The 70,634-nt window shown below is 50.1% G+C and overlaps 1 protein-coding gene and 1 long non-coding RNA gene across 5 annotated transcripts; both read right to left on the reverse strand.

The window, feature by feature from the left end:
* Positions 1-9,844: 9,844 nt before the first annotated feature.
* On the reverse strand, positions 9,845-60,606 carry SLC25A48 (solute carrier family 25 member 48). Of its 4 annotated transcripts, XM_006166836.3 has the most exons (8): positions 60,011-60,606; positions 53,779-53,822; positions 44,499-44,570; positions 42,268-42,526; positions 24,388-24,645; positions 21,320-21,453; positions 14,797-14,926; positions 10,070-10,205 (listed from the first exon to the last, which is right to left on the reverse strand). In XM_006166836.3, exons 1-7 carry the CDS (start codon positions 60,054-60,056, stop codon positions 14,804-14,806), a joined length of 936 nt encoding a protein of 311 aa, XP_006166898.1. In that variant the 5' UTR covers positions 60,057-60,606; the 3' UTR covers positions 10,070-10,205; positions 14,797-14,803. The 4 variants fall into 4 exon arrangements, with proteins under 4 accessions (XP_006166895.1, XP_006166897.1, XP_006166899.1 ...); XM_006166833.3 differs by lacking the exon at positions 21,320-21,453 and having other exon boundaries at positions 9,845-10,205; positions 60,011-60,602; XM_006166835.3 differs by lacking the exons at positions 21,320-21,453; positions 53,779-53,822 and having other exon boundaries at positions 9,845-10,205; positions 60,011-60,601.
* On the reverse strand, positions 19,057-20,852 carry LOC114005736 (uncharacterized). The gene is made up of 3 exons (XR_003547567.1): positions 20,682-20,852; positions 20,042-20,147; positions 19,057-19,415 (listed from the first exon to the last, which is right to left on the reverse strand). It is a non-coding gene; the product is annotated as an uncharacterized LOC114005736 (long non-coding RNA).
* Positions 60,607-70,634: the final 10,028 nt, after the last annotated feature.

Raw genomic sequence — 70,634 nt, forward strand, 5'->3', positions numbered from 1 at the left:
AGTTTTAAGCCACCAGGTCCGGGACGCAAACCACGGTCAACTACGTGGGAGTCCAGTGACATAGCCATTACGCTAACTGCTGGTCCCTCTCTGGAGGGATCTTCACACTAGGTTGTCTGACTGACAGGGTATGGCTGTGGTTATCCATCTCACCTTAATGCTCAGTCTGTCCCCCACCCCGAGACCCCAATCCCAGCCTCTATCCACAGTACCTACCACCTCTAAGATGCTTCTGCATCTATTCTTCGCCGTGTTGACCACACCGTCCACCCTTCCCCGAGGGCAGAGGGCTTAGTGTGGTTCACTGTTGTACCCCAAGTGCCCGCACTGAGCTGGCATGGAGCTGCACTCTGCAGTACAGACTGAATGGATGACAGGCCTCCGAGATGCAAGAGCACAGGACACGCTGGTGACGAGATCAGCAATGTGCATGCCCGGAGAAGAGACAGGACTCAGGACCAACTACAGCTGCTCGGAAGGTGCTGTCCTTTCAAACACCTCCAGGCAGGACCCGGCTGAAGTGGACTCCACTGACCGCTCTGGAGAAGGAGACTCTCAGCAGCCACCAGCTGGCCCTTCCTGGCCCTGTGCTATGGGCAGGGTTAAGGGTCAGCATGGTTTGGGGTCAGGATGGTTTAACAACCAGAATGGCCTCTCAGCCACTGCGTAAGACTGAGAGGTTTGGGAAGAAATGAGAGGCTTTTCGTTCTTTGTTCATGACAGAGTACATGTGCACATGTGAGTGAGAGAGAATGAGATGGGAGCACCCTCCACAGGGTCTGGCCGCTCTGCAGCACCCTCTCTCATTCTCCAGCCCATGGGACTTTCGGGCACTTGCCCAGTGTGTTTCTCAGGCGGACCAGGCTGGGATCCGGAGCTGGGATCACTGTGTGATCGGCCTCTCTCGAGACATGCACTGGGGGCTGGGCGGAGGGTCATGGAGCCAGCCTAGAGACGTAAAGGATGAAGTCTCCTGCAGAGAGGAGTTTTTTAGGTACTGCCAAAATTAGACTTGCTTCCCTTTCTGGGGGTGTCTAGCCCGTATTTGGATACGTTTCATCACAATAATATAAAATGTTTAGAGCAGCAAGAGACAGAGCCCCTCAAAGGCTTGCCTCGGCTTTACTCCCTCAGTCATGTCAAGCAGTATCCAGATGTGATGGTGTGGCCAGCAGCCCTCAGCCAAAGGGGTGACTCCGATCATCTGAGTGGAGTTGTATGGTACCCTAAGCAGGGGCTGAGAAGAGTCTGTCAGTATATTCATTATTAACATCAAGCATTTACTATCTCAGCATTACTCTGTAGGTTTTAGCATACAATATCTCATTTAATCCCCCGACAACTGTAACGAATAGGTGTTATCACTACTTCTGCTTTATAGATAGAGAAGCCCAAGCTCAGGAAGGTTAGCTGACTTCCCCAAGATCCCACAGCTAGTAAAACAGAACCAGAATTCACCCCCAGCTCCCAGTGCTTACAAACCCTCTGCCTCTTCCATTCTGTTCTTTTCTTTTTTTTTTAATTTAACTTTATTTATTTGTTTATTTATTTTAATTTGACCAGAGAGGGACAAAGTAAGAGAGAGAGGAAAAGTGAGAAAGCAAGCTGCCAGGTCCAGGACTCAAACCACAGTTAGCCATGTGGGAGTCCAGTGCCCTTCACCATGCTACCTGGTGGCTCCAAACCTTTGTCTATGTCAAGTCTGTATGTTGTGTTTCCTGTGACCACAGCCTGAGGGTGGAACAGAGTCACCAGGACTCCAGTAGGTCCACGCTGTCTTATTTAGAAACCAGAATTGGCAGATTGCAGAATTCAAGCTTTTTAGCCTTTTAGAAAGTACACAGGTCAGGTGCCATATGTTACATAACACCCTTAGCAGGGCCGCAGACCTGCTATGTAACACACCAATATTCTACGGCAAAACACGCGCGCTTTCACAGGAGGTAGCCGGGCTTTGTAGCCAGATGAGTCACAACAGATCTTGAATTTTCAGAGTTGTTTGGATTTCAGAATCCTGATAAGGGATTGGGCGAATTGCATTAACAAAGTTTTTCTCTAGCTCAGGCCCACTTACCGAAGGGATGAGGGAGAGGAGCTGGGATCAGGTGTCCCCCAGAGGGACAAAGACTTCTGTAGCTCTCTGGTCTGTCAGCTACGTGCGATCCCAGGTCATGGTGGCAGGGCCTTCTCTTCCCTCCTCCATCTGGGTTTTCTGAATGACTGGTCAGCTGTGTCATGTGATGTGATGTGGTTTGCCACCTGGAGCATCTGGAGACGCCCACACGAGCAGTGTGCACCCAGAGCAGGATCACAGCGGGCACAGATGCTGGTGGCTGGTGATGGCTTCAGAACAAGCTGCCAGAGGACATGGGCAGGGAGCTGAGCCATGACTCACTGCTCCAGATCAATCAGCAGGTAGCTCGGTGCTTTCCCTCTGCGCTTCTGCAAAAGTGTGGAACCCACAGGATCCAGCTCGGCAGGCCAGCTCCTGGGAGGACCCACTGCAGTCAGGTGTGCTGTTACTCTCCTCCCTGTACCCAAAGAGCTGAGATTTACCAAGAAGTCACCTTTAAGGGCTCAGCAGAGGGCATATGGTTATGTCATTGGACTCCCACATGGCTGACCACAGTTGGAGACTTGGACCTGGTGGCTTGGAAATCACACTGGGTACATGTGCATGTGTGCCCAAAATCCTGGGAGGAGAATGGAGGGGGAGGGATCGTGGCATGGCCTCCCCTGGGGAGTGATTTCTCACTTTCCCTCTCACTGTCTCTATCTCTCTCTCTCTTTGCCCTAAGGCAAAAATCTCTCTCTCAAATATAAATAAATAAATAAATAAATAAATAATTAAAAATATCACCTTTAGTGATCTGGCACTGCGGCCTTGTGGTTAAGGGAGTCAGATCCCACATGGTTGACCATGGTTCAAATCTTGACCCTGGTGACTTGAAAAAAAAAAGATGCCCTATATCTCTACAGGATGGAGAAATGGAAGCAGAGGGACTGTGGCATGACCATACCCCACTGGGGATACTCTCTCCTTCTCTGTCTGGCAAGTGCATGTATGTGCTCTGTGAGCGAAAAAAAAGGCCACTTCAGAGGAAGGAGAGTGTACAGTGCTGGGAAGTCTGCTAAGCATGTTTTACAGAATGTCAGCTTGGATCCTCACCACGGCCCCATGAAATATTTATATAATTATTGTATATCATTACTCCCCGCCCACGGGGGGAGGAGGAAACACTTCCAATGGGGCACGGTTATGGCACGTGGCTTCTCCATTTTTCATCCCCTCGAGATTTGGAGCATGCACATGCAGACACCCAGCATTTTTTAATCCTTTTTACTTAATTGTATTTGTTATTATTATTTTAAATTTGACCAGAGACAAACAGAGAAAGAGAGACAGAGAGAGAAAGTGAGAAAGCAAGTCACCAGGTCTGGGACTCAAACTGTGGTTGGCCATGTGGGAAACCAGTGCCTTAACCACCACGCCACCTGCTGGCCCTCAGCATGTGTTTTAAACCACCAGGGACAGGATTCCAATCATGTGGTCATATGGGATTCAGCTTCCCTAACCACTAGGCTATGGGACTAACTCTATTGCTATCTAAATAATAGTAGTAATTTACTTACCCTTTTCCAATTTGTGCCTTTTATTTCATTTTCTTGCCAATGCCACGACCAGAAACTCTAGTACAATGTTGAATAGAAATAGTGAAAGTGAACATTCTCGTTTTGTTCCTGTTTTTAGTGCAAAAGTATCCAGTTTTTCACTGTGAAGTGTGAAGTCAGCTGTGAAGTTTTCATAAATGCCCTTTTTAGTTTAGGAATGTTCCCTTTCTTTAAAAAAATAATTTTATTTGTTTATTATTATTATTTAAATTTGCTATAGGGCACATGTGCTCACCAGGGGGAGAGAAAAAGCAAGCTGCCAGTTTTGGGGCTGAAACCATGGCTGGCCCTGTGGGAGTCCGCCTACTAGCCCTGGGAATGTCCCGCAGTCTGTGTGGTGTATTTATCATGGATGAGTACTGGATTTTGTCAAGTGCTTTTGCTGCATCTCTTGAGGTGGTAGTTAATTACAGAGGTTCGTTCCTGGGACTTGATTTCCCAAAGATAAAGCTCCTAGCCCTAGGGACAGGAAGCAGAGACTCGGGGCTGGGTAGCGAAGTCACTGCTAAGAGGGCTCTCTGCCTGGCTCCAGCAGAACCGCGGCCCAGCAGAGGCGGACTCTGGAGGCTGGAGGAACTAGGAGTGGAGGACCTGGGCTGCAGGCCTGAAGGCCCGGGAGAGGACAAGGTGTGGCACAGGGAGAGCCACCACAGTCCGAGGGAGGGACCTGTCCCCAACCTCCTGAGTAGTTCCAACCTAGAAGCCAAGTCAGGAATGAGCCACCACGGAGGGGAACCATGCCCCAGAGCTGGCCAGAAAGCCTTCCAGGGTAGGACAGAGCATCTGCGAGGCTCAGGAATCCCCTCCCATATCCCAAACTCCCCGAATCTAGTCACTCCCTGGAGAGGAGCGGGAAGAAACCTCAAACTGAGTATTTCTGAAATTTCTAAGTTTTGCCCTGATTTGGCAGGGGCTGGACTCAGCACAGTGAGCCAGAACTGGAAGTGTGCTAGGCGTGTACACGAGGTGCGGGAGCCCAGTCAGGGCCCAGCGGAGGCAGGCGCAGGGGTGGTTCTTGTGATCGGGCAGGGCTGGGGTAGAGCCTGAGCCCAGGGCACATGGGCCCCTTCTCTGGATGGCTTTCTGGTTCCATGATACTCCTGGTATGGACTCCTCTGCTGGACAGATGCTTCCAGAAAACCTCTTGATGTCATCCTGGCAGACGGGGCACTGGAGGCCAGCCCCCCAGGGGACTTGCATCAATGCCTGGCCAGGTTTCCTCGGCAGCACCGGCCCAGGTCAGCATCTCGTCTGCCTCGCCCCACGTACGCTCATTGGATGTCCCCTTGGAAGTCTAAGGCCTAGGAGCTCTTTAGCTCTCAGGGTTTTACGTGCAGAACAAAGCCCAGGAACTCTGTCACCACCACCCTGTGTCTGCCTCCTGAAAAAAACAGCCCCGGCTCACAGGCTGGAAGGCAGGCAGAGAGCAGAAATGGCGGTTACTCCATGCCCCCTGTCTCTTTCCGACCCCTGGGTTTGCAACTTACATTAGCAAAACTACATTGCTTTTACTGAAACCCTGGAAGGTAGGTAAGGGAGGTCAGTGTGACCATTTTACAGACGAGGAAACTGAGGCCCAGAGGGCGCAAAAGTTTACCAAGATCACACAGGTAGCCAAGGTCCAAACAGGGACCAGAACCGACAGTGACGGTCTCCCCAGTCTGAAGTTTTTATCCACCCCAGAGAAGAAGGACAGCAACCTAGGAAGTAAGTTAGACCCAGGGAGCAGGAAGAGAAGTGACCCAGGGCCCAGATGTTCTCAAGGCTGGACCAAGGCCAAGCACTACCAGGCTGAGAGCTCCAGAGGCGTTAGCTGACCTTTGCTGCCACCAAGTGGTGATTATGAAGAGTAGCAGACAAGGGAGCCATTCTCAGCCCTTGTACTAGGGTCCTGGAAGGGGGCCCCAAACCATGTTCATAGACTAAGGTATTATCTGCCCCTTTCTTTCTCATTTTCCTACAAGTGTGCAGTGGAGTTTTCCAAAGCCTACCTGGCTAGTGATATCACACAGAATGAAAGCAGAGCTGGGAATCCATCTGCCGCCTAAGCCAGAGGCTACAGAAAGCAGCAAACATGGAGGACAATGCAACTCCTCCCATCAACTGCATTTGTTTAGAATCATTATTTTTATATCTTTATGCTATTTATGTTAACACGTAACGTGTTGATTATTATACTTTAAGTAAACAAACATGTAAAAAAAATTGGTCAGTTTTAACATTAGCGAATGTAGATTGATAAGCAAGAGATTTTCTATTTATTCAGTAGTGGCTGGGAATGAAGGCGTCACTGTTGCAGAGGAATGGCTGCTGCTATTCCTCCTGCTGCACCCAGTAAGTCAAACTGGCCAGGTCAGGTCAAGTCAAAAAGCCTCCAACGCCAGGACCCAGGTACCAACACTTGTGCTTGACTTGACATTTCATTTCGTTTTCCTCTTTCTTTCTTTCTTTCTTTCTTTCTTTCTTTCTTTCTTTCTTTCTTTCTTTCTTTCTTTCTTTCTTATAATCAGTTATTTATATTTGACAGAAGGTGCATGCACTCACCAGAATGGGGGGAGGGGAAAAAGCACTCCCCACGGGCCATGGTTATGTCATAACCCCTGTTTCTCCAAATTTCCCTCCTTTGGAGGTTTTAGGCATGCACGCACAAGTGCCCAGAGTGTCTTTCAAGCAGCCAAGTCTGGGACTCAAACTGCCGGGTTAGCCATGTGGGATCCAGCTGTCTTAACCACCAGGCCACAGACTGGCCCTATTTTCAGCCTGCCTTAAAAAGAGTTCCATTTGTTTAAAGCTACTCATGATGACACAAAAGTGAATGCATGATACTAAGCTTTCTGCGGCCAGGGTCCCTGCCGCTGCCACCCAGGACTAGCACAGTCTGAAGCTAGACTCAACACGTATGCTTCTGGCTGAACGAGAGAAAGGCCATGATGGGCTGTTTCCGGAAAGCCCCTGAGCCATTGGCCCCAAATATTTCGGATGACCTTCCTCAGGAAAACCTAAAAGAAAGAGGGCTGACCCCTCCCGGATCAGCTACCATTCAACATTTGTCTGGGCTGGGCTGGAGCTTCTTCATTAGAGTTGAGCCCAAGTGCTCTTGGGAAGGGGGTATGGAAGTGTGCTGGAGGCCCTGTCCAACCAGCATGGAGGTGGGCCAGGCAGGGTGGGGCAGGGCAGGCAAAGGGCTGGTACACAGGGCCTTGCTGAGAGTGGGCAGGGAGGCAGAGTCGGCTGGGAGCCTGAGAAGAGGTGCATGGAACCCCAGCTCTCCAAAAGACATATTTTTATTTAAAAAAAAAAAAAAAACACCTGTAAAATCAATTTATATTCACAGAGAGAAATGGGAACATTCTAGCGCTGCAGAGAGAAATCAACATTGTCATCGTCACCAATTCAGCAATGGAACACCTTCCCCCAGTCCCATATCCCCGAAACAGCCACCACTGAGCTCGGTGTGTCTTCTTACAGACTCTCACCAATGCCCATGTCATCATGCATGTATTATTTAATATGTATTCTGTAAAGAAAGTGAACAACATCATGCATCTTGCTCGTCCATGTTGGTCTTACTCCATTGCTGCCATAACATTTTTCATTCTCCTTCCTGACTGCATGCTGTGCTAGAAGATGGATGCACCTCGATGTACTTACCCACCTCCTCTGTTGATGAGCATTTAGAATGTTTCCAACTTTTCATTATCACGAGCAATTCTCAGTTCACATTGCGATGCTTCCCTTTTTGCCCGTGCGTTTCTGCTTTTCTCCTAGACACTTCCACGATTGATTGCTGCCGCACTATCTGGAGTGGGGAAGACTCGGCCCTGGCTCTTAGGGGAGGCACGGGCTCGTCAGAAAGAGCAGGTACAGATACGACCAGCTCGAGGTGGACATGATGCCACCGGAGTTGTGTGTGGGAAGGGGCAGGGCGGTTGCCAAAAGAGATGGAGAAAAGGATGCCCTCATTCTAGCAGCTGAGCTGGGCCGTGGAGAACAGGAACGCTTCTGTTCCTGGAGGTGGGAATAAGGTGCCCAGGATAAGGAAGACCACTGAGGTCGGGAATCCTGCAGGGCGTGGGCAGATAGCAGCTGGCCCAGTGGGTTACTGGATCTCTCAGTCATCCCTTGAACAAATGATCGAATGCCTATTACATGCCAGGCACTGAAGGGCTGGGGGACATGGGTGGAGCACAGGGAGCCTGGAGCAGAGCAATGGGAGGTGAGTTTGGAAGGGCAGCCCTGCAGGGTTCATGGAAAGCAGAACCCCATACTCATGAGCCTCAACAACTTTCTCCCTCGTACACCACGAAGTGGTCATCACCATCGCTGCTGGGAGGTTCCCTGGGCTGAAAGGCAGGGGGCGCCGCAGCCGCAGGAAGATGAGCTGGTGGACTTGGTGGTCCAGATGCACACAGGCACCCGGGTACCCAGGTCTCCGCTTCTCATCTGGGAAGTGAGTCAGCAATGCTTACATCTTCTTGTTATCAGGATGTGCCAAGATGATCAGGGGGTCCTAGGAAGGGCTCGGACACCTGAATAAGGTTGAACCTCGGCCTCATCAAGAGCATCTCAGAGAAGACTGGGCTGGTCTTACAAACTCAGCATCCCTACCAAACTGGGCAATGGGGCCAGCACCAGGAAATAGTGTATTTGAGGCAGACTTAAGAAACACGTTCTTAGGACCAGCAGTTAGCGTAATGGCTATGTCGCTAGACTCCCACATAGTCGACCGCGGTTCAAGTCCCAGACCCGGTGGCTTAAACTCACACTGGGCGCATGTGTGTGCATGCCCAAGATCCCAAGAGGAGAATGGAGGAGAAGGGATTGTGGCATGGCCATCCCCCCTGGGAGGTGATTTCTCACTTTCTGTCTCTCTGTCTCTGTCTGTCTGGCGAGCGCACGCACCCCATAGCAAAAATACTCTCACCCCCCCCCCAAAAAAAGAAACACGTTCTTAGGTTGTTGGGAAAGTCAGGACACACTTTTGCATAGAGAAACATAGAAAATATGTCATGACCTTCCCAATGACCTACTAGGTCACATTACAGCAGAGGCTTGGGTCTACCCAGGGATGAGCTAGATGCCAGGAGCCTCTCCTCATCAGCATCCTCGGTGCTGCCCAGGCTCAGTGACGCTGGAGTGGACAGGCAGGCCTGCTTCTCCTGTCAGCAGAGCCTCTTTTATTATTAGTATTATTATTCCTTATTATTTTTATATTCAATTGAACTGCACCTGCAGAGACACCCAGGAGACCCTGCAGTACCAGCGGCTGTGAAGGAGAAACTTGGAGGATGCGAATGGAGGGCTTGATATGAGGAGGGAACGCTCTGCTACAGTTGCAGCATGTAAACCGATAGGATCCAGCGCTTGCGACGTTTTTATGCCAGAGGAATGCTTTGGTCTTAGGTCTGTTAGGTCAGGAGCTTTTCAGAGACACAATTCAAATCACTCAAAGGCAGGCTGGGGGGATGGCAGAAGCAGGGCAGTGGGGACACCAAGGAAGTCGCTCACAAGGAGAAGGAGCACGTGAGGACATCGCCCTCACTGGGGCTTAAGCCAATAGACGCCTTGAATGCCAGACCTGACTGCCTGCTGGTGGCCACCCAGGGCGCCGGGCTGAGAAGGAATTCTGAGCCACATTCAGCTCTTCGAGAGAAAGGCCTCTGCGATTGATTAGGGTGCTTGCCGTGAGAACGGAATTGGGAGCGACACCATGGACTCAGGCCACAGAAAACCAAAATAGCAGTGGCTTCCCCACATGGCTCTTAGAGGAAACAAGAATACAGAACAGTGCGGTCACACTGGAAACCAGACTGAGGGCATGGCATTTTGTTTTGTTTTGTTCCCTATGTGAAAATAAGGTCGAGAATGCCCTCCCCACCCAGGCTGAGGGCCACCATTTCTGCAGCCTGTTGCCCCGCCCACTTCTCCAGTGGGGAGCGCTCCTACAAGGCTCTCTCTCCCCATCCTCCTCCGCCACCCTCTTCAACCCACAGGCCCTCCCCTGCCGACCTTAGGCATCGGGAAGGGGTGAGCCATCCTCAGGGTCTTTCCTCACTGCATGGAGTCGGCTGTTCTCTGGGCGTCGACATCCACAGGGGCCTAAACAGAGGTGGTCCGAAGGCGGCCTGGCACTGGGCAGAGGCACCTGATACATTGTAGAAACCACCGGAAGAACTTTGCAATGCTTTTATTTGGAATGCAGAGCCAGTTCCTGCTCCTGCTCCTGGTGAGTTCCCGGTGTGTTTATAATGGTCCTGGAACGGGGTCCATTTGGCCCTGCCTGGTACCAGGGGCTAATCTTGAGCTGCAATAGGGGGCCATCCGTGTGCCAATGGCCCGTTGCTTCCTCCCAAAACAGCAGCGTGGTGGCCCGGGCAGGAGTGAGGAGCAGAGTGCTGAATTGTGGAGGAAGGGCCTGGAGGTCAGCGCAGTCCGCGGAGGCCCACCGAGTGCAGAGTCCGCTGGGACGAGGAGTCACCTTTCTCTTCAGTAAGTGCACTACCGCCGGGCTTGGAGCTGTCCTCAGCATCAGCCTGCATGGACAGAGGCCTCAGTCAGGTGACACTGGCCCTGGGGAGGAGGCAAGCTGAGAACAGCGTCTAGCCAGGTTACCCTCAGCAAGACCTGGGGGCCAGACAGCCCCATTTGTAAAGCACCGATGGGCAAAGTGTCACCATGAGCCAGGCCTGGGTTACGTGTGAGTGTTCAGACAAAATCCCACAGGGACAATGCAGCCCCTTCCCCTGAATCTGCCCTTCCCTGAACTGGAAGTGGGCAGAGGAGGTTCGGAGCGTGCATGTCCGGCCAGAGGGCAAGCCAGCGTTATTCCAGGAAAGCTCTGGGGACAAGGCCCTGGTGGGCAGAGAGGGGGGCGCAGTGGAATTCAGGAGCTTCAGACCAGCCCCAGTCACTGGAATCCCACTCCCACTGTCAAAGGACATCGTTGTCTGGTCCCGGCTTCTCCTAACCACGTAAGGAGGCACCGCCTCACGCAGCATCTACCATGTTTCAAGTTATTCCTGGTCACTGCTATGAGTAGCCCTGGAGAGAAATAATTTAGTGGGCAAATGAAAAGGAAGTGATCGTCCTCCCTCTGTGGGACTTTGGGTGGGGGGGCGGCATAGACCCTGGATCTGGTCATTGGAAGGGACCTTGAGGCTGCTTGAAGCTCCCCTGCCCCCAGCCCCTGTATCCCCTGGCACAGGTGGCAGAAATGACGAGATTGAACCACCTGTGCCCAGGGACTCTTGAGATAGTCACCTTCCCACCTCTTAGGAGCCGCAGGGCTCCCTGGGGCTCTAATAGGCATCATCTCACTCCGTCTAGGCCTAGATCCTGAGGGAGGCTTTGGTTTACAGTCGGAGTGGGTGTAACTGCTGCCTGGAGCATGACCTACCCCAACTCTCAGAGCTACCTGGTAAATAAAATTCAGATTTTGTGGGGCCAGCAGGTGGCATAGTAGTTAAGGTGCTGGACTCCCACATGGCCGACCTCAGTTCAAGTCCCTAACCTAGCAGCCTGCAACTCCCGATGGGCACGTGTGTGTGCATGTCCAGGGTCCCGAGAGGAGAATGGAGGAGAAGGGATTGTGGAGTGACCCTCCCCACCCCGGGTGTGATTTCTCACCTTCTCTCTCTCTGTCTCTCTGTGTGTCTCTGGCGAGCACATGCACCCTATAGCAAAAATTTCTCTTAAAAAAAACCAATCTAGGTTTTGTTAACATGCCTGGTGCTCTGGGTTTAGAGCAGGAAGCTGAATGCCTTGAGTAAGGCTTGTTCGAGGTGAGGCTCCAGACCAGTCACTGGAAAGCCCGCTTTTACCTGGAGGCCACCTCCTGTCCCCTGCAGCAGTGCCCTTTCCCAAGGGACAGACATCCGAGCCCCATGCTAGAGAGAGCACTTTCAGAAAGCAAGCTTCCACTTGGGTGACCAACTGCTCAGAAAAGCCAAATCAAAGACTGCCATGACTAGGCTTGCTAGAAAGTTCCTCCTTCCTCCTAAGGTAGCCAATCACCAGCAAGTCACCAGGGACAGGCAGGCAGGACTAGTATCTAGCTCCCCTGGGAACTGTGAGATCTTGTCACTGAAGTCATTTTGTAGCTGAAGGTTGTTTTTGTTTTTGTTTTTGTTTTTTTTAAATTATTTTTAGTTTAAGGTTTTGGCCACAGGGCACATGCACTCGCCAGAGAGAGACAGAGAGAAAGTGAGAAATCACCTCACAGGAAGGATGGCCACACCACAATCCTTTCTCCTCCTAAGATTTTGGGCATGTGCACACACGCACCCAGCATGAGTTTCAAGCTGCCAGGTCTGGGACTCAAACTGATCATTCATGTGGGAGTCCAATGCCTTAACTACTACACCACCTGCTGGCCCTGCAGCTGAAGACTGAATGATGTAAAAACATGGTCCTAAACTATGACATGGGAAGAGTGGGTTGTAAAACACTGTATAGAGTAGGATTCACATGAAAAACACTGGGAAGGGGAAAACCAAGGCCTTATGATTACAGATTTTTTTTTGGGGGGGGGAGGTTTTTTTGCTATAGTGTGTGCTCGCCAGAAAGTCAGAGAGAGATAGAGAGACAGAAAGCGAGAAATCACCCCCCAGAGGGGATGGCCATGCCGCACTCCCTTCTCCTCCATTCTCCTCTCGGGATCTTGGGCACGCATGCACACGCCCCCGTCATGAGTTTAAGCCACTGGGTTCAGGACTTGAACCGCGGTCGGTTACATGGGAGTTCAGCGACATAGCCATTACGCTAACTGCTGGTCCCAATTACAGATATTTTTATTTTATTCTTTATATATATATTGTCTATTAAAAAACCTACAATAAAATGCATACATCTTATTGTAATATTTTAATTTTAATTTTTTTCAATGCCAGAGAGCGAGAGAGCAGAGGGATTGTTGTACACTATAATCCCTTCTCCATTTTTCCGTCCTGTCAGGATCCGGGCATACATGCACACGAACCTGGCATGGTTCTCGAGCTGCAGGGGCGAGGAATTGAACTGTGGTCAGCCAGGTGGGATATGGTTACTTTAACTACAGGCCATGTGCTCAGCCTATTATAGGATTTATTTTTTGAGAGATATTTTTGTTATAGGGCTTGTGTGCTCACAAGAGAGACAGAAGGAGACAGAGAGACAGAAAGTGAGAAATCACCCCCTCCCCCAAGGGGGATGGCCACACTGCAATCCCTTCTCCTCCCATCACCTTTTGAGATTTTGGCAATGGCTGGTGTGAATTTTAAGCCACTGGGTCTGGGACTTGAACTGTGGTTGACAACGTGGGAGTCCAGCAACATAACCATTATGCCATCTACTAGTCCGGGAATTTTTTTTTTTTTAGAGACTTTTGTTCACGTGCCCGGTGTGAGTTTCAAGCTGCTGGGTCTGGGACTCAAACCACAGTTGGGTCACATTAGGTCACATGGGAGTCCAGTGCCTTAACCACCACGCCCCCTGCTGGCCCCACTGTTATAGGATTTTTAAAAAGTTACTCTTAGCTCCTAAAAGGGTAGAGTGGCTGATATTTGGGGATTTCTTCATGACAACTTCCCTGCCCTGCCCTGGCTGGACATCACACAAATGTTATAACTCTTCACCCAAGGTGCTCGATTATGCAAAATATGTTATACCCTTAACCTGTTATAAGAAAGGCAAAAAGTCGGGAAAGCTGTCACTGTGGGTGCCGTATTAAAAACCCGAGTGTGTTTTCATTTGAAGCCAGCATCCTGGGCTTGCTCTGGGCTCACCGCGGTCAGCCTGCCCAATCACGCTCTCTCCTCCCTCTAGGATCCGGCTCCATCTACGCCTCACAGCCAGACATAGCGGCCACTCTGCCCTAATGTTCCCTGGCCAGGCCATGAGGAGGGCAGCGATGAGGTTCTTGGACTGTCCTGACGAAGACCATCTGTCTTGGGAGACTTTGTAGCGACCAAGCCTGGAGTGGAATGGGTTGTTCCCTGACTAGAAAGTTCAGTGACTCACCCCACTGTGTCTTCTGAGCTTTGCAGGCAACCAATTTGGGACCAGAGAAGGAGAAATAGAGAAAAAACAAGAGGAGACAGCAGGTGCTGAGGGGACCAGGTATCCAGGAGACTGATCACCCACCACCTGATGGTGTCCCTGAATGGCCACCGTGTACGAGGCTCTGAGTGAGGCAGCAGCCCTGAAGAGGTGGCATAGGAGCTGCCACTCCACTGGGCCTTCCCTCTCCCTGGGGCTACAGGCATCAGCGGGCAGTTGTGGGGTGTGGGATGGGGAAGGGACTCCCCAGCAGGCACAGCGTGTCCCAGCTGAGAAGCGAGCAGGCGTCCCAGAGGAGGAGACTTCTACCCCAAGGCCCGGATGGCCAGGAGTTGGTGAAGCCAAGGACGTATGGGAAAGGAGTGAGAGGAAGGTGTCAGGTGGAGCAGATGGGGCATGGGCACAGACTCCGGGGTGACAGAGAGGACAGGGTGATCGGGATGGTGGTGAAAATCGAGGCTGGGAAGGAGGCAGTGACAAGGACAGGTTTTCTTTAGAAGGACATGGAGAGCCACAGAGGGCATATGAGCAAGGGCATTACTTGATCAGATTTCTGGGATTTTTTCCTTTTTTATTTTTTGGAAGACCCCTACCACCCCAAACCCCCACCCCGCTGGGTGCCGTAACCTTTCTGCAGTGAGAAAGCAAAGCTAAGAGGATGCAGGAGGCAGGGAATGGTGACAGAGAAATGTCCTTCCAGGCTTTGGGTAGCCATTGGCAGCTCTGAGGTCGCATAGGGAGGTGGGATGACAGTGCCAGTGGTGGGCAGGGGAGGACACTGTGGTTGGAGTCCTCGGTGTGGAGGTGGAGGCGTCGCTAACAGTGTAACTGACCACATTTCCCTGCCACAGTCAAGGCTGCCGAGTGGAAACGGGCAGGAGAACTGAATGAACATGTCAGTCCACGACCCAGCACGCTGCCAGACCCTGGCGGGCATTTCAGAACTGCTATTTGATGAGAAGGGTAGCAGCCACTGACTAGACCTGGAACCGGTGACAGAAGGACGCTACCGAAGGCCCTGACCTTTTCATGACAAACAGAAATAGTTCAGGTTTCAGGGGCGTGCCTGCTGGAAGCAAGCTCACTGACCTGGCACTCAAGGGCTCGTCACCGCCTGGTCCCCGCGGATGGCTTGCAGCGACAGCTCGTACCCCAGGAACATGGCTGCGCTCATGGGGAAGCCCCGCACCGCGTTCACTGTGATGCCTCTGAAAAACACCTGTGCACAGGAGGCTGATTATCACCAGGCACTGAGCCAGCCTTGGAGCCACCGCCGAGGGGCAGAGAAATGCCTGGCAGTGCTGCTCGCTCGGGCCCCTGTCCCCAGCCAGAGCCCACGGCCCGTGCAGACAGAGACCACTTGGACCCGTGCCAGGTCTAATGCACTTTTCTCTCTCATGCACTCAATTCCACAGGCAAACGTTTGGGCCCTGCAAACACCTACGCGCACATTCCTAACTGTCCTCTGTCCTCACGTGTGCACACCTGCACACACTCGCTCCTTGGGAATCTGAAAGCCCTAAGTGGACAGAGCACCCAGCTCTGGCCAGCCACCGTGACGATTCTTCAAGGACATCCCCAAAGAGGCAGAGTGTGGAACCCAGGTGTGTTTATGCCAGCAGACATGAAGTTCGGCTGCCCTGTTTAGTAGCTGCACTACCTGGGCGCGTGGCAAACTCTGGGGAATTCAATTTTCCCAACGGTGAAATGGGGATAATACTACCAGTGACCCAAGGCTGAGGGAACAAACCAGACTGTCTATTTAAAACACTCGCACAGTGCCTGTCGGATGGCCAGCACTTGCTAACTGACGGTTCCCGTCACGGCTACCACAGGGAAGACTGACAGACACCACCTAACAGGGAGGGAGGAGGACTCAACCTGACCATGGCCTGAGTGCTGGAGGAACTGCCTTAGGATGAGTTGCTAAGCCCAGCCCTTCCGAAACAGGACTCCTGCATTCGTCCCCAGAAAATGTCATAAGATGCTTGCCAAACACTTCGCAAGGTCTTCCTTTTCTCCCTGAATCTTCCCGTGTGGTGCTGAGTGGCCTCTGCTAAGTGTGAAGTGGTTCCAGTCTCTGAGCAGTTGATATCTGTGAGGGCAGATAAGCCCCGCTCAGGAACAATTACAACACACCCGCAAAGTGAGGGGGTGAGGGGTCGGGTGGGAGTAGCTGGCCTCTAACATTCTCTGGGAAGGCTCTCCAACCTGAAAGGAAATTCCCTCCAAGCATAAATGACCGGAGATTGTCTGGCATAAGATAGAAGTCTGACTCTCATATAGTTTACCAAGTTTAAGAAACAACTGGCCATTTTAAGACAGCAGAAACCAGCCCTTCATGTTCTCTGGTTTCCTCTCTTGCTGGGCAGTGTGGTGTCAGAATTGGTGCAGGCCAGGTGACCTTCCTGTAGGAGAGATGCCTGCCCCTGGAGGTGAAGCTGCAGCTTGGTCCAGGGCAGGAGCAGGACCCCTGGAGGTGAGCAAGTGGGGTCCTGGTAACAGTGCTCCTCTCTCATGTCTGACCTTTCTAGAATTCCACAGGCTTACCCAGAGGGACTGACTGGCAGCCTGGAACTGGGTCAGGCTCAGAGGGGAAATGCCAGGCTGAGCGCTCAGAGGCTGCCCTGTGAGCCTGGACATGGTGCTGCTCTGGTAGGTCAGCTTGGAGTGGGACCCCTTCCTGTTGCACAGTCCCAGTCCCTGCAGAATCATGGGCCGTCTCACACAGAGAGACCGACTTCTCTCCAGGACATGGCTGCTCTGCTGTGAGGCCAATGGAGGCACGTGTGGACCTGCCAGCTTTCACCCCAAGTTTACAAAACTATGGCCTCTAGACCGAGTCCTTCACCTGAAGTCTTACCTCACCACCCAGGGTCAAGTCTACACTCTTCCCTGGACTGCAAGGACCCAGGTGCTCTGGTCCTTCCGGTTCTCTGAGCTGATTGTTAGACTCTGCAGGCTCTCAGCCTGTTGTTCCTCTGAGGGACCAGCTTTCTCCCACCTTCAAGCCCTTCCTGGGCTTCTCTGCCTGAAAAGCTCCCCAGACTGGGCCTGCAGTCAAGCCGTCTTGCCTGTCCTCTGTCCACCCAGCACTCCTGATAATGGCACTTTCCGCCCTGGTTTCCAGTCACTGGTGACTTGTTGCCTCCATGTATAATCCCGGCAGGGCAGTCAGCATAGGACCGTGGAAGCCCCAGGACCTGCAGGTGTAGGCTCAGAGCCTAGAAAGTCTTCTAGAAAAGCTTATCTTATTAAGTGACTCAACGGATGGATGGATGAACGCATGGACAAATCAATTAGTGACCTCCTGGACATGAGAAAGGATCAGTTTCTGAAGTGGAAGAGATCTGGTGGTGGGCAGTCAGGGGTTCCTGATGTGGGGAGAGGGCTCCAGACCTCCAAGGGGCAGAAGCGCAGGGCGTCAGACCCTGGGGTTGCAAGAACTGCGTTCCTTCATTTCCTCCAGCCTCCCTGCACTGTCACAGACCCTCCACAACGGCCACTCTGTGCAGCTGGAGGACACGGGGTATTTCTCCAGCCTCCTGGTTTTAGGCTATTTCACTAGCAGGAGCCAGAGAACGGACCCGAATTACCAGCCTTTCTCCTGTTTATCGTCAGGGATGTCCCACGAGTCCATGGACTTTTGATTTCTCCCACCACAGAGGCTTCTCTACTTAGAATTCTTTTTTTTTTTTAAGAGAGATTTTTTTCTATAGAGTGCATGTGCTTGCCAGAGGGACAGAAAGCAAGAAATCACCCCCCAGGGGGGATGGCCACACCACAGTCTTTTCTCCTCCACTTTCCTTTTGGGATTTTGGACACACGCACTCACACACCCAGCATGAGCTTCAAGTCGCCGGGTGTGAGAATTGAACCACAGTCAGCCATGTGGGATCCAACGACATAACCATTACACCATGTCCTGATCCCTCTATTGGCAATTCTTAAGTGAGTTAAGAATGACTTCTTTGGGGGACCAGCAGATGACGTAATGGTTACGTCGCTGGACTCTCCTACTCCTTTTTAAGTTCTTCCATGTGAAAACGAGATCAGATGGGCTGGTTATGCACTCAGGGCTTTATGCTTTGCCTCACTGAGCCTCAGGAAAAAACATTTGGGCGGAAACAGCAGATGGTGTAATGGTTACATTGCTGGACTCCCACCTGGCCGACTATAATTCAAGTCCTAGGTTTGGTGGCTTGAAACTCAACACTAGGCGTCTCTCTCTCTCTCTCTCTCTCTCTGTGTGTGTGTGTGTGTGTGTGAGCCCAAAATCCTGAGAGAATGGAAGAGAAGGGATTGAGCTGTGGCCATCCCCCCAGGGGATGATTCCTCACTTTTTGTCTCTGTCTCTCTCTCTTTCTCTGGTAAGCATACATGCCCTATAGCAAAAACCAGTCTAAAAAACATTGCTTGGGAAGACATACTCTGTGGAGCCAGAGTGTAAGACAGCGGGGCACTGGGTCCTGGAACTATTCCTCAGGCTTCTACCTCCTGCTGCTCCTAGGAATCTGCCTTGGTGATAGCCTGATTTGCCAGGATTACGAGGTTGATTTTCATGCACTTTATGCTTAGATACAAATACTTACATCTGCAAACATAAAGGAAGGGGCCTGTACAAAATTTCACAAAAAATGTATATAATAAAAGAAAACTATGCAAGGATTTCAAATTTTTTTTTGCACCAAAATAAATTCATACTTTAATTCCACTTTCCCCCAAACTTTTTGAAGTCCCTCACATACACACATACAATGTACGCTTGTAACATGTGAGTATTTTTGGAAGATATCATAAGAAACTCATCATCGAGACCAGCAGATGACATTATGGTTATGTTGCTGGACTCCCATGTAGTTGACCATGGTTCGAATACTGGACCTGGAGATAAAACAAACAAACAAACAAACAAAACAACTCATGCTGTATTGCTGGATGTGTGTGCGTGCCCCAGATCCTGAGAGGAGAATGGAGTACAAGGGACTATGGCATGGCCATTCCCTCTCAGGGAATGATTTCTCATTTTCTGTCTCTCTCTGTCTTTGAAGAGTGCACGTGCCCTAGCAAAAAAAAATCTCTCTCTCTAAAAAAAAAAAAAAAAAAAAAAGAAACTCATAATGGTAATTGTCTTTGAGAGAGGTCTGGGGGCTCTGGGGGTTACAGGAGGGACATGGAAACAGTAAAGCCTCTTCTACCTTTGGAAGCATCCAATGTTCACATATTATTTATTTTTAACTAATTAATTTGGAGAAAGCTAATCTTGGAACATCTGTCTAATGAGGTGGTTGGTCAAGCTGAGTATTGCTATCGCTACTTAAAACCTATCTCCAAATAAGTACTATGGACCAAATGCCAGTGAGATGAAGAAACTAACCATCTGTCCTCAGCTGCCATCTAGAATTGCATTTTTTTTTTTTAGACAGAGAACAGTAGTTTTTGGATGAAATATGCAATATATTTTGCCTCTATAAATTTTTTACAATTGTGACCCATTAATATTTGGGGGGAAAGACAAAAAAAATCTCAAATAGAAACAGAGCATCCCATTTGAATCTCTTCTTGGGTCTTTTTTGGACTAGTTGATTGAATCAAACTGAGCTTCTGTTTAAAAAAAAGAAAAAACAAACACAAAAGACAACTGAGGCTGTACTTGGGTGTCATCCTTCTGATGGAACAGCTCTTTTTTTAAAAAGAACAAAAATGACCTAAAAATAATGAGAACAGAAAAGCTCTGAGTTTATCCAGCCTTAACACATAAACGTAGAAATGAAGTCCTGTTCTGTCGTATCTTCTTACACTAAGCACAGGCCCAGTGTCCAGGCTTTGGGCACATGCTTTGGCATTGACGCCCAGTCTTCTGTCTAGGCTGTCTAGACTGAAGGTCCAGCTTGGAGTGGGACCCCCTCCTGTCTCACAGTCCCGGCCAGAATCATGGGCCATCTCACACAGAGAGATAGTCCTCCCTCTAGGATATGGCTGCCCTGTTGAGGCCCACGGGGGCACGTGTAGCCAGCTTTCACCCCCAAGCTTGCAGAGCTACAGTTTCCAGACTGAGTCCCTGCCCCTGAAGTCTCACCTCACCACCCAGGGCCAAGTCCACACTCTTCCCTGGCCTGCGAGGACCCACACGCTCTGGCCCTTCAGGTTCTCTGGGCTGCTGCTTACACTTGCCAGGCACTCAGCTTGTTGTTTCTCTAGGGGACCAGCTTTCTCCCACCTTTGAGCTTCTCCTGGCCCCTTCTGCCTGAAATGCTCCCCGGACCGGGACTGCAGTCAAGCTGTCTAGCCTGTCCACTGTGCACCCAACACTCCCCATAATGGCACTTCTCACCCTGGTTTCCAGTCGTCCATGATTTGTCCCAGTGCCCAGAGGCAGGCGCAACATTCCAACTTCTTTCTCTTTTTTTTGGAGGGGTTTTTGCTATAGGGCTCATGCACTCGCCAGAAAGAGAGAGACAGAGACAGAAAGCAAAAAATCACCCCCCCGCCCAGGGGGAATAGCCACACTGCAATCCCTTCTCCTCCATTCTCCTCCTGGGATCTTGGGCACGCACACACATGCGCCCAGCGTGAGTTTAAGCCACTGGGTCTGGGACTCGAACCATAGTGGGCTACATGGGAGTCCAGCGACATAGCCATTACGATAACTGCTGGTCCCACAACATTTCAACTTCTGTCTGATCAGGCCAGAGGCTTCCACCTCTTGTGCCCTACTCACTGCACTTCTACTAGGGTAGCCTTGAGACCCCGTCCCACTCTTGGCTCACTAGTATCTGGCTTTATCAGAGCGGGCCTTGTCTCTTCAGGGGCAAGGGCCGGATAAGACAACCTGGGGGTGGGGTGGGGCACGGGTGCAGCACCTACTCACTCTGTAGCCAGAGCCTCAGTCTCCCGACTCCCACCCCCTCCCAAAGGTCTGAACCACCTTCCAGGGACCACCACTGACCCCGCATGACTGCTGTGGGGCTTACTTTCAGACCTTCCTTCTGGTAACTCTGGGAGATACAGTCTAGGACACCTTTGTATTTGTTTAAATACACGCCGTCAGCTTGGAGTCGACTTTTCACGACATCCATAGGAGTCGCTGTCCCCCAAGAAATTGCTCCTGCAAAGAAAGAGAGACCACTGGGCGTCAGGGGCTGGTTGCTTGGGACCTAGAGAGGCCCAACTCCCTGCGGATTTCTGCACACACACCCATGCGCCGAGCGTGAGTTTAAGCCACTGGGTCTGGGACTCGAACCATAGTGGGCTACATGGGAGTCCAGCGACATAGCCATTACGATAACTGCTGGTCCCACAACATTTCAACTTCTGTCTGATCAGGCCAGAGGCTTCCACCTCTTGTGCCCTACTCACTGCACTTCTACTAGGGTAGCCTTGAGACCCCGTCCCACTCTTGGCTCACTAGTATCTGGCTTTATCAGAGCGGGCCTTGTCTCTTCAGGGGCAAGGGCCGGATAAGACAACCTGGGGGTGGGGTGGGGCACGGGTGCAGCACCTACTCACTCTGTAGCCAGAGCCTCAGTCTCCCGACTCCCACCCCCTCCCAAAGGTCTGAACCACCTTCCAGGGACCACCACTGACCCCGCATGACTGCTGTGGGGCTTACTTTCAGACCTTCCTTCTGGTAACTCTGGGAGATACAGTCTAGGACACCTTTGTATTTGTTTAAATACACGCCGTCAGCTTGGAGTCGACTTTTCACGACATCCATAGGAGTCGCTGTCCCCCAAGAAATTGCTCCTGCAAAGAAAGAGAGACCACTGGGCGTCAGGGGCTGGTTGCTTGGGACCTAGAGAGGCCCAACTCCCTGCGGATTTCTGCCATTCACAAAATCAAGAGGCTGCTGAGGCAGGTGGAGGAAGTGCAGGGTTAGAACCTGCCATGTCTGGTTGTGATCCTCCCTTGCCACTCTGTGGGGACTCAAAAGAAGTCTCTACTGCCTATAGGCCTTGGGCTCCTTGTCTGGAAAATGGGGCTGCATAACCTATTTTCATGGGGTTGCTGTGCAGGGTTGAGTCCACAGCCAGGACTCAGTACACGGCGACCTTATTCCAACTTTGACCGGAGAAGCAGTACCAGGTCCCGCCAGGCTTTGCAGCATGGGTGAGGCCTGAGGCCTGAGGCCTTTGCAGCTCCCTAGAGGCAGGATTTCCTCTGAACACGGAGAAGCTAAACAAACAGACAGGCTGCTCCCCCAGGAAGGGCCAGCCGAGGGACTGCCAATAAAGAGTGGGGATGGGTTTGTTTACAAATCTCTTTTCTTTCCCAAAAATGTGAAATGGAAGCCTTGGGACCACATGCCACTGGGTCATCCTCACCAGATAAACTCAAGTGCCCTAGTTTGAGCATTTTTGTGATTTTAAAGGACTCTACGAAGACAATGCCAGGTTATTGTATAAACACAGGAATTGGCACGTTCTTGGGTGGGGAGGGAAAAACACATGGATGTCAAAGTCCAGGGCAGCTGGTGTGCAAGGTTTTGTAGCTGCTGTCCAGCGGCTCTTCAGAGACCTTAGCCTGCCCTGGCCTTCTGCCCATCCCAGCTGCCATGCCCTCAGCCTCCTGCCTGTGGCCCTCTGCGAGCCCCCCACCCCCGCCCCGTGGATTGCAACTCCCTCCTACCTTCTGCCAGGAGAACGGGCTGCTCCCCCGGGTGCTGCGCTGGTGCACTTCCTTGGCACTCAGCGTGCGGGTGAGGGCATCACAGAGTGAAGGTTTCCCTGCCAGGTCATTCACACCTGGTCTCAACAGAAGTGAGAGCAGATGGGGCCCTGCCGTCCTTTTGGCCAGGCGGGACTTGCTGAGCTCTTTGCAGGGGGCAGGCATGGGCGAGGCCCAGATATATGGGGGTGGAGAGAGAATGTGTTGCCTGATGGCCGAGACATGCTATGGGGGGAGGTAGTGATTTTCTGCTCTCTGTCAGATCTTGCCATTGGCATCTAACATGTCACACCAGCCTTGTGGAGAAGCACTCCTCTGTTTACTTCCGTAAGCCCCTCTGGTGCTAGCTCCAGTTGTCCGTTCTCCATCACAGCCCAGCAAAATCCCTCAGAGGAGCTGTGTGTACCTGGGCCCTCTGATTTCTTTGATATCATTTTCTCTTGATCTGCTTTGATCAGATTTTTAATTTTTTCAGAGATTATTGCTATAGGGCATGTGTACTCATCGGATAGACAGACAGAGAGACAGAAAGTGAGAAATCACCCACCTGGCAGATGGCTATACTGCAGTCCCTTTTCTTCCATTTTCCTCTTGGGACTTGGGGCATGCCTGGCATGAGTTTTAAACTGCTGGGTCTGGGACTCGAACCATGGTTGACCATGTGGGAGTACAGCTGCTGTCTGCTGGTCCCTTTGATCAGGTTTTTATGTACTTCTCTCCACCAAATGACTCGTGTTGAAGTGCCCAGTGGCCCCCACACTACTAAATCCAAGCAGCGTGAATGGCAAATACAGGGCCACACGGTGGGGGAAGCTGAGCATGGCCAAGTCCCCTGGAAGAGACCAGTGCGGCTGGAGCAGCGTGAACATAGGAAGAAGAGTGGAGCATGAGGCCCAACGCTGGACAGCCAGATCACAGAGGGCCTGTTTACACTAAATAAAATGGACTTGTGGTGTAAGTTTGGTGCAGAAAGGCTAAGAAATCAGTCCAGGAACCAGCAGATGGTGTAATGATTACGTTACTGGACTCCCGCATGGCTGACCACAGTTCGAGTCCTGGACCCAGCAGATTGAAACTCATGTTTGGCATGTGTGCGTGGGTGCCCAAAATCCTGAGAAGAGAATGGAGGAGAAGAGACTGCAATGTGGTAATTGCAATGTGGTGATTTCTCACTTCCCGTCTCTCTATCTCTGTCTGTCTCTCCAGCAAGCACATGCATCCTGTAGCAAAAAAAAAAAGTCTCTAAAAGAAGAAAGAAAGAAGAAAGAAGAAAGAAAGAAGGAAAGAAAGAAAGGAAGAAAGAAAGAGAAAGAGAGGAAGGAAGGAAGAATGGAAGAAAAAGAAAAGAAGGAAGGAAGGAAGGAAGGAAGGAAGGAAGGAAGGAAGGAAGGAAGAAAGGAAGGAAGGAAGGAGCCAGTCCATGATCACAAAATGGATAAGCATGGATTTGAACTTCAACTGGATCTTTCTGACTGCAGAGTTACTGCTACTGTGCCTGCACTAGCTGTATGACCTTGGGAGGATTACTTAACCTCTTTGAGCCTGAGTTTCCTCATCTGTAAAATGGGGAGATTGAGTCCTTCCTTACAGATCAAGGAAGAACTAATAAAATCCTCACATCAGAAAGGTTTGCAGTGTGCTAATATTCTATAAAGACTAACTATGCTAACGACCTTCCTTTCCAAAGCTCAGTAATACCTGATGCAAAGTGCCCTTTGGGCTGAAAGTTAAACGAATCCCCACAGGGACTGCCATTCCCGCAGCTCCACAGGGAAGGGGGTGAGGGAATGAGGGGTCATTCCCCGTTCCAAGCCCTTGCCTTGCTCAGCTAGACCTGGCACAGAGTAAACATTTAACCAAGGATTATTGGCTGAGTGGCCCCTGAGTCATGTCCTCCTGGGGCTGAGTGGCCCCTGAGTCCTGTCCTCCTGGGGCTGAGAAGGGCGTGACAGTCTCTCCAGCTTTTCCACTGCAGTGGCTGGCCAAGAGGTGGCATTCAGGTTCTGCTCTTACCTGCCATGCCGCCCGCCAGCCACACGGCGCAGGGGCTGGGTGCTGTGCAGGCCTCAGGCGTAATCCACTCACTCAGAAATATGTAGGGTATAAAGTAGAGGCAATAGCCAGGGACGTCCCTCAGCAGCATGGCACTGGCCCCGCGGTAGAGCCCCGCCAGGCCCTCATTCTTCACGATGGTTGCAATGCAGTGCACGGGTCCCTGGTATGCTGGCTGCTCCCCAAGAGCAGTCACCCTGGGCTTCAAACCGAGGTTGGCTGCAAAGACAGGGGGAGAAGATGATGAGTGCCCTAGGAGGAACAAGACTGGCCATTCCCTGGCACTGGCACCTGCCCAGCCCACTGACAGTCCCTGCTTCTGTGGCCCATTGGTTTTTTATCAAACCTTCTCACTTTCTTGGCAGCTCCCAGGATTTGGGAGTCCCAGCAAGGAACCCCTGCCAATATGCACAGCCAGACTGGGGGCAAGCCCAGCCAGGTGATAGAGCACCCGCTGCTGTAAGGTACCCAGCATAACTCTGTTTGTCTAAGCAGACATGACTGCAGAATGCCTAGGATCAATTACGTTAGGGTACACTAAGCCCTTTCTTGAAGTAGAGGTTGGAAACAATCAAACATGCTGTGTGTGCATACATACCTATGCACAGTGTGCCCCAAAAGTATTGAGGTTTAGAGGCAACATTTACAAACATTTTGACTTAGGCAGGTCAGCATCTTCAGCCTGTTTCCTTTTCTTTAAAGGAGGGACCGGCTGTCATGAGTGGAGTAAGGTAGCAAACAGCTCAGCACAGGGACTGGAACAGCACAGAGGCTCAATCAGTTATCAGTGGATCCTGATTGCTGAGACTGAGGCAGTGGCATGAATTAGATGCAGGACCTCCAGATGTCAGGGCTGGGAGTATTCTCACTGACTTCCTCCAGCCTGATCTACTTCTGTAGGGCAGCACCAGGCCCTTAGGCCCTCCAAGTCCAGGGGCCCAGGGCTGCTATCTCCTTGTCTGACCTTGGAGAGTCTATGTCCAAAGGTCCTGGGTTGTTTTTATCTGTGGCTTCTTCTAGGGGTTCATGTAGCCAGCAGACCGTCTCCTTCTGCCACCTGCCACCCTATCGCTCTCTGACGCTCGTGTTGCCTCTGCACCCTTCATCACCACTCTGACTCAGAGCCAGAGAGACCTCCCAGTCTCAGCACGGATAAAGTGGACAAGCGGACTTTTGTTCTCAACCTGCCCTTCTCGAAAAACTAATGTGGGGAACCCAACTAGTGTAGCAGTTAAGATGCTGGACTCCCACATTGCCGACTGCGGTTTGAGTCCTGGACCTGGTGTCTTGCTTTCTTGCTTTCTCTCTCTCTCTCTGTCTGTCTCTCTCTGGTGAGCAGACATGCCCTATAGAAAAATTTTTTTAAAAAAAGGATAATAAATAAATAAAATTAAATATATGCATATATTATATTTAATTATATATACATAATTTATAAATATATATTAGTTTTATTTATCAAGGACTACTGTGACCCGATCAAGGAAGAAGCAGATGAAGTTTGTCTGTGGCCACAAAAGCCTATTTTGCTACCCGAGCTTAATTCCCTGCACGCGATGTCCCAGTTTGGTTTGACAGATGCTGGCAAACAGTAGATCAGATTCAATATGCAGTTGAACTTCCAGGACCCCAAACAGTCCCACTGTTGTGAGGTAAAAGGTTAGGATCCGGCATTCAGCTTTGCGACACCCAGTCCAAACTGGATTGGGGGTAAAGGGCAACCTGAGCTTCAGCTCATCCCAGAAGTAGGTGAGGTTGGGGGAGGTCTCTCTGCTTGAGAAATGTGCTGGAGCCAACTCCTGCCATGTTTCCATGCGCATGTGGGGAAAGGAGGAAATCCCTAACCCCGCTGTAGGGAGGAGGCTGAGCCCCACTCCCTGCTTCTTGAGCAAATCCGGTAGGAGGTAAACATGGTGATCGCCACTTTTGGGGGTTCAGAGCCCTTCTAAGTTTAGCGCAAGACCAGATGCTGTGACCTTTGAAAACCAAGAAGAGGTCACTAGACTAACCTCTTCTTCTTCCAAGAAGATGATAATGCCTGGGTCGTCACCTGATACTTTACTATTAGATAGAATTGATGTCATTGTCGCAGCATATATCAGCTTTGCCTGGGTCTCTTTCATCTCTAGGTAACAACGACCTGACTCAGGAGTCAAGGTTTCCATCAATCAACTTTGGGTATGATGTGCAGGAGTTACTAATTGAAAGAAAGTGACTCGGTGACTGTCTGCCCGTTTGGAGGGTGGGTATTGGAAAAATGCTTGCCAAAACTCCAACTTGCCTTGTCAACAAAATCGTATGCTTTTTTCATTTTCTCTTCAGGGTAAGCAATAAGGAAATTCTCTTGCATTCTCCCATGTTTGTAACATAAGCAATCTAGCTTTTATTGCATGAGAATTGCCCTTTTATGACTATTAAAGCAATATAATTGTCATGGTGACTACTAGCACCAGGATGCTGACATAAATCTGAACGAATGCGTTTACACTATGCAGTACAACGAACTTCTTCCAGGTCCCTCCTCCCCAGTGTTTTTTCTAAACGTCTGGAAATAATTCCAAATTTTTAAAAAGCATGAAAAGCAAAATAGTGTAAAGAAAGTCCATATATGACCTTGACCTGAATTCACTTTTGAACTTCATTTGGTTACTGTTCGTGCATTCTCTCTGCCTCCTCTCTCCTCTCTTCTCACTTAATTACGTGGATACGATTTGGCTGAATAGATATCATTGGCCCAGGGTCCATCCTACCTGGGCTTTCTTCATCCCCAGGTAATAGTGACCTGACCCACAAGTCAAGGTTTTCCTGACTCAGCTCTGGCCCTGATGTGGCTGTCAGAAGTTACTGATTGAAGAACAGTGTCCTGATAAAAGCCTCCTTGCGTGGAAGTGCAGATGTTGGAAAAACACCTGTCAAACTTTGAACTGGCTTTGCCAACAGGACCTAAACAAGAACCAAACCTGGCCTTTTTCTCTTTTTCACCCAAGGCAAGCAATAAGGAAATTCTTTCATGTACACTATTTTTTCCACACATACGTACATATGTCATTTTATTTCCTGAACTATTTCAGGGCAAGTTACACGCATTCAGCTCTTTACCCCTAAAGTCTTTGTCATGTAATTCCTAAGAGTAGGGATCTTGTCTGACATCACTATAGGAGCGTTATCAGCTTAATACACTCATTGGCGATACTTTAATCTACTCTCTATAATCAAATTGTCATTCGATCTCAGGATGTCTTTTACGAAGTTTTCCTCCTTCAGTACAGGATCCACTCTAATCTGGAACGTTTCCATAGCCTTTCTTTGTTTTCTATGACACTGACATTTACTGTGAGTACAGTGCCCACTTCTTGCTAATGGCGTGTTCCTCTTCCAGGTTTGTCTGACATTTCCTTGTTATTACAGTGAGGAGAGGCATTCTTCGCTGGACCTCCTCCCCATTCTTAAGTCTTATCTTTCGTCTCCATGAAGACCATTCACTCTCGAAAAAACCCTAGTCATCTTCTCTGGCCTCATATACTTGTTTTTATTAGTTTATTTTTTTAATTGAGATATAATTTACATTCAATAAATACAGTAAATGTACAGCTTATAAGTGCAGAGTGCTGAGTTTTGACAGCCTATGTAACAACACCCTGTTGAGAAAATGGCTTCCTATCCTTGAACCCGACTGTTTTGGTTACAGTCTACTCAGGAAGACTCAGCTCATTCCATGACCCACCTATACATTCCTGACTTTCGAGGCAGAAGGAGTCTGAGGTACCCACTAAGTGTCATTCATTGAGAAGCCATCTTTCTTTGGAGCCGGGGTTGTGGATCCATCTGCATGGATAGCTCATATTGAAACCACAAAGCAAGGTGCCATAAAATGTAGTCATCATAATTCTAGTTCCAAAAAAGGTCAAGATAAAATGCATTGTAATCCCATTGGTTAGGCCCAAAGTCACAAAAACTTAAAGTGATAATGAAGATTTACATTAATACATATTTGTCATGGCCAGAGGGCACATGTGCTCTCCAGAAAGAGACAAAAAGTCAGAGAGGGAGAAGGAGAAAGCACCCCCCTAAGCCCTCCACCAAATGAGGCATGGTCATGCCACAATCCCTTCTCCTCCATTTCTTCATCCTGTTAGGATTTGGGGCACACAAGCATACAAGCACACATGCTTAGCATGTTTATCAAGACTCTGGGCTGAGAGTCTAACCACAGTAGGCCATATGGGATCTGGCTTCCTTCACCACTAGGCTATGGGACTGGCTCTCTCATGTTTATTTTTAATTCAATGGCAATAGTAGGAGTAGTGGAAAACTAAGACCATCTGAAGACGCTACTGCTGATGAATGAACAATAGAGCTTTCTTCCAGGAAATTCGCACTAGGTACCTATGGGGTTCCAGATGATTCAAGGTTGGCCCAGGAAGGTGTGGCAGGAAGCCTTGGCAGCTAGCTTCAGGAAAGTGCTGAATTAGAGCTTGGTACCTTTAGCAGTGGGCTAGTCTTAGTCTGTGAAAAACAAACCTTGGGGGACCAGCAGCTGGTATAATGGCTGTGTCGCCGGACACCCACGTAGTTGACAGCAGTTCGAATCCTGGACCCGTGGCTTAAACTCATGCCGGGCGTGTGTGCGTGCGTACCCAAGATCCCAAGAGGAGAATGGAGGAGAAAGGATTGTGGCATGGCCATCCCCCCTGGGGGAGGGGGTGATTTCTCGCTTTCTGTATCTCTGTCTCTCTCTGTCTTTCTGGTGAGCGCATGCACCCTATAGCAAAAACTGTTGCAAAAAGGCAAAAATCAAACAACAACAACAAAAAAACCTTGGTGACTCTTAGAATCTGATTTGGGAAGTTATTGGAAATATGCACAACCAAAAATCTGTGGACTTGCCTATCATTTTTCCAAGAAACCCAAGCAAGAATGAGAGATGCTAGACCATCTTCAGCTCACATTGAAACATTGACTTCCAACTGAAGTTCCTGGACCTTCAGGATTTGGTCTCAGGGATGCACGTGTATGTGTGTGAAAGGACTGACATAAGGAATATTTTCTTGTAAAGTGAAATGCATTTAATGTCTCTAACGAGCTTTTTAAATTCTGAAATGAAGATGAAGACATAAATCTAATTTTTATAATCTCATATGATGGGTGCTTTGGCATAGAGATTGTTTTCAACTGCCCTCTCAAAATCAAGAGTGTGATTTCACTGTGCCAGGTGTGTGCTGTGCTGGGAGATTTGTCCACTCCTCAACTCTTGTTGAAATTTGGTCCACATCATTAGTGTTGAGAGGTGGGGCCTTAGAGAGGTGAATGGATCATGAGGGTCTCAACCCCATGAGAGGATTAAGGCCATTTTCACAGAAGTGGATTAGTTATTGTAGGAGTAGGTTATTTACTAAAGGGAGCCTGATTCTCTGTTTCATGCATTCATCCTTGCTGTGATGGGATGACGCTCTTTAAGTTGTAGCCTCTCCATCTTGGACTTCCTAGCCTCCAGAATCGTGAGCTAAACAAACCTCTCTTTATAAATGACCCAGTCTGGGGTATTTAGTTATACCAACAGAAATGTGACTAAGACAGTATGAATCTTATCCTTCAAAAGGCTCAGGATGTGAGTTAGCTGGCAGCATGGTAACGAAGTGGCTGAATCCCACATGGCTGGCTGTGTAGCTCAAATCAGACCCAGTGGCTTGAAAAATGTATCACGCATGTGTATGTGTGTGCTCAAAAACCCAAAATGAGAAATATAGAAGGGATTGCATGACCTTCCCTCGGGGGGGGGTGCTATCTTGCTTTTCTTTTCTCTCTTCACCCAGCAAGTGCAAAAAACCCCACATTAAACACAAACAAAATACTAAGGAGGCCCACATGTTCCAAATTCAGTTAGAGCCAACCTGAGTCCCCCATACCAGGATGTTCAGGATGTTCCTAGTTAATAAAATTCGCCCTACCATGCCATTAACCTTGGAGTGGGGAAGAGCCTACACAACTGTAAAAGGGATCCTTCTTCCAGCCCTGCCTTGCCCAGCACAGGTCCTGCCACTGCTCCTTGGGCTTCATGCCATAGCTGTTTGGCCCTATTGCTGTCTGTGAAGTGCCAGTGCCTGGCTTGGTGGCCTCCAGCATGGGCCAGAAAGTCCTTTTGAAAACTAATACCTCACAGATACCCATGTAGCCATCTCTTGGTAGAGCTCTCTCCTCAGAAGGGCTGAACTGGCCTAGAGACAGGCTGTATTGCTCTATTTTCAGAACCCAGGGGCCCTGAGCATGGGATGCTTCTGTGCCTCCCTCAGATACAAAGAAGTTTCATTTCTTTCCCTCTGTCAGTCAATGCTCTTCAATTTGGGGTCATGACCTTGGAAACTGGAAAGCTAGCTGGAACACAATGGCTGGTCATTGATTCACTGAGGTAGAGAGGGCCTGGCCCTCAGGAACACAAAGACTTGGCCACTCTCTGGAAGGGAACATGCCACTGGCTTTCTCCCCTGGGAGCACATGTCAGAGTGAGGATAGGGAACACAACATCACTTCTCAAGAGGGCATTTCTGACTGAAAATCCTCCAAACATCAGCCACCCATTTATCCAGAAACGAGGCCCTGCTGGTCATCAGCCAGGAATGCACAGGTTTAACAACTGATTTCAAGGGACCCAAGAACCTATAAGCATTTTGGAACCACAGAATTCCTAACCTATCTCTCATACCCAGGCATGTCCATTTGTCCTCGTACGTGCAGGTGCTAGCATGGGCAACACGAAAAAATTTTACTTAACTATGTTAGCAATCCATAGGAGCTTTTTGACATATTCATTTTCTTTTTAGAAAAATAATTTATTTATTTAAACTTATTTATTATTATTTAAATTTGCTATGCACATGCACACACCAGAAAGAGGAGAGAGAGAGTAAGAAAGCAAGCCACCAGTTTTGGTACTCAAACTGTGGTTGGCCACGTGGGAGTATAGTACCTTAACCACCACGCCCACTGCCAGCTCCAGTTTCTTAATCCACAGACACTTAAAATACAGCTGCTGTTTGCTGTTCTATGTATTGGATCACACCTTTTTTTTTTTTTTTTTTTTTGGAGAGGTTTTTGCTATAGGGCGCATGTGCTCGCCAGAAAAACAGAAAGTGAGAAATCACACCCCACAGGGGATGGCCACACCGCAATCTCTTCTCCTCCATTCTCCTCTTGGGATCTTGGGCATGCACACACACATGCGTGTCATGAGTTTAAGCCACCAGGTCCGGGACTCTAACCGCTGTCAATTATATGGGAGTCCAGTGACAAAGCCATTACACTAACTGTTGGTCCCTGGATCACATCTTATATATTAGAAAGTTTTTTTTAGAAGGAAGTTAGGAGGGGCCAATAGGTGGCATGGTAGTTGGAGTGCTGGATTACCACGTGGTTGACTGCAGTTCAAGTCCTGGACCTGCTGCTTGAGGTTCATACCAAGTGTTTGTGTGTGTGAGCCCAAAATCCCAGGAGAAGCAGGGAGGAGAGGAAACTGTGGCATGATCATCCCCCCTGGGGGGGTGATTTCTCACTTTCTCTCTCACTTTCTCTCCATGTCTCTCTCCGGTGAGCACATGTACCCTGGCAAAAACCTGAAGAACAAAAGAGGAGAGAAGTTAGGAGCCCCCAGCCTATGCTGAGACTGTGCCGCTGACGTAGTGTGTTCTCATTGCTGCTGTTTTCTGTGCGTGCTGTTTTGCTCCTGCTGAGGTAGTGATTTCCTGGCAACAGGCATCACATATGGTGGCCTGTTCTTGACCCGTGCCTCAGCATTCATTCACTGAATGAATGAACACGGAACAGCTAATCTGGGCAGGCCACCACACTGAGGCCTCCCAAAGGGCCACATGAGTCATCAAAGGTTGGCTGAACCTGTCTGATTTGGGGGCCAGGCAGTTTAGATACCAGAAGAAACTCGGAAGTCATGTTTCCACCTACTCCCCGGGCCTAAGATGCTAAAAGATCCAATCACATGGATGCACGTCCTTCAGTGGGCAAACTGGGAATATGTTCCTTGTTTGGGCTAGAGCAGAATGGCGGGATCTTCAGATCACTTCCCCAGGACATCGCCATCTGGGAAGGTCTTACCTCCCATTTCTTTTTCTTTTTCTTTTCTTTTCTTTTTTTTTTAAAGAGGTATTTGCTTTAGGGTGCACGTGCTTGCCAGAGAGAGAGAGAGATCAAGAAGGAAAGTGAGAAATTGCCATCCAAGGGGTTGGCCATGCTATAATCCCTTCTCCTCCACTGTCCTCCTGGGATCCTGGGTATGCACGCACACACGCCAGGCCTGAGTTTCAAGCCACCAGGTCCAGAACTCGAACCACTCAGTCATGTGGGAGTCCAGCAATGTAACCACTACGCCATGTGCCTCTGATTTCTGCAGAGCCCAGCAGTTTGATCATGACCTGAAGGGTCCATGACAGGAAGATGCTTTTGTTGATAGGTTGAAGCAGCCCAGGATTTTCAGTCCTGCTCAGCTGCTATTGAAGGTGCAACTCCATGCAAGAGACTCAACCTCAACGGGCTTCAGTTTCCTCACCATCTCGGAAACTGTTGAGACTAACTGGCCTGTCCACTTCATTTGGCATCTGTGAACATTAAAAGAGAATGTTGGCAATGTACTTGCCTAAAATGCGTGCTGTGCAAATGTACTTTACTCAAGGCAAATAGTTATCATTCCTATTTTTATTACCCTGTCCTGATAAGACCCTAGATTCTGGAAGTGCCAACCTGCCAACCTCAGGCAGCTGTGGCCTATAGCCAAGCCTACCCTAGGGGATCACTGATGCCCACTCAGGGCCAAGAATGACCAATTCTGGTGTCAAGTCCAGAAATCAGGCCTTGCTCTGGTCAATTTGTTTAAAAACAAGCAAGGTGTCCCCAATGCACATAACTGACACAATGGCGTGTTTATACTGCATGTACCTTCTTTAATCTTTGGTAGCCAGGTGGGACCACCCTTTGCAAAGGACTCAGTCCAAATGACCAGAAGTCAAGGGCTCTTTTGACAGATATAGCCATATGCTGGGTCTATCTGCAAATGTCCTCCCTCTACTTCTGGGCTGCCATTACTCCAGCCCCCACCTCCTATTAGCAGTCCACAGTCTCCTTGAGAAGAAGGCCCAGGTTGTACCATCCTGAGTTGTTCCTGGGTTTTTGTGTCCCTTGTCATGCTCTAAGGGTTCCTGCCTTTCCACATAGGCTTCCTTCTTTGGGAGTTAAATGGAGCAATGTGTGTACCTCAGGGATTTCCTGCTCTATAGTGGAAAAGTTTTGAGAAACCTGCTGCTCCTCCTCAAGGCCAACCTGCCTGGAGAAGAGTGTTTTTCTTGGCAGTCACTTATCTTTATGTTAGCAATTAAACTGTGTTGCCAAGGAGACCAACTGATGCATCCGGGTTCTGGGAGACACAGCTTCTAGCCTTCCCAGCTGAGTATCTCTGAGTATTCAGGGATCCCAGAGGAATGATATTGCCCCACTTTCGCCACCATGAAGATTCTTGGGTCTAAATGGCTGTACATGTGGAATATAGCTGATAGTTTTGCCTGCCTAGATCCACCCCTCAACTGGCCCTCGTTGCTGCTTACCATTCAGCCTAAATTGTCTGTCTCCTCTTGGCATATCTAGATATCAAGGCCATCTTCTTCTTGAGTCCTGCTACACTTTGTCCCCTTTATTCTATCAAGATTATTTTCAATATGGTAGAGCCAGGCCTTCTGATATAAACTCCCTCAACTTCTTCCCTCTTGCCCTCAAAAAAGGTCTCTCTGCATTTTCTTTCCTTCTCCTCCTAACATAGAGAAGGAAAACTCTTTCTTCTCCACCCCTTTGTCTCTGCCTCCAATGTCACCCCAACTCTGTACTCCCCTTCACCCTCTTTCAGTGACACAGTTTCTCAGGACTCTGTTTCTAGAGGTCATGGAGTTGCATAGCCTGGTGTAATTCTCTGCTTCATTGTGTAGCAGACATGTGAGTACAGATAAATCCTTAACCCAACTCTAAATTTCTCCATCTTCAAAATGAATACAGAACTAGTGCCTATTTCATGGAGTTGCTCTGATAATTTAATTTAATAATGGCATGTGTGTTTGCACAATGCACGTGGTATGGCTCACGTGCATTGATTGTGAACTATGTCATGAGTGTCAGCATAACTCTGCTCTTTCCCAAATTTCTGTATAGAGTCTTCTCACTGACATCAACCCTCCTCTTCTTTGCAGCTTGCTTCGCATTTGCACCTAATGTCATGGACTTCCCAGCCTCCAGAACCAAGAGCTAAACAAACCTCACAAAATGTGAGCCAAGCCAAACTCATCCTGTTCTCACTTAAGCCTGCCCCTCCAGCCAGGATCTAAAACAGCAGCAACAACAGGATTTATTGATCACTTACTTTAGCAGACCCCAACGTTTTTGGCACCAAGGACCAGTTTCATGGAAGACACATTTTTCATGAATGGAGGTGGGCATGGTTAGAGAGGTGTTTGATGAGAACATGCAACCTGGATCCCTTGCACAAGTAGGGTTTGTGCTCCTGTAAGAACCTAACACCACTGATGATCTGACAAGAGCAGAGCAATGGAGAGCAACTGTAAATACAGATGAAGCTTTGCCTGTTCACCTGCCACTCACCTCCTGCTATGTGGTCCAGTTCGTAACAGACCATGGACCAGAGTGTGGGGATCCTTGACCTACTCCATGCCAAGCATTATCTTACACGTTACATTTTGTCATTTAATTTTCTGTGTGGAAGTTTCCACCTCCCTCATTGTCATCGACTTTGAAATCTCAGGTCATTTTTGCCACTTTCCTCTCTCCTTACTCCTCATGGTTGGCATGTTGGTTCTCTGTCTTTGATGCCTCTTGATCTGTCATTTCCATCTGTTCTCACACCTATGCCCTGAGTCTGCAGAAGCAGCTTCCAGATCAATCTACCAATCTCTACAGTTCCTACCACTCTCCTATCCCTTCCAAAGACCAGATCCATCTTCTAGAATGATTCAACTCCAGTTGTGGATATACAGACTCTGCTTTCACAACTCCTGTTGGGTCATTCTGGTGTCCAAGATGCTTCACTGACTGCTGGATAGAACCTAAGCCCACTCTTGGCTAAGAAATCCAAGCTCTTCACAACTCACTCCACATCTTTTGACGTATCCACACTGACCAAATCACGCCACGTGCCTGCATTTACCTGCTACTGGCTCCTCCCCCACCTTTTCCCTCAGTGTGAAACACTATTCCATCCTGTGTCCCCACCTCTAAATCTTACCCAGCACTCAAAGACCCAATTAGCAGCCACTTTCTCTCTGGTCTTCCTGCTCTGCAGAGTTAGAGTTGGGGATTCCACAGCCTTCTACAGGGTCCTTCTCATTTCAGTGCACTTCTGCCTCCCCTCCAGACTATAGGGTCCCTGAAAGCAGAGGCTGTGAATCTGGACACTTCTTTACCCACTCTGCTTGGCTCAGAGCAGACACTCAGGAAATGCTTGTGAATGAATGGTTCAGAGAGTGAATCAACTCCAAGAGGGGCAACACTCAGCCCCTTGCTTCTAGCCGGGCCAGTGAAATTACAAAGATGTCAGCACAGAGTTAATGTGAGTCTTTCTCTGATCCTCCCAACTCTGCCCGCTTACTTTGTGATCTGCACATTAATGAAGCTTTTCATGGAAACACAGACTCTAAAAGCTCTCTCAGGGGAGGGGTAAACACCATTGACCATCCGCCTCTAGGATGGGACTTGGCCCAGACACAGAGAGAGACTGTTGGCTTTCAGGATCCCAGCTCAGACTCCTAGCTCAGGCCCAGCGGGGTGCCCAGTTAGACTCATGCCCATGCAAAGACACCTTACTGTGAAAGGCACATCCGACCAAACCCAGGTCAGCCAGCCCCTCCTTGCTTGCCAAGTGGCAGAGGCTCCCGGAGAATACTTCTGTTCAGTTGGAAGAGTTTATAAGCGAGAGAACTGTTGTCAATGCAAATGATAGTGCCAAATGGAAATTCCCTTTAAATTTCCACAACTGTGTAGAAGATAAATGTTCATAACCTCGGTTGATTATTGCACACTGTATCCGTGCCTTAAAAAGTCACCCTATACTCCACATAGATGTTCAATGATTGTATGCAAACCAGAAATTACAAATAATAAAGAATTTCAGCATCCGCTCACGTAATTGGGTAAAATCCTTTTGGATAACAATTTCACAATATGTACCAGGAATCCTAAAAATGTCCATAGCCTTTGACCTATTCATGAATCAAAGAGCCCACACATTCAGGAAACAAGCCTATATGAAGGCAGCCTTTTATGGGCAAATTTGCTGATCACTCACTCTTCTAAGAAGGAAAAAAACTATAAACAATCTAAATGTTCACTAGCAGGAAGATTATTAAATAACACGTTTGCTAATAATACAGCTATCATTTATTTTGCTTTTTTTATTCTTTTTTTTAGAGAGAGATTTTTTGCTATAGGGTGCATGTGCTTGCCAGAGAGACAGAAAGCAAGAAACAGAAAGCAAGAAATCACCCACAGTGGGGATGGCCATGCTGTAATCTCTTCTTCTCCATTCTCACCTTAGGATCTTAGGCACACGCACATGCAACCCAGCCTGAGTTTTAAGTCGCTAGGTGGGGGACCCGAGCCTCGATTGACTACATGGGAGTCCAGCAATATAACCATCATGCCACCTGCTGGTCTCTTATTTCACATTTTTAACATGCCAGATATTGTGCTAAGATATTCACATGCTACACATCGCCCCCTCCCATCCCAGCTCTGGAGTGGCTTGTCATTACACCGGCTTTGCAGATGAGTAAACAGGTTTGGTGCTGTTAAGTGAGTGGCCCAAAGTTGCTCAGTTTTGGTGGAGGTATGATTAGAAACAGGTAATCTAACTCCAGAAGCTAAATTCCTTTTTAAAAAAAAATTATTTAACTTTATTTATTATTATTATTTTCCAGTTTGATCAGAGACAGAGAGAGGGAAAGTGAGAAAGTAAGCCACCAGATCTGGGACTTGAATGGAAGTTGGTCATGTGGGAGTCCAGCACCTTTAACCACCACGCCACCTGCCGGCCCCCTGAAATTGAATTATTACCTTGCTACAGTGATCCTTTCCATTTGTGTGTGTGTGCATTTGATGGAATAGTGTACATCTGTTTAAAATACTCATTTATTTTAAATAATTTTATATGCTTATCTTTTAAAAAAGACTTATTTATCCAATTTTATTTATTATCTTTTTTTTTTTTTCAATTTGACCAGAGAGAGAGAGGAAAGCAAGAAAGCAAGCCGCAGGGCCAGGGACTTGAACCGGGGTCAGCCTTGTGGGAGTATGCCACCTTTAATCCCCATGCCACCTGCCAGCCCCTTTAAATGCTATCCTAATAACAGTTATAACGTTGAGTTAAAGGCAGTGTATGAAATTGTCTATGGCATGGGTACAACCTTTTGAAACTTCAATCTGTGTACAGAGGACAGGACAAGGAAACGCATTAATAGTCTGACAATAAATCTGAGTAGTTGGAATTTTCACCTTGCACTTTCAATGTTCTGCAGTTTGTAAATTTTCAACCATGGGTCGCCATTAATAGACAACCAGAGGAACTCTCTGGCCTATATTTCTCAGTTCTCAACGAGATGATCCGGGCTCTCACCTCATGATGGCCTCTAGTCCAACTGTCACTTGTCCCAAAGCCATAAAGCTTTTTGTGAGAGCTGCCTCTCACCCTGGAAGTGGAGGGTGATGACTGGCAATGCTGGGGGAAACTAAAAGCCGGGAGCAATCCCACAAGCTCCTCCTGGGGCTGCCTGGAAATACCTAGGTCAGCATGGCCAGCACAGGGTGGGCCTGACCACAAGCAGAGGCCACCAGCTTGCTGCCAAGCCCTAGCCCCATTCTATCCAGTTCACACAGACCTGGGCTGTACAACGCTCTGTCTTTGTTTGGTTTTGTTTTTGATTAAGTGACCTGGCAATTTCTAGCTGAAATAACTCATAGAAAAATCTAATTTTCTGCCTTCTCTTAAAGAAAAAAACATCAGAGTATTTCAGCATGTCAGATCACATAGCAATAGTCAGCTGGAGTGAAGGTCCAGCTTGCCACAGTCCTCACTACTCCCAACTGCCTCCCAGACACTGAAGTGGACATATCGTGCTTCGGCTATGGCTTTTCTAATAAGGTGCTATAGAGATGAAGTATGTTGGGACCAGCAGTTAGCGTAATGGCTATGTCGCTGGACTCCCACATAGTCGACCGTGGCCAGTGGCTTAAACTCCCACATAGTCCCAGACCCAGTGGCTTAAACTCATGCCGGGCACGTGTGTATGCGTGCCTAAGATCCCGAGAGGAGAATGGAGGAGAAGGGATTGTGGCGTGGCCATCCCCCCAGGGGGTGATTTCTTACTTTCTGTCTCTCTGTCTCTCTCTGTCTGGTGAGCGCACGCACCCTATAGAAAAAAACCTCTCCAATAAAAGAAAGAAAAAAAAGAGATGAAGTATGTGGTTCCATGGGGCCAGCAGGTGGCGTAGTGGTTAAAGAACTGGATTCCCAAATAGCTGATTGTGGTTCAAGTCCTGGACTTGGCAATTTGCTCTCTCTCTCTCTCTCTCTTTCTTACTCTCTTTCTCTCTGGTGAGTGCACATGCCCTACAGCAAAAATTTAAAATAAATAAGTAAATAAAACTCTAAAAAATAAATTAAAAAATAAATCCCATGGTAGAGCAGAAACAGGCTTTGTGTCAGGCCCCCTGGTCTGCATCTGTTACACCTCCCACCAGGAGAGTGGGCTCAGGTTACAGAACTTCAGGCTACAGACCATGAAGATTCAACTACACAGAGCTCCTAGGACAGCGCCTGGCACATGAGAAGGGTTCAGGCCACACTGGCTACTGCGCTCCTACTGTGAGGACCATCCGGACTTAGCCCAGCTCACAGAGGCTGTGGGGCCTGGCTAAGTTGGGCCCCCCACCCTGGCTGCTGTGTCCTCTCCTCATAGGCAAGCCATCTTTGTCTCTGTGCTGCTGGCCCAGCTAGTGGCTAGTGACTCAGAGCTTTGCAGGGCCAAGCAACCTTTGCTTACAGGAAGCTCCTGTGGCCTCTTATTAAGAGGCTTCTCTGTGCTCCCCAAAAGTTGGTCTTCTGGGAAGGACAGTACAAGCAACATCGCTTGCTGTTACTGCCTCAAAAGATTTATTTGAGAGAACTGGTTTCCTTCTGGCACCACCGATGAGCTGTCAACCCAAGGCCAGGGGCAGATTCCTACACAGGATGGGGGTCCAGGATTCCCAGGTCTCCTGTTAGTGCCACCCACCATCGAAGGGGAGTGTGGGCATGTGGGTCCGTGAGTTCTCACAGGACCTAGGAGGGTCTGCACTTCTGGAGAAGCAGATCTGAAGGGCACCATCCCAGGTAAGCCACGGTTCCTGTGTTCCAGGCAACTCAGGTATAGTGACCTTGAGCACTGCCCTGGACAGGATCCCCTCTCCCCTTGTGTCTAAGCCCTCCCTGGCACCAGCCGGGCTAAGGTCCTATTCCAGGGGTCCCATCCACCAGTTTGCAGTGACTCCATTCCTGTCTGGCTCTGCCAGATGTGGCACTAGAAGAAGACCAGGACAGAATTTGTCCCACACTGAGGCCCTGCACCTCGCCCTGTGCCTGGCATACTATAGGGCCTAACTCTGGCCTACCGGGTGAGTGAGAGGACTGACCAGCACACCCCCTCCTCGTATGCCATGGCAGGTGACACCTCACGCAGTACGCCGTGCACAGGGCACTGACGCTGTAGCTGCTCAGCTCCTAAAATTGGCTAGCACCTGCACCTGCACCTCTGGCTAGTTTTGGTTGGATCCAGCCCCTCCCTGGTTGCTTCCCACCTTCCCTCCAGTCTCCAGAGGCTTCTGGCCTGGACTCCTGTAAGGGCTCAGGCCTGGTTTGCCACTGTTCTAACACCTTTTCAGAATAAGATAGGCCCAGGTGAGGGCAGGACAGAAGATGGGACCAAATACTGAAAGGAAACTCACCAATTAGTCTGCCTCCAAATGTCTCTGGTTTTCTGAAGAAAGGGCTTTCCTAAGGATCATCCCTATTGGTGTCCAGTCTGGCCGAAGTCCCCCTGTTACGTAGACATATGCCTCTATTCCTGTCCCATTTCCTCCCCTTCAAGGGACAAGGCAGCAGACTGCCAAGGAGGTAGGGCTGTCCTCATCACTGTGCCTCTTCCAATATCCGGATCTCAAATAGTTCTAAGACTTAATGGAGAGACTTCCTCTGTCCTCAGGACTAAGTGAGCCTTTCTGAGGACAAGGCAGGACACGTGGCCAATGTGGGAGCCAGGAGCCCTGGGGACCAAGCCCGCTCCTGACACCCTCCTCTATGTCTTTGCTTGTGCCTCTGGGATACGACCAGATCAGCAAACTTCAGACAGTTCTCAGAGCAGCAACCCTTTGGTTAAACCGAACTGTACCAGGATGTGACGCAATATGCCAACTAGAGGAAGCTGGGATCCCCTTCCCTCACCTCCCCACATGTTGAGAATGGCCTTGGAACCCGCGACATTCCTGGGGCAGCTGGACGCTGGTCCTCCATATACCCCAGCTGGGAGCATCAGTTTCACGCTCAGAGGGTCTTCTGCCCTGGACACCTCCCAGGCTGAGGTAGGGGAACACTAGCTGAGATGTTTCCGAATGAGTTTCTGAGGCTCCAGCTGTGACAAACATCAGAACCCCAGCCTCTATGGGCAGAGGGCCACCAGCCCCACTCGGCTGTCTGATGTGATGGGAAGGGACCATGGATCTTGCCAGAAAAGGAGACTGAGGCCCGGAAGAGCAGGATCTTGCCTGAGGAGACAGTGAAATGAATGGAAGAGCCTAGAACCAAAGCCAGGGGACCAAACCTCCTCCATCAAAGCCATTCTCAGGAAGAGACGTGGGGAATGAGAGAAATAGCTTTCCGTTGCACGAAGAAGTGAAGCTCTGACTGGAAGGTCAAGGGCTGAGAAGCAGGCCAGGAGAGGAGAGGAGTGGCCGGGTGCAAGGCCTCACCTACTGCCCTTCTGGTGTGTGGCCAGGTGAAGCTAGGGTTCTGGGCTTTGGAACAAGACAAATGTGGGTATAAGCCCCCCTGCATCTGGGCCAGCTTCATGGGGGTGAGCCTCACATCCTCACACTGGCCCCATAATTGCTTCACTGTTTTGTGGTCACCATTGTAAGAGTCTTGATCATTTTTTAATAGGGGGCCCACATGTTATCTTGCACTGAATGTCACAAATTATATAGCTAGTTGGGGGCCTTAGCCAACATGACACACTGGCTAAGGCACTGGACTCCCACATGGCCAACCATGGTTTGAGTCCCGGACCTGGTGGCTTGCTTTCCCACTCTCTCTCTCTTGCTCCCTCTGATCAAATGAAAAAATAATAATAATGAATGAAATTAAATTAAATAATTCTTTAAAAAATGATATCGCTGGTCTTCCGTCAGGCACTAGCTATTTCTCCATGAATGAGTTTCTTAACCTCTGAGAGCCTATTGTTTTCTCATTTGTAAAGCAGAAATAAGAACAGCACTCGTCTCGCAGAATGGTTGGAAAGATGAATGAAGAGAATCTACATAGAGAGCTTAGTGGCTGTTTGGCACATGTTAAATACTTAGCCAATGGTAGTTGCTATTAAGATGAAATAGTAATTATAGACGTCCTTGATAAGAGATTACCTGACGGCAGAGCTGTCTTGTCAATAACAATGAGGTTAGCAACCACCTCCCAGAGCTAGCTAGCCAGAAAACGGTGACAAGACCCCCATAGCAAGCTCCCCACGCCCGGCCTCTTACCTTCCTGAAACGGCTGTGTTTGCATCTGCAACCGGATCTTGATAAGGTCCACAGGCCCACCCAGCCCGACAGAGACCACACCAGCCACCATGCTGGCCAGGAGCAGGTCCGACAGGGTGCGGGGAGGGCTGGCCTCGGGCTCCCTGCAGCGGTGCTGACTGAGGAACCTCTGCGTGTTACTGAAGACCCCGAACACCACCGAGTTGTAGACGGCAATGCTGGCAAGGGGGAAGGACATGCCCTTGAAGAAGCCGAACACCTGCAGGGAAACCCAGTGGTTGGAAGAGGAGCCAGGCTCCCGGGCCACCTTGCTGTCCTGCAGGGTCCCTGCCAACCTGCCTCCTGGAGACCGTAGGCTGGTGGAGGAGACCTTGGCTTAAGGGACCCAATACGAAGTGAATGCCGGACGGAGCAGGATGGAGGAGGAGGATGTGGATGTGAGCGCAGGAGGGCAGGGCTGCTCACCATGGGCCGGCATTCTTGCCCTGAGGAGAGAGGTGCTTCTGCAGGATGTTCTGTTCCCTGCCTGGCGGCATCCTGGCCTGAAGTCAGGCTGTGACCGCAGGGAGTGGGCTGGCCAAGTACAGAATACACCCCTCATTTGCCACTCACACAGAAGCATTCTCAGACGCTTGCCCTGGGCCGACATGAAAGAAACCGTCTCCATCCTCACAGAGGGCACCATCAGTCATGTCCTACCACGGCTGGGGCACAGCACTGACGGGGTGGGGACGGGCAAACAGATGGGCGAGCCCAACACCATACTGAGCCTGTGGTGAGAGGGAAAAGGGGGGTCCCCTGGCTCTCAAGGGGCACCTGGGCCAGCCTGGAGAGGGGACATCTGAGCAAGGGTGTCTCCTGGTAGAGTGGCCAGGGAAGAGAGCCTAGGAAGGACACAGGAAGGGGCTTGGGCACACCGGAGCCGGAGGCTGAGTAGAGGCGGAGCTGTCGGGGTCCCTTCTCCCCAGCATGCTCAGTGAGCGCCCCAGAGGCTCTGAGAAGAACTGGAAAATTCCACAGGCCCTCAGAGGAGTCATGGTAGCACATACGGGCCAGCAATGAGAATGTAGGACACCATTGTATAGACTTCAGGCTGTGCATAACCCACCAGTCTGACTGTGTATACCACACACTGGGTGACAGGCAGGAAACCTCACACATGCATGCTCACATACACATGTGCACATAGAATGCACACACATGCTCATGCACACACCCTGCTCCAGCCTCTTCCTCCATAACGAGGTCTTTCAGGTAATTGGGACTCGCTCACTCAGGCGCTGCGGCATCTCAGAGACCCCACCCGCAGTACCCACACCGAAACCCTGGAGCCAGGATGCTGACAGGCTGGCACTGCAGGCATGTATGCCAAAAAGGAGCATCAACAGTTGCCTTTCAGGGGACTGAGGGATCTCCCAACGCTGCTCTGGAAGACCAAGTGCCAGGTTTGCAAAACCACAATCAAGAGTGAACACCACAGCCTGAAGCGAGATGTCCCGGCGCTGCAGGGACACTCGAGCTGCCGCAGGAGGCTGGGAGCCCCAGGCCACTCACCACGCCAGAGGCAATGGGCACCACCGGCCGCATTTCCGGTGGCTCGGGGAAACACCACAAGGCCAACTCCTGTTTTTGAAACTAAGTCGTTTCATTTCAAATTTTAAAATTTATTAATACTCACTTTACAAGCTAAGTGATGTATACTGATTGAATGTATAAAATAAATGAAAATTTTAGAGATTATTAATGTTTAAAATTCCCCAAAGAGAGGTCTTAAAGTCTTCCTAAAGCACAAACTAATTCTCAAGGAGGGAGCCTGCTGTGTCTTCTGCAAAATATTTTTCAGTTTTCCCCTTTGAAAAGGAGCACCTCGGGTCACAGGGTCTCAAGCACAGAGCTGGACATGTGCGCTGTGGCGTCTAGACACAGAAATGCCAGACATGAGCCCCCACAGCACTGGGATAAAGGGGAACCTGTCAGCCCCGGCCACTCAGCCCACTTTAAAAACGGATGGTCACCTTGGTTTGGCAGGAATTTTCCACACCATGGCTCTGAATTCCTCAGATTTCTACAGAGAGGCTGCACAAGCCAGCTTTCCCTCAGTAATGGTGCACTAGGTGGCAAGGGTAAGTTGAGGTGATGGGGACTCTCTGACGTGTGCAGAGGTGGGGGCTGTGGCCAGGTCCCCAGGCCCTAGGAGGGGCAGGCCCCGCCCACCTGCCCAGGGCACTTACGCTCTCCCGCCTGTACACCATGCGGATGCAGCTGAGGGTGTTCCCATAGCCGACGCCGGCCTGCAGGCGAGTCTGTGGAGAGACAAGGGCGTGGGGACACTCAGAGATGGTTCACATTCCCACTGCCCAAAAGACGCCCTGGAAGGGGAAAGCCCTCTGTGTAGCGACCAGTGAGGAGGTCGGGGGTCCAGTCCTAGCCAAGTTGGCGCTCTTTCCCCTGCAAGCACTCCCTCCTACTAATGACCATTCAAACCCTGCTCAGGGCTACCCAAGCCCCCTTCGCCTGAGAGAACAAGGGCCAGGTAGCTGTGCAACAGTGCTGGTTATTAGGGGGTGTTTGCTCCCTGTCTACGGAGCACAAAAAGCTACACTGAGACAGTCCTATCCCTGTCTGCCACTCTGCCCCCCTAAATGTCCCTGGGAAGCCCTGCCCCCAGGACCAGCACCCTAGCCCTACCCCTTCATCCCTCACCTGGACGATGGCCTGGTCTCCCCCTACCTCCTGGCCCCTCCCACCTCCTTCACCTCACTCTACATAGTAGTCAGACAGATTTTCCAACTGTCAATGAGACCGTGTCTCTTCTGTTCGGAGCTCTCCAATAGTCTCCCGTCAGACTTGGAAAAAAGTTCCATACCCTTGGGGCCAGTAGATGGTATAGCGGGTTATGTCACTGGACTCCTACGTGGCCGACTTTGGTTCAAGTCCCAGACCTGGTGACTTGAAACTCATGGCGGGCACCTGTGCATGCAAACCCCAAGATCCTGGGAGGAAAATGGAGGAGAAGGGATTGTGGCATGGCCATCCCCCTGGGAAATGATTTCTCACTTTCTGTCTCTCCATCTTTCTCTGTCTCTCCAGTGAGTGCACGTGCCCCAAGCCAAAAAAAAAAAAAGAAAAAAAACTGAAAAAAGAAAGAAAATTCCATACCCTTAACCTGTACCCAAGAGGCCTGGGGGAGCGTCTGATCCTGCCTCTCACCCGTGTCCTGTCCTTCATGCCCCTTTGTACTGGCTGAATGACAGTAGATAGCAAAAGCATGGTGTTCTCTCATCAAGGTTGGCTTTGGTGACCAGGGCAGGGAGTCTGAACAAGCCACAGAAAAGTGCCTGGGGCACCCAACCCAGCCTGGCGGTTCTGCTCCTTTTAAGCTGTGCAGCCTGTAAGGCTCTGACAAACCCTCAGCACTCTGCTCAGTGCCAGTGTGGGAGGGGCCGTGTGAGCCACACAGAGGACAGACATGGCTGTGCCCACAGTCCAGTGTGAGCGAGGAGCTGATTCCTCACACAGACAATCCGGCTCAGCCCTGGGGGCTGGGGGAGGAGACTCAGAAAGAAAACACAGCATCCAGATCGGGGGATCTGAGGCAGATCTCACAGGTGAGCAAAGCTTTTCTTCCTGGAAATTTTCTGCATTTTTCAACTTCCCCACAATAAGCAGGTGTTATTTTCATCACTCTTTGCTTATACAGTTGTAAAAATAATTTTAAGTATGCAACTAATATAAGAATATAGGTTTGGGGACCAGCAGTTAGTGTAATGGCTATATCGCTGGACTCCCATGTAGTCGACCACGGTTCGAGTCCTGGGCCCAGGGGCTTAAACTCACTCCAGGAACATGTGTGTGCGTGCCCAAGATCCAGAGAGGAGAATGGAGGAGAAGGGATTGTGTCATGGGGTGGGATCTCCCTAGCCAGGATAATGACATGAGCCGGGGAGGAGAAAGAGTGCAGACCTCCTTCTCTGCCCCATGTGAGGCCAGCAGGAGGCCCAACATTCTCCCCTGCTAGCCCCAGTCTACCAGCGCTGTCCCTGGGTGGTGAATCCACAGAATCCTCAGGAGGGGTCAAGTCCCTAAGAAGGTTGAGCAGTCAAGTCACTCAAGCAAACAGTACATGGAGGAACTCAACCCAACAGCAAAACCTGGGTCACGTAATAATTTCAACACCACGGACAAAGGTCTACCAGCCATGCCGAGCCCTCCAGGGAGGCTGGTGTGGGGGCCAGCAGCAAAACCCAAGTCTCTCAGGCCCCTGGCATTTAGTGTGCTCCAACTGCATACAGGGGGAACTGGGCATCTTATGGCGTGAATCTCATGGAGTCTCCCGAGGCCGTGTGAAGCCCTGATGCAGTCCCCACGTGGCAGGTGGGAAAGCTGACTCCGTGTATTATCTTCCTGTTGCCACCATAACACGTTCCCACAAACTTAGTGGCTTAAAACAACACAAATGTGTTCTTATCTAGTTCCAAAGGCCAGAAACCAAGGTGGATTTCCACGGTCTGGAATCGAGGTGCTGGGCCGCACTCCCTCTGAGACTCCAGGGAGATGATTGTTTCCTTGCCTCTTCCAGCTGCTGGAGGTCACCTGCATTCCCTAGGCCATGGTCCAGCATCATGTCACCTCTCCGCCTGCTGCCATCACTACATGGTCTGTGTCCTCTTCTGCAGGAGGAAGTCCAAATCTCCCTTCGCCTTCTACTTAAGGGATACTTGGATTGCATTGAGGACCTCCTCGATAACCCAGGACAGCCTCCTTGACTTGACATCTGCAAAGTTCCTTTTACCACATGAGGTGACATTCACAGGCTCCAGGGAGTATATCGGGGGGTTGTTGTCTTACCACACTCTCTCCCGTCTCTCTCCTACATCGTGCTCCCACACCAGCCTGCACTTCCTCCTCCATCTCGCCCTCAGCTCCTGTCCTTCCGTGTGGCAGCAGAGGCTGCAGGGAGCCTTGACATTTCCACTCCCTCTGTCCTAACACCACCAATGAGAAATTCAGCCCATGCTCTTGACCAAGGTGACTACCCTGTAGGCTGGCCTCCTGGCCTGGGCAATGTCCAGCATGATAGGTTCTCAGCAAACACCTATGAAAGGAAAGGCAGAGGGAGGTGGGCTCCCTAGCCCTGCTTCAGTACTTTAGTAATTAAGAAAAGCAGAGGCTCACTTCTACCCGGGTCTACAAGTGAGCGGCACCCAGGAGCCATCTCCAAATTCAGGAGGCCGGGAGCCTCCATCCTGGTCCTGGGGAATTGATAGGCTGTGTTATTATTCTTCTCACTTCTCCTGCTTTCATAGAACCAGGGCCATTTTAAGACTTACTTAGGGGACCAGCAGATGGCATTATGGTTACATCACTGGACTCCCATTTAGTCAACTGAGGTTCGAATCCCGGACCTGGTGGCTTAAAACTCATGCCTGGTGCGTGTGTGTGCGTGTGTGTGTGTGTGTGTGTGCGTGTGCATGTACGTGCCTGCCCAAGATTCTGAGATAAGAATGGAGGAAAAGGAACTATGGCACAGTCATCCCCCCTGGAGGGTGATTTCTCACATTCTGTCTCTCAACCTTTCTCTGTCTCTCTGGCACGCACATGGGCCCTATACCAAAAATAACTCTTAAAAAAAAAAAAGAAAAAGACTTGCTTAGATGTAGGACTGTTATTTTTTCCGGCCTGCCCCCATATCATATCAAGCATGATAAAATTAAGTATCGTCTCATATAGTAGGGTATACCCTACATTAAACATAATGAGCACGGTGTGGGAGAGGTATACTTTAACACAAGGTTACACTTAGCAAACATTCAGGGAGAGTTCATCCCACAACTATACTTTCCTTCCTACATAGTATTTTCTCAGGTCTCTACCACTCTCCTGAGTCTGTAGAAAGCACAGGAGCCCTGGGCTCTGTGCACTCAGTGACACACCCTGAAGACCTGGCCCTGCATGGAGGACATGGTCCTACACTATGCTCTCCATGTGAGGGTACAGCCACTACATGCTCCTGCAGTGTATGGTTTTCCCTCCTGTTTGCAGCCCTTGGGACCATGGAGAAGAAAACCAGGGAGGAGACCAGCAATTAGCATAATGGATATGTCGCTGGACTCCCATGTAGTCGACCGCAGTTTGAGTCCCGGACTCGGTGGCTTAAAACTCACGCTGGGCATGTGTGAGTGCATGCCTAAGATCCTAAGAGGAGAATGGAGAAGAAGGGATTGCAGCATGGCCATCACCCCCTTGGGGGGGTGATTTCTCGCTTTCTGTCTCTCTGTCTCTCTCTGCCTGTCTGGTGAGCGCACGTGCCCTATAGCAAAAACCTCTCCAAAAAAAAAAAGAAAACCAGGGAGATGGGGATGGGTACTCAGTGGCAGGGGGTGCATGTCTGGAGCCTCAGTGTGAAAGCTAGGCCACTGCCTGGTCCACTTCTGAGCCCGCTGGCCTGACAGAGCAGCCATGCCCTAGCCGTCCCGGGCCAGCATGCACGCCTGAGGCTGACTGGGCACTCAGGGTGCAGCCTGATGCAGCGGGAGTCAAGGCAAGAAGCTTCACTGGGGGGTTAACAAGGGGGAGGCAGACACCCTAAGGCCTTCCCATTGCAGCTTTGTCTAGCTCGTCCAAAGGCAGCTGAGCCCCCATGGGCAAACCTGGCCGTTTCACACCAGGCATGCACTGCTAGGTACACAGCCACCCGGAGCCAGGTGAGGAGTCTCTGCCCAGCTCCACAGCGCTGAGCGGCCTGCACCTGGCTCCCCACTGTGCCCAGGCAGCCATGGGCAGAGGAAGAGCTTTGGGCCCTGGTTATCAGCTTAGGTCCTCAAAGCTGGGCTCTGGTGAATCACTGGTCTGCCTTCTGCCACCAGCACGCCTGTCCACAAGGGCAGGGTTGTCTCACTCCCCTCTCTGCCCTCTGTGCCTCAGTCTTCATAATGGTGTGACTAATCTTCACGACAACCCCGCCAAGGAGGTGAGATTTGCCCCTCTTACAGAGAAGAAAACCAAGGCTCAGGGAGGCTAAGTGCTCACAGGAGAGAAAGAAGTGACACTGGGTTTCAACTTCAAGTTGTGAGGACATGCCAGGCCCTTCTAGAGAAATGTCAGCCAGAAGGAAGGAAGGAGGATGTTTGAGTGACACTGGGGCCCGAGGCCACACCCCAGGCTAGACAGAAGGCACGCCGTGTAAACGGGAGTTCTCAGCGGCATAGAAACTGGATCCTATGTTTCAGGAAGGGTTCCCTCCAGAGCTTCAGGGGTGGAGCAGAGAGAGAAAGAGGGCCCCAGCCTTTTCAGGTGGCAGGCCAGGCCTGCCTGTAAGGGGGCTCTGCTCCCCCACCTTACCCCAAATGTAATGACTGTGTCTTTGGAAAGGAGAGGGAGATTCGACACAAAGAGGCAGAGAGGAAGGCCATGTGAAGGCAGAGGCAGAGACGGAATCAGGCAGCCACGAGTCAAGGAATGCCTGGCACGGGGTGCCGCTGAAATGCCGGGCACGGGCTGCAGCTGCCAGGAGCTGGGAAGAGGCGTGGGTGGACTCTCCTTAGAGCCTCCAGAAGGAGGGAACACCTTGATTTTGGACTTCCAGCTCCCTGAAGGCTGAGAAAACCCACTTCTACTGTTTGATTCTTTTTTTTTTTTTTCCTTTGCCATAGGGTATGTGTGCTCACCAGAGACACAGAGAGACAGAATGTGAAAAATCACCCCCAAGGGAGTATGGCCATGCTGCAATCCCTTCTCCTCCACTCTCTCAGGATTTGGGACATGCACACATACGCGCCTGGTGTGAGTTTTAAAGCAACTGGGTCTAGGACTCGAACTATGGTAGACTATGTGGGAGTCCAGCAATGTAACCAATTATGCCATCCGCTGGTCCCCCAACTTCCACTGTTTTAAGCCATCCAATTGAAAGGTGTTACAATAGCCCCAGAAGACTAATGCAGACCCCCAATGCTTATGACTGAATCTCTCATACCGAGTTTGATGACTGGTTACTGCCTGCCTTTCATCCAGTCCCCTAGCCTTAGAGAAACAGCAGCCCTGTCCTTGTTGCAGTAGGCACAGGATCAACTTTGTGGACAGGCAAGGGAGGGTGACTGCCTATCACATAGGCGTTCCCATAGACCCCCAAGCAAGAAATTGATATATACCCTTTAAGTCAGAGAATTTTGAACACATTCTCCAAATTTAGTTAATATCCAGCTAGAGATTTTCACATGACAGAGTAACTGAGAGAGACCTAATTTACATACAAAGATGTTGAGAAAAACAGCTGCTACTGGTCCAGCCAGTGGCATGGTGATTAAGGCAGCTGGATCTCTTATGGCCAAGAGTGCGGTTTGAGTCCCAAATCCATGATTTGAAAAACACACATACAAGTGCGTGCCCAAAATCCCAAGGAGAGAAGTGGTGGAGGAAGGGTTATGGTGTGGCCATTCCCCTGGTGGTGGTGTGTATGTGGGGGTGCTTTCTCACTCTCTCTTTCTCTGTCCCTTTCCAGTGAGCACATGCACTCTGTAGCAAATTTAAAAAAACAAAAACAAAAACAAAAACAAAAACAAAAAAAACCTTCAGCAGCTACTGATATTTTTAATTGCCAGAAGGTGTGTGTATTCTGTCAGAGAGTAATAAAAGAGAGAAGGAGAGGAAGAGGGAGAAAACACCCCACACTGACACAGGCTCACACCACAATCCATTCTCCTCCATTTCTCCACATTGTCAGAATTCTGGGCATGTGTGAACATGTATCCAGCATGTTTTATAAGCTGCCAGGGGCAGGATTTGAACTGTAGTTAGTCATGTGGGATCTGGCTCCCTTAACCACTAGGCTATGGGGCTGGACTAAGCAGCTACCAACTTTGAATGCTTACTGGGTATCAGGAATAACACTTTAAATTGTATGTTTACTTGAAAGCCAGGGATTAGCACATTGTTTAAGAGAAGGCTAGGCAATCAGGAAATGGCAAAACAGGTTTCAGATCCAGAGCCTTTTGGGGTTCCAAGGCCTGTGCTTTTTGGCCAAGCATGTTGACTCTTGATTGATCACACTGTTGTGGATTGGTTTGTCAAATGAGCCCTGGATAGAGCTGATTCAAAACAAGTTAGGTGAGTTTGGAAGGGTGGGGACAGCCAAGAACAATCTGCACTCTGATGGGGACATTGAGGACCACATCTGAGCCTTCCAGCCTCCCAGGGTCCAGCACTGGACAGGTCTGCAGCAGGCATTCCATACTGGGCTGAGATCCGGGCTGGCCATTCATTTGACGGGTGCTCACCCAAAACTGTGCCCAGCTCTGTGCTAAGTGGTGCTCTGAACAAGACCTGGCTTGGCTCTGGAGAGCCCTGGGGAAGGCCTGGCATGGGTCCTACCTCAGGGCAGCAGTGATGCAGCCTTCACTGGTCAATCCACTTCAGACATGAACTTACTGCAGGGCCCCCCTTGGTGAACTCTGAGAGCCAGGGCCTGGGTGTGTGGGACTGACAGGAGGCAGACGGCGAGGCCCTCAGTCCACCCAGCCATCCTCTCTCCCCGGGCTTCTCCCACCACACCACAGCCCTGGCTCACTTCACTATGCACACACTGGCCTTTGTTCCTTGAGAATGTACGCAGAGGGTGTCCCCACCCTTAGGCCTGTGCACTAGCACGTCTCTCTGCCATACACACTCTGACCCCAATTCTGAATGTCTGACTTTTTGCATCATTTAGTCTCAGCATAGATGACTCCCCTGCAGAAGCTAGTCCCAACCCCCAATGCAGAGAAGCCCCTCATCACTGCCTCTGTTACTGTCTCACTAATCTAAGGCAACTGGACCCTGAAGAACAAAGCTGGCCATACCACTGCCTACAAATGCCTTGTGCATTTACTGTATCCCTTAGTTATTGTCTATCCTTCTACTAAACCCTTGCCTGTGTCCCTCACTGCTGAATCCTCAGAGTCTAGCTCAGCTCATGGCACCGCCGTCAAGTCCTGGCAGGCTGGATGACTGCCTAACCTTCCTCCCTCAGGGTCTCCAGGCTGACCCCTGACTCCCCTCCACAAACACACAACAGCAAGGCTTCCTGTCCTGTCTTGCCAGCCACCCTCCACTGCCCTCTCCAGGCTCTCAGACAGTTGGCATTGCCACACTCCTGGTTCACCTACTCTTGAGGGTAGGCAGCAGAGCTGTCTGGGCCCTCTTTGGAGTCAATACACTCTCTGGGGGCCCAAGACTGGCTGTGACTTATGTTGGGCTGGTATGCCCAAGGCCTTGACTCCTTATTCCATCAATAAACATGAGAGTAGGACCAGCCCTCAGGAGCCTTGCCATAGAATCCCTTGATGAACTGTTTGTTTTCCATGGATTTCTAGACTTATCCCCAGGCTCCTCATCCCAGTATCTCTGGGAGAAGTGGAACCTGGGGCTTTCCAGGTGAGTTTGATACACACCGAAGTCTGAGCACCATCAGCCTGCAAGAGCTTCTGCCGTCAGAAGCATCGTTGAGATGAGATAGCCCGGCTTTGTGCAGTATACACAGCAAGGGCTCATGTCTGATGACCATGACTGTGTGGTTTCAGCCTTTCCAAGCTGAGGCTTCAAGTCGCTTCCTCTCAAAAATTGTACATTTTCTTTCTTTCTTTTTTTTTTTAATTGCCAGAGGATTTGTCCACTTGCCAGAGAGAAACAGAGACAAAGAGAGAGGGGAAAAGTACCTCCCAGTGGGGCATGGTCATGCCACAATCCCTTCTCCATTTATCCATCCTGTTGAGAGTTTGCACAATCACACATGTTTAGCTGGTACATTTTTCAAGCTGCTAAGGCTAGGATTCAAACTGCATGATCAGCCATGCGATATCTGGCTTCCTTAATCACGAGGCTATGAGGTTGACCCAACATTGAATATGTTTTTTAAAGTCCCCATACCTTGTGAAAATGACCACAGAGCATTTACTGGTGAGGACTTCAGAGCCCCTAACAACTGGATTCCAGAACCCCAACCTTTGACAATTCCTGTACCCAGGAAAGAACAGAGGAGGCTGGGCTCCCAGGGCTCACCAGGATGGTTCCAGCCCTGGCATCTGTGGTTGCCCCAGCATCTTTCCCCACATGCCAGACTCCAGGTTCTTCTGGGTTCCCTCAGTGCCTTTGCCCATGCAGTTTCTTGGGATATCTTTTCTAGTCACCTGAAAACCAAACTTAAATTCTGGGTTCAGACACTGCTTCACACTTGAAATCTTTTCTGATTCCTCGGTTCCATGGAAATCGGAGAACTTTCCAGTGCCCTGGCCCTTCCCCAACTGACTCATGGCAACCTGTAGGCAGGGATGGGATATTCACAAAAACAAAGTCACTGCCAAGTAAGTGGGGTAAAGCCTTTCCAAACTGAGTCTGGCAGCACCCTCCCCTTGGGCTGGTGGCAGAGAGCCTGCCTTGGGCTGGAGGTTCTCCAGGGGCTCAAAAACAGCAGGCATAGGCCCAGAGGTAGTCCCACTCCAGGTCTCTTCCCAAGAGAGAACAGAAACATGGCTATTATACCTTGACTGTGTCCAGAGGATAGCCGACGATGACACTGGCTGCACCTGTGAATCAGAGAAGAATACCTGATCACTCAGTCCCCAGACTTCTGGTTTGTACCAACTGGCTCTTGAGACAAGGCAGAGAGCTCAGGAACATGCACTTGTTCATTCATTTAATGGTCAGACATGGAGGGGAACTCCAATACGAGATGCACGGGCCCAGTACCAAAGAAGGCCAAGAAAACAGAGTAAAAGTTGGGCCTCACCTCAGGAAGTCTTCCCCCTAATAAAAAAGGTGAAGGTGCAGAGATAATTGGAGACATACATGAAAAAAATGAAATTAGGAGTACACGTGCCCTATAGCAAAAACCTCTCAAAAAAAAAAAAAAAGGAAGAAAAAAAAAAAAGAAAAGAATCCTACTTCATATAATATACAAAAATTAACTTAAGATAGAGCAAAGACCTAAATGGAAGAGCTCAAATTATAAAACTTTTAGACTGAAACACAAGAAAAAATCTTCATGACCTGAAATTTTAAATGTTCTCTTAGATATGACATTAAAAGCACAAGTAACAAAAGAAAAAAAAATAGATAAATTGGACTTCATAAAGATTTAAAACTTTAATGCATTAAAGGACACTATTAAGAAAGTGAAAGGAACCTACAGAATGGGAGAAAGTATTTGCTAATCAAGCATTTAATAAAGGTCTAGTATCAAGACTATATGAAGAACTCCTAGGCCAGCTTTGTGGGCAGGTGGTTAAGGCAGCTAGATCCCAAATGGCTGAATGTGCACTTTAAGTCCTGGACCTGGCAGCTTGAAAAATAAGCTGGACACATAGGCATTCATGCCCAAAACCCCAGAAGGAGGGAGAGATGGAAAAAAAGGATTGAAGTGTGACTTTTTCCTATGAAAAATGTCTTCTCTTCCTCTCTCTCTTTCTTGCTCTGGCAAGTGCACATGCTCTCTAGCAGAAGACAAACAACAAACAAACAAAAATCAAGCAAACCAACAAATAAAAGTTCTTACAACTTAAAAAATAAATAAGTAAATTCAAAACCAACTTTTTAAAATCAGCAAAGAAACCAAACAGACATTTCTCTAAAGAAAACACAAATGGCCTAAAAGCACATGAACAGATGTGCAATATCATTAGTCACTGGGGAAATGCAACACAAAATCACAATGAAATTCCCATTTATATCAATTGGGTTAGCCATAATAATAATAATAGTAAACATTAAAGTAAGTGTTAGTGAGAGTATGAACTCTCATACTCCACCGATAAGAACGTAAAATGAGGCAGACACTGTGGGAAATAGTTTGGCAATTCATCAAAAAATTAAATACAGAATTACTATATGGCCCAGCAATTTCACTGCTAAGTAGATAGCCAAAAATTGAAAACAAACAAATACGTGTACACATATGCTCATAGCAGCACTATTCACAACAGCTAAAAGGTAGAAGAAACAGTCCAAACAGTTACTTATGGATAAATAAAATGTGGTATATCCATACAATGGAATATTATTTAGCCATAAGTAGAAATGAAGTACTAATACGTGCTATAATATGGATGAAAATGAAAACATTATGTTAAAAGAAAGAGGACAGGTAGAAATAGGCAAAATAGTGTATAATTCCTCATATATGAACTACCCAGAATAGGTAAATCCATAAGACAGAAAGCAGATGGGTGGTTTCCAAGGCTGAGAGTAGGGAGAAATGGTGACTGATTAATGGTTACAGGATCTTCTTTGGTCATGGGAGAAATATTTTGGAACTAGATAGAGGTATTGATCTCACAGTAATAGTGAATGCACTAAATGCCAACCAGCTGTACACTTGTAAATGTCCAATTTGGGGGCCTAGCCAGTGAGTGGCGTGATGCTCTGTGAGGCCATCCCAATCTGAACATGCTCTTGGTTTAATTTCAGAGACCACTCTGATCTCAGCATCAGCAGGTCACAGATTTGAATGTGCTAGGCAAAGGTTGGCCCATGATCCAGGGCTGGCTGAAACTGAAGGTGGATAGGGGTATCGAGACCCTGTTAGGGATGCTGTCCCTCCCTCTTTCTCTCTCTTTCTTCTGGAAGAAATAAATAAACTTTAAAAAAGATAGGGAATAAGGCTAATTTTTAGTATGCAAATTTCAACTAAAAAAAGTGGGGGGGGAGAGTGTGTGAAGGGAAAACTGAGCAATTTCCGTTATCTGCAGGTTACAGACTTTTCTCCACGCCTCACTTTCAGCACGGGTAGAGGGGGATAAAAATACCACCTACCACATGGCTCCATCGTAAGCACAAGATGAGGGCATGACTGAGAAGTACTGAATAGAGTCTGACAATTTCAGGATGCTCGAAAATAGGTAGATGCTGTCCCTACTGCTTTGATATTTTATTTTACTTTATTGTTTTAAAGACAGCTTCTTTGGAAAGGTGATGGATTTGCTGGATCTTTTTACAGAAAAAAAATGTCTCTCCACACACATAGACCTGTACAATTTGGAGAGAAATAAGGCTGTTCCGGGCCATTCAATGAAAAGGACCTTGCAGGGAAGCTGGTTACTCTACATTGAAACTGGAGCTGTTCTTCAAAGACAGATTCCCCAGGACTCTGATGAGGAAGTCAATGGGTCTGCTAGCAGAAGTGACTTAACCAGATAAGTTAAAGGGGTAAGGGGTCTTGGAGTATTAGATATTTGCAGGAAACAGAGAAAACAACTAATCCCAGAGCAACTGGTCCCTTGGTCTAGAATCTCCTGTCCCCCAACTGAAATAGGCAAAAGCAGAGAAATGACAGGCAGCGAAGCTGAGCATTCTTCAGGCTGCAGCCTCACTACAGAAACCCCTCAGAGGAGGGAGGATGGAGATCCGGTTCTCGGGCTGAGTGTGGGCATCCCTCCACTGGAGCCGCAGCCTCACAGCCAGCCATGGGCCAACATCTCCCAGCTCACTCCTGGGCCTCCCATCTTTGATTGGGAAAGGGATATTTAAAAACTGGGGTTATTGGGGCCAGCAAGTGGCATAGCGGTTAAGGCCTTGGACTTCCACATGGCCAACTGAGGTTTGAGTCCCAGATCTGGCAACTTGACAATCACACTGGGAGTGTGTGTGTGTGTGTGTGCATGCCCAAAATCCCAGGAGGAGAATGGAGGAGTAGGGATTGAGTTGTGGCCATTCACCCTGGCTGGTGATTTCTCACTTTCCCTCTCACTGTCTCTCTTTGATGAGTGCACACGCCCTATTGGCAAAAACTTTAATGAAAAAAAAAATGGGATTATCAGATCAGTGGTTTCTAGATCTTGGGACCTCAGAAACCAGTGAAATTGCAAACAAATTGGAAAACGTCATGATGAAATTTTTCATGCAAGATCTTTAAAAAATGAAATGGCTATCCAGGAGCACAGGTGGTGAGCTGACAGGACCTGGTGCCCATTGTGTGGGTTGGAATCCCAGCACCCAGGCCAGATGGCCTTAGTCAAATCAGTGAGCTTTTCTATGCCTTGATTTCTTCGTTGTAAATGGGATGTAACAGTACCCTACCTCCCTGTGGTGTCATAAAAAATTAAATAAACATACACAGGATAAGACACCAGAGACCACACACTGCAGGATTCACTTATAAAAAAACAATTTATGGTGAGACTTGCACCACTCAGGAAAGTTGCTAAAAATTGTTGAATTCTATTGGAAATGGGTACATTTTATATGTAAAATAAATATAAACTTTGACAAAGCTGTTTTAAAAATCTATAAGGCGGGACACGATGATATAAGCATTTTTTGGTCCTATTTCCAGGACAAGAGAGGTAGTTTAGAGTGATTTGGGGACTATGCAGAGGGTTCGTGGGAATGCCACAACAGAATACAGTCCTTGAAACCAGGTGACCCCAGGAAATAAGAGGATGGTTGCCAAGTTTTCCAGAGTCCACGCCAGGGCAGATTCTAAGTGCAGATAATTCTCATTAGTTCTGGGTCTCTCCATGAACCAAATAGCACCAGGTGCTGACAAATTCAGACATCCCTGAATCTTAGTGTACTAGTCAATTTAAGCCCAAGAGTCTATTACTTCATCTAAACACACTCGAGAATAATTATGAAAATAATAATAATAACAACAACAACAGCAAGATTATTAGAACATCTTTAGTCCTACATACATAAAGAAAGAAGCAGAAGTGGAGCCAACAGGTGCTGATGTGATTCAGGTGCTGGATTTCCACATGGCCAACCACAGTTCGAATCCCAGACCATGCAGCTTCAAAATCAAGCCAGGCATGTATGTATGTGTGCCCAAAATCCCAGGAAGAGAATGGAAAAGGGATTGCAGCATGGCCATCCCCCTCAGTGGATGATCTCTTACTTTCCCTCTCACTGGTGAATGCACACACCCTATGGCAAAAAACAAATACACACATGCACGCACACACACACACACGCACGCGCGGGGTGGGGCCAGGCAGTGGCACTGCAGTAAAACATGATGCTCCATGAGTCAGGTCCACAGGGGAAGGTTTTCAATTCAAGCCCAGAGACTTCCCTGCATGCTGTGATCTGGGGTTGATTGAGGCTGGGAGTGGACTGTGGTACTAAGATCCTGTTGGGGATCTGTCTGTCTGTGTGTCTCTCTCCTCCTTTTATCTCTCTGTATCCACCCCCCACCCCGTCTCTCTTGCTTATGAAAGAAATAAACAAACAAAAAAAGCCAGAGGGTTCTGGAATTTATATATCTCACTTAAATACCTGGCACCTTCAAAGTATTCAGTGTTACTATACTCATCATCATGTCATGGAAGCAAAAACAAACCCCAAAGATTTCATAATATCGACCAAGGAAGGGCAATCCTCTAATTGTTGTGTGAGTTGGAGGGTCCATGCGTTATCACCTTGGTGGGAGAGTTCCTTCTAGTAAGGCGTTGAGCTGCTCAGACTCAACTTACCTCTAGGGCATTTCTCAAACCTAGCCACTTGCTGCCCTCCTGAAGTTGGTCTGGTTATTCAAGAGGTAGCCGATGGGAAGATCTCTCCTCTCTGCCTGCCCCTCTGAAGAGTTGAAGGATTATTCAGTTACAGGGGGCCTGGGAATGCCCATTGGCCTCAGACTGCAGCCCTCCGACTGGTAAAGTTAGAAGTGGTGGGTCTCAGTCCAACCCGAGGGCACCTGTGCCAACTGCCCATGGTAAAAGGAGCCATCTGTGCTCAGGATGGTGGCAAGCAGGGGCCTTGCACTCATATGTTGGGGGAGAGATGGCCTCTGGTTAGGTAGGAGGAGAGGACCTGGGATCTTGATCTGGCTGTTGCTCTTCTTGTCTTTATTTTTCTCTTTAGGGAGGAGCTACAAATGTCAATATGCCTTTTAAGATAAATCCTATCTTTTGATTATTACATGAGTCAAAAGCAAGATAATTTTTTACAATATGCAAAGTCCTTCCAATGCCCCCCTTCAATCCCCCACTCACCAGCAACAGCTGAGAAAGGAGGAATAGATCTACTGGGAAGAAAGGAGATGCAAGGGAATGCGTACAACTCTCTCCAAGCAACCCATCCCAAGCCCAGCAGAAGAGGATCCGGGAGAGGGTAATGGCCAAAGAACCAGCAGCCCCGTGTGCCTGGAGGGCCCTTGAAGGAAGGCGATTGCTGATATTTGACAGCTGCTGAAAGCAGGAAGGGCTCCTCCCCTCTGGAAGAGGGCACCTGCGGCCCGGTGCTCTGTTCCCTGCTCTGAGCGCTGTGTTCTTTCCACTGGGAGCGCCCCCTGCGGCGGGCCTGTTCACACAACTGGGCTCCCCACCATCCCATGCCCAAGGGCCAAGAGTTAAGCGCCATCCTCACAGACAAGTTCCTGCCAGCCACGTCCCCAAATTCAGGTGCTCACTCGGTCCCCGAAGGGTGTGTGCGCGCGGAGAGGCTCCATTGGCTCCGGGCTTTGCCCGGCTGTTTAATGATTACCAGGCAGTTTTGCGGGTCCTAACTATGAGACAAATCGGAAACTCGGGGTGAATCTCTGTGAAACGCTATGAGGCTTGTTGAGTTTAGCTCTCGTAGCAGGCGAAGAACCGCAAGTCCACCCGAGGACTGTGGGCTGGGGGCACTGCCCGCAGTAGGCAGCACGCACGCTGGGGCGCCGGTGGGAGCCGCAGGGCGCAAAGCTTCCTAACACGGAGCACCGCGTGCAAACTCTGCCCGCTCAGAGCTCGACTTGTTTTGCTCTCTCTGGTCCAGACGCCCCCATAAACACACTCACCTCCGATCCAGCCCGCCACAAAGTCTTCCAGCTGAAAGTTGCCCATGGTCTGTGCCGTGCGGCTCCGCGCTGTCCGGTCCCGGAGTCGGAGCCGGTACAGTGCCGGCTCAGCGTCTTCCCCGCATGGCCCGAGCGTGCTGGAGGAAGACAGTCGGAGTCTCGGAGTACACTGCAGGTTCTACTCCAAACCCAGTCCCAAGTCTCACGCTGTCGCGCTCACCTCTCCAAGTGCCCGTGGTCCGCTAACATCCCGCCCCTAGTGGACTTTAAAGGCTCAGCACTCAGGCAGGAGGAGGAGGGTTCACTGCGCTTGGCACACCCCAGGCCCAAAGAGGGGAGGGCCGCCAAGTGGAATTCCCTTAGCACCTTCTTCTGTCTCTCATTGTCTCCCGGGTCAGCCTCCAAGCTGGTCCTCAGCGCCTTGGAAGCAAAAGCGAAAGCTGGCGCCTGTAATTGTTCACCCTTAGGTCTGATACTGGAAACGGCTTCGGGGACGTTGTGTTTTTTTTGTTTGTTTTGTTTTGTTTTGTTTTGTTGCAAAGCTCATTACAAGAGGCAAGGAGGAAGGCTTTACCCAAGACCGGGAAGTATTTGATTATTAACACCGAAGTCATCTACCTTGAAGACACATCAGGGGAATTTAAACTGAAACAACACTGAAAAACAACAACTGAAGTCATTCCAACTGAATGACTAGCCAATCATAAACCAGAAGTGTTTGTTTGTTTGTTTATTTAAATTTGCCAGAGGGTACACGTGCTCACCAGGGGAAGGGAGGGAGAGAGAGAGAAAGAGAGAGAGAGAAATAAAGCACCTTCTACTGAGATGTGGTCATGTCTGAATCCCCTCTCCATTTTTCCATTCACACATCATTTTGGGCAGTACTGCCCACATGTGCTCCCAGTGTGTATTTCAAGCAGCCCAGGCCAGGACTTGAACTGGACAATGAGGCATGCAGGACCTGGCTCCCTTAACCACCAGGCCACTCGCTGGCCCAAACCAGCTTAATTAATTCTTTGAGCTGATTGAAAGCCACAGACAATGTTGTTGTAAAGTACACAGAACATACAATTTTCCATTTCAGTTGCAGAGTTTAGGTGGCCCTTCCCCCAACAACTTTCCAAAGCCCTCGGGTTAGGACCCTTTCTATCAGTTGTCAGGGAAGTCAGGGCATACTTCTCTTGTTTTTCTATGCAAAACTGTGTCACGACTTTCCCAACGATCCAATATTAATGAATAATTTAAAAATGTGTGGAAAGCACCTAGTCCAGAAGTCGACTTCAAGTCGGTGGTAAATGAATATTAGCTATTAATAATGTCCAGCATTTTCTGAGCACTTAAATTGTGCCCTCTGCCTTGTACCTGGGCTTATTTCTTCCTTACAGCAACCCTGTGAGGTGGGTACTAGTAACCCCATTTTACAGATGAGGAAAATGATACTGTGTTTAATGTATATAATGCGTATATGTATACTGCATACATAGATTGTAATCTTTTAGAAAACTTGTCCAAGGGACTAGCAGATGACTTAATGGTTACACTGCTGGATTCCCATGTAGCTTAAAACTCATGCTGGGCACGTGTGCGTGCGTGCGTGCCCAAAATCCTGAGAAGAGAATGGAAGAGAAGGGATTGAGGTGTGGCCGTCCCCCTTGCAGGGTGATTTCTCTCTGTCTCGCTGGGAAGCACACACGCCATTATAGCAAAAATCTCTCTCTAAAAAAAAAGCAATCTGGCCCAAATTAGGAGATGAAAGTCGTCACATCTGAGTTATAGACTTAGCTGTCTGAGGACAGATTTAAGCTTATTTCCCCAAAGCCTGGCTGTCACAGGGAAGGCTGAGGGGAGACTCCCCCGCTCCCTGAGAATTGAAGGTCCTGCAGCATCCTCCTGCTGAGGGCATGTAGCGCCTTGCTGAGAGCACCCTGGGCCAGGTGGGAATTTCCAGAACCCTGAAAACTCTCAGCCTATCCCTGGCTAGGCCTTTGGGAGGGGTGAGGCCAGGTTGGAAATTTCCTCTGGGAGCTGCCCAGCCATGAAGGCCAGGCGGCCAGGCAGCACACTCTGCCTCCAGAAAGCTCCCCTCACTGCAGCCAGAAGCCCCTGATAACACCTCTCTCACCCCCAGGCTCTCCTGGGGCAGCACTCCCTCCTCTGCCAAAGAGCAGGCCACAAACCCTGCTCTCTGAGCTCCGCTGAAGCACTTCACACTACCCCCTCCCTCAAAACTGTATCTCTGCCTCCCACACACTTCTCTTCCTCTGTACCCACCTGCTCCAGACAAGCAAATGGCTGCCTTACCCCGAGAACACCCACCAGCCAGAGTCTGCGCTGAGGGCTTTACACACATGTCTCACACCCTTCTCACAGCACCTCCACCATGCCCGGTTTGACACCTACGCCTGGCTGGGCTACAGTCCCGCTGCTGACTCGAGCCAACCCTAACCAGGGTGTTTCCCTCACGGTGTTTTGTGAATGTGATGAACATCTACCATCAGTTGATTTTTCTTTCCTTTTTAATTTTTTCCTTCTTATTGCTGGCGGACATGTGTGTTGGCCAGAGAGAGACAGAGAGAGAGACAGAGAGAGAGAGAGAGAACTCTCCAATGGGACAGGTCACACTGCAGTCCTTTCTCTGCCATTTCCTCCATTCCATCAGGACTTGAGGGATGCACACACATGTGCCTGGTGTATTTTTCAAGCCACCAGGGCAAGGAGTTGAATCATAGTCGGCCATGTGGGATCTGGCTTTCCGCTTAATCATTATGCTATGGAGCAGGCCCTCAACTGATTTTAAGTAAATGAGATTATTCCTCATAAACTGGTAGATCTCAGCCAATCAGATGAGGGTCCGTAAGAGCAAATCAGGGTCTTCCATAAGAAAAAAAAAATTCTACCTCTGGACTGCAGCTTCAGCTCCCACCTGAGAGTTTCAACCTACTGGCCTACAGATTTGATTTGGCCAGCCAGACCTCAAAATTGTACACACACACACTCACACACACACAAACGCACACTCCACACACACATACACACACACACTCTCTCACACACTCTCACACATTCTCACACACTCACACACACACACTCACACACACACACTCACACACTTACACAAACACATGGTTGATTCTATCCCTCTGGTAGAACCATGTGTACATCCATAAAATACAGATGAGGAAACTGAGACTCACAGAGGTTAAATGTGATCCTATCACGTAATTCTAGGGGCAACCTAGAGATGGCTTTTGTCCTGTCTGACCCCTCAATACCTTCCTGTCCCCTCGCCCTCCCCTCCAGCCCTCCCCACGAGGTGCGCTTGGGGAGGTGGTCTCGTTGCCTTACACTGCACTGATGGTGCTGATTCCAAGCAGCGGTGCACTCCCTTTCTGCATCCCCACCCAATGTCTGCTCATCCCTAACGTGTCCACTCAGCATCCTGTGTCCAAGCAAGCACCTGGTGGCCCAGAGCCTTGTGTAACTTTGAGGTGCAGCTCCTCGGAGGCCCAGCCCCAGCACCGCCTACACTATCTATCCAGGCCAGCCAGGAGGCAGAGTGGGGGTCCTTTCTCCCCCAAAGCCCCTCAATGGGCAAACCCTGCACCCAGCCAGAGTCTGTGCCCAGGCTGGAGGTCGTGCTCATTAGGAGATGAGACCTGGCTGTGCAGGGTGGGGAGGGCTTTGTTCCGGTGGGTGTTCCTGCTCCCACCATTCCATGGAAGATGACTCGATGTCCTCCAGCAACCTGCTGGTTTCCAGGAGGGGTGCAGCTGCGGGTCTGGCTGAGACACCCCAGGGATGACAAGAATGGTGAGTCTGGTCTGGAGAAAGGGGTTTCTACTGGGCTTGTTCTTGTCCCACTGGTCCATCTATGTCCTGTCACCAAGGTCAACGTGCAGTAGTGGCTAGCCAGGCCGTCTTGCAAACCAAGACTCAGTCTAACCACTGAGGCTTGATCCTAAAAGGGCCCTCTAAGGATGCTGGGGAGTGTGGGTTTGAAGGTGGCAGGGGCACCCATGGCCCTCCCTGGGCACACACAATGGGCCTGTATTTGGATATGAGAACCGGAGTCACCTCTGAGGACAGAGCTTGGTTGGGGCCTCAAATCTTGCTGGGGTGGTGGAGATGGGGCTGGTCTTGCAAAGTCCCAGGGAGAGGTGGAAACAGCACACTCATCCCTGAGCCTCAGCTTCCTGCCACACGTGCTGACCTTCTCAGTCTTAGGGCTTCAGAGTTGTCATTGGCACTGACCCCGAACTGTGCCCTGCCATGCCATGGATCTGTGCCAGAGACGGCTGTGAGGAAAGAAAGGTCTCCCAGAGCAGCCCTCAGCTGAGCTCACCCTTGGAGTGGACCCACCAGTGGAAAGCCTGCCGATGCCCAAGCCCTCTCCTTTGCAGAACCACTAAGGGGTGCCAGGCGGACTGCCATCCCCTCAGCCCCACGTCACCACCAATCAGACCTCTGAGTTGGCAGGCAGGGTGCCGGGCAGGCCTGGATGGCCTCCGGAGCCCAGGAAGCTGTGGCCTGAATGCCGATAAGCAGGAGCAGAGTGGAAAGAGCAGGCTCCTTTCCAGAATGAACTGCCGTGCTCCACTCCCAGATATGTGCAGTAAATCTGCCCAGGAGGCCCATCACCAAGGAGGCAGGGGAGGACCCAGGTCTAGAGCAGCTGCGGGCCAGGCCTGGAGAGCCCCAGTTCATAGAGGGCTGTGGGACCCAGGAGAACGCTGGCTCAGGGGAGGGATCTGGGCCCTTACTCGTTCCTGGGACCCTCACGTCAGAGCAGTGATTGTGGTCCTGCCATTCACATTTGTATCTACCCTGGGAGAGCGTGGGGTGGCCGGTGACCACTGCACAGACAGAGAAACTGAGGCATGGAGAGGTCAGCTGCCTTGGTTTCTAGGACCCAAAGAAGCCCACCTTCTGGAACCAGCAGATGGTATAATGGTTATGTTGCTGGACTCCCACATAACTGACCATAGTTCAAGTCTTGGGCCTGACGACTTAAACTCATGCTGGGCATGGGTGGGTGCATGCCCAAGATACTGAGAGCAGAATGGAGGAGAAGGAATTGCGGTGTGCCCCCCCCCCGCCCCCGGGGGGGGGGGGGGTTTGTTGTCCAGGTGTTGGTGGTGATTTCTTGCTTTCTGTCTCTCTGGCGAGCACACATGCCCTAAAACAAAAATCTCTAATAAATAAATAAATAAATAATTTAAAAAGAAAAAAGAAGCCCACTTCCCTCTCTCTCCCTCAGCCTCTTCCCTAAAGGTAAGTTTCTTGAGGACTTGTCACTGCAGTGGGACGCAGATGTCACATGTGGACATCGCCTGATAATCGGTGGTCTCTGCCCACTCCATATCGGTTCCATCAGGCAGCAGACCCTTCCTTTGGGAGAACGTGTTTGTCTGAAGTGGCTAGGAGAACCTGGACAGGGAGTCTGTGCCAGGAAGCAGTCAGGGAAGGCTGCGCGGACTGGCGCCCCCTGGCTGCTCCCAGAGTCTGTCCAGCCCCAGGGCTCCCTACCCCTCATTCTCCCACTGCACCCACCCATGCTGCGCTACCCCTGCCTGGCCTGCGCAGTGCGGCCTGCCCTCCCCTCCCACCCTCCTGTCTGCTGTTCCTGCTGGTTTCCTCCCTCTTCTCTAGCCACTCTCATCTCCTTCCAGGGCCTTGTCCCCTGCCTACTCTCAGACGTGGGGTTCTTCAGGGCCTCGCCTGGACCCTCACCCCTCCGTGTCCACCAACTCTCAGCTTGCTACCTCTGCTCCTCATCTCCAACTTTTTCCCTACTCCCCGCCTCACCCCGATGGCCCCGTGCCTCACTCTCCATGTCCCTCAGAACGCTCTAACTCCCCAGAGTGTCCCTCCTCCAGTGCTCCCTCAGCGTAGATAAATGCCCCCAGTCCCGCTGACCACCCAAGCTGGAACGCTGGATGTCTTCCTCAAGTCCTCTGTCTGCACGGCCTTATCCCATCAGCCACAACGCCCTGGGTCTGTGTCCACTGCCTGGCCTTATCTCACCTCCCACCCTGCCACACTCCCGTCAAGCCAGAGCCCCAATCCGGCCATGTTTCCTCTGTGCCCCAGGTTCTCTGCACACCTGTGACCATGCAGTGACTGCTCCCTGGTGGGGAGTGCCCCCCTGCTCCCCTGGCTAAGCTCTGCACCCAACTCCTTCAAGACTCAGCTCAGCGGCCACCTTCTCCCCACAGGCATTTCTTAAAGCTGTACCACCCCACTTTACGCTGGACCTGCTAGCTTTCAACTGTGATTTTGGGTCATGTTTCCAGAATATTCTGAGCCTATCCATATTACTGCAGCTACCGTCTCTGTTTAAAGTCTCTCTTCCAGGACCAGCAATTGGTGTAATGGTTATGTTGCTGAACTCCATGTAGTTGACCATGGTTCAAGTCCTGGACCCAGTGGCTTAGACTCACGCTGGGCGTGTATGTGTGCGTGCCCAAGATCCTGAGAAGAGATCCTTCTCAGGGCTGACTACTACCGCCTTTGGGTCTGTGCCAAAGCATCCTCTATGCCCAGGGAGACCTCCAGACCTCGGCGGAGGTCAAGACTTCCCCATCACCTTCAACACATCCCAGCTTTTCCTTCCAGCCCTCCCCATGTTGGTCAGTCCTTGTGCAATGCCCGGTTGCCCCAGGAGGATAGGACCTGCCCATCTTGCCCTCTGCTGCTACATCCTTGGCTTCTGCCTGAGAGCAGATTTCAGTACTCAGAGACGACTGAGGGCAGATGGGTGGATATAACGGCCACGTACTTGGGCTGTCTCTCCTGTGGGCATTTGCACCTGCTGCTCATTCCTGCACTGGCCGCAGACAACAGGAGCTCTGAGACCCCTTCTCTCGGTCTAAGGGGAGACGAGGAGCACACGTGGTGTTCAAAGAGCTCCGTGAGCTGCTCCCAGGAGCGGGCATCTCTCTTCATTGGCAGTTCCTTACGAAGGCATGTGCAGAGCATGTGCAGATGGTATTCGGCCCATCACTCACTCACTGTGATGCTTGAAGTCAAGAAACAGAGACCGAGGCAAAAGCCAGTGATGAGATGAGCCAGTCACCCAGCAGGGAGACGGGGCTGCCTGGGCTCTGGTCCTGAAGCTGCTGCCAGCTCACCCAGCACCTTGGGGAAGTCCAGGCCTGGATTTCTTCCTCTGCCTTTTGGAAGGTGGGCGTAGTCCCTTCTTAGGTGTCCAAAGGAGTCTGAAATCTGGGCCATGGAGACACCAGCTGTGGGTATCTTGCAAAAATGTGCCAGAAGAGGGCGCTGCCACACAGCACTTGGGGCTCCCAGGAGAAAGCACCAACTTGGCCACTGGCTCTGACAAACTTCCTGGCCCATTTTCCCTGGCACTGGCAGGCAGGGGGCCAGATTCAGTAATGTGTGGGCAATGGCAGAGAGGCTGACCCCACAGCTCAGAGAGGAGCCTGAGAGTCTCCAAGGGAACCTCTGGGAGGCTTGATCAGGACCTGCCCGAGACTTCCAAGGGTGCAGCACCCCAGTAAAGACAGGTAGCTCCCCCTCTCTTCCTGCCTTGATTTATCAAAACTTCAAATGCACCAGGTTCTTTTCCACCAAGGGCTTGGCGCTGACACAACGCTATATGCTCTCTTTACAGCACCTCATTGAATTCTGAGGGCCGTTCCCCACTTCCCAGGTGAGAATAGGCCCAGGGAGGTCAAACAATTCCCCAAAGCCACATAGTCAGCAAGTGAGGGACACCTGCTGCTCACCTCCAAGGCCCGAGCTGTTACCCAAGGGCTGCCTCCTGGCCAAGTCTCAGGAAGCAGAAGTGACTTTTCTAAAGACCCTTCCAGGACCCCCACTCCTCTGCATAACCGGCCTAACTGCTCTGCCTCATTTTCTCCACCGTCAGTGAGAAGGTACCAATATTCGGCAACTAAGGCATATGTTTATGTGTATATACACACACACATATACACACACACATATATATATATATATACACACACACACACACATATACATATACATATTTGGAGAGGATTTTGTTGTAGGACATGTGAACTCTCCAGAAAGGCAGAGAGAGACAGAGAGATAGAAAGCGAGAAATCACCCCCCAGGGGGGATGGCCATGCTGCAATCCCTTCTCCTCCTTTCTCCTCTTGGGATCTTGGGCACGCACGCACACGTGCCCGGTGTGAGTATAAGCCACCAGGTCCGGGACTCGAACCACGATCGACCACATGGGAGTCCAGCAACACAGCCCTTACACCAACTGCTGGTCCCCCTTTTTTTGCTTAAGAGAGATTTTTTCTATAAGACGCATGCACTCGCCAGAGAGACACATAAAGACAGAAAGACAGAAAGAGAGAAATCCCCCCAAGGGGGGGTGGGCCATGCAACAATCCTTTCTCCTCCATTCTCCTCTCAGGATTTTGGGCACGCACCCACACGTGGCTGGCGTGTTTTAAGCCACCAGGTCTGGGACTCGAACTGCTGTCAACTACATGGGAATCCAGCAAAGCAACCACTAAGCCATCTGCTGGTTCCCTAAATCATAATCTTAAAGACTTCTGGAGCAGGTGACTCAATAGTCAAGAGAGAAAAATACCTTTCCTGAATCCTTCCCCAGTGCTCCCTGACAGGGTCCCAAGGGCTGAGGCCAGTTCTGCGGTCCTCTGCGAGCCTGCCTGGACTTGTCAACCTTCTCTTCCTAGCTGATGGACACACGTGGGCTGTTCTGAGGACAAGTGGAGGCTAGACAGGTCACAGGGCCAGTCAGCCTGGGCTGAGGAAATCCAGCTGAGTGGTTTCTGTGGGAGGAGAGAACGTGGGAGTAAAAGGAACTGCTGCTGCTAAGATCACGCCTGGAAGCCCTGCTGGTCCCTAGGATGTGGAGACGTTTAGGTGCTGAGAGTGAGAGGGAGTTGTGGTCAGGAATGTCTGCCCCATCCCTGCCGTGCAGTGGGCTTCCTCGAGCACGCATTCATTGAACATAAGCCCCAGGGCTCCAGGACAGCCTCCTAGGGGCCTCGTGCCATGCCTGACCATAAATAGTATAGAGGCTGCGGGGCCAGCAGGTGGCATGGTGGTTAAGGCACTGGACTCCCACATGGCCAACTGAAGTTCGAGTCCTGGACCTGGCAGCTTGCTTTCTCACTTTCTCTCTTCCTCTCTTTCTTTCTCTAGTGAATGCAGGTACTCTATAACAAAATAATAATAATAATTATTATTATTATTATTAATAAATGATTCTAAAGAGAGAGAATAAAGGCCAGAGGGTACCATAGATAGAAGTTCTCAGGACAGACTCAGAAGCCATGGGGAGTAGGTGGCATCTGAGCTGACTCTGAAAGGATGAGCTGGTTTGCCCAGTGGAGGTGGCACAGAAGGGCATAGCGGGGAGAGGGAGCAGCCTGAGCTCTTCAGGAGGGAGAAAGCAAAGAGGTCGTGAAGAGTGTTCCTCTCCTGGAGCCCCTGTCACTGTGAGAGGGGAGGCTGGAAGGCTCTGAGTCATTGCCTGGGGCCCTGGGCAGCAGGGTGAGGGGAAGGGCATGGTTCCGTGCTGGCATCTGCAGGCCAGAGTCACTCTCAGTCCCATCACTGCTCTCCGTGGGTGGTAGAAGGATCCTGTGGAGGGCTGGCCACTCCACACCTGGGTGAACCATCAGGGCTCCATCAGGGCTCGGGTGGGCTTGGGCATTGCGGGGGACTGAGCTGCTTCCTGTGGGACCTCATGCTGTGATCAGAACCCCCAGTGCTGCCATGTGGGGAGGTGTTTGGGTGTGAGGATGGCTTTCTCATTCAGAGACTAAGGTCCTCCCTGTTTTCCCTAATTAGCGCCCCCTAGAGCAGATTGCTGCAGTTGCCATCTGCAGGTTCTCTCTTTGCAGGGCATCCACTGGTTCGTGTAGTGACAGCACCAGAGGCTGCCAAGTACCTGCCCCATGCTCTTGGACTTGCCAATCACTAGAACCATGAGCCAAATCGACTTTTCTTTCTACGTCATCCATCTCAGGTATTCTGTTAGAGACACACAGATGCACCACGGCAGCCTCTTCATAAACCAGCCTTGGCTCTCTGGGGTCACCTGGTGGGAGCGCCTGGTGGGAGCTGAAGCCTGTGCTGGTCCAGCCCCTCAGACGGACTGTCCTGCCCCCTCACACCTGCATGAGAAGGGGCAGTCTCTCCAACCCAGAGTGGACACTCGACCCCAAGAGCCCTCTGGGTGAGGGTGGAGGCTAAGGCTGGGGACAGGGTAGGGGTTGGGGGCTGGGAACTAAGAGGATCGGTGCACTCTGTTCTCAGGGAAAGCTAGGTCATCCCACTGCTGTGAGCTCTTGGACACACTACTGCTCCTTCTGGGCCTCAGTTTATCCATCTGTTCAAAGAAAGGCCAGACCTGAGACAGCCAAGCCTTGAAGGAGAGGCAGGATGTGACACCCTTAGCTCTGAGCCCACCAGAACCCCCGTGCTGGAAGCATACCTTCCGGCTTCTCCCATGGTGTCAGGGGAGAGGGCCCTCACTCAGGTGCCTTGATTTGGGCCCAGACCTGCCCCGTGTACGCATCTCTCACCAAGCACTCCTCTTCTTCCAGTTCAAGCTGAAATGTGCCTGGGAGCATCTGGCATCTGGCTCTCGCTG

Source organism: Tupaia chinensis, unplaced genomic scaffold, assembly GCF_000334495.1.
Source record: "Tupaia chinensis unplaced genomic scaffold, TupChi_1.0 Scaffold144346_1, whole genome shotgun sequence".
In the NCBI taxonomy this organism is placed as follows: Eukaryota; Metazoa; Chordata; class Mammalia; order Scandentia; family Tupaiidae; genus Tupaia; species Tupaia belangeri.

Coding starts and splice junctions, on each gene's coding strand:
- SLC25A48 (XM_006166833.3), bottom strand. CDS start 60,056: ATGGGCAACTTTCAGCTGGAAGACTTTGTGGCGGGCTGGATCGGAG. Junction 53,823..60,010: donor TGTGGCGGGCTGGATCGGAG/GTGAGTGTGTTT, acceptor TCTGATTCACAG/GTGCAGCCAGTGTCATCGTC. Junction 44,571..53,778: donor ATCCTCTGGACACAGTCAAG/GTATAATAGCCA, acceptor GTCTCTCCACAG/ACTCGCCTGCAGGCCGGCGT.